At 38.2% G+C, this 67416-nt stretch overlaps 1 protein-coding gene and 2 long non-coding RNA genes across 4 annotated transcripts in view; all 3 read left to right on the top strand.

Annotated features, from left to right (window-relative positions):
* The first annotated feature begins 14656 nt into the window (after positions 1-14656).
* VRK1 (VRK serine/threonine kinase 1) lies at positions 14657-46619 on the top strand. Of its 2 annotated transcripts, none has more exons than XM_068682809.1 (13): positions 14657-14808; positions 19637-19798; positions 21330-21385; positions 25809-25878; positions 26283-26370; positions 27759-27867; positions 28010-28102; positions 29079-29211; positions 30464-30584; positions 30881-30939; positions 32069-32247; positions 37257-37350; positions 45813-46619. In XM_068682809.1, exons 1-13 carry the CDS (start codon positions 14691-14693, stop codon positions 45893-45895), a joined length of 1365 nt encoding a protein of 454 aa, XP_068538910.1. In that variant the 5' UTR covers positions 14657-14690; the 3' UTR covers positions 45896-46619. The 2 variants fall into 2 exon arrangements, with proteins under 2 accessions (XP_068538910.1, XP_068538911.1); XM_068682810.1 differs by lacking the exon at positions 14657-14808 and adding an exon at positions 15286-15435.
* Positions 14815-18353, top strand: LOC137856923 (uncharacterized). Its single transcript, XR_011096880.1, has 2 exons — positions 14815-15117; positions 16015-18353. It is a non-coding gene; the product is annotated as an uncharacterized lncRNA (long non-coding RNA).
* An 11536-nt stretch (positions 46620-58155) lies between the features above and the next one.
* The window catches only part of LOC137856921 (uncharacterized), a 17704-nt gene continuing 8443 nt past the window's right edge, over positions 58156-67416 (top strand). The window contains exon 1 of the long non-coding RNA XR_011096879.1: positions 58156-58430. This is a non-coding gene — a long non-coding RNA (uncharacterized lncRNA). The remainder of the gene's footprint in view (positions 58431-67416) is intronic.

Raw genomic sequence — 67416 nt, 5'->3', positions numbered from 1 at the left:
AAAAGAAAGGTGTTATATTTATTACACCAAGGACATGTTGTAATAGTATGGGGCCAAGCGACATGTTTTGCTGTGGGTTAGAAGGGTGCACAGCTTTATATAAAATAAAGGCCTTGAAACTGGACCCTGGTGCTGCTCGCAGTAGTCCTTGCACCCGTGAATTGTCTCAGCTTGGAAATTAATTCAGTGCTTCAACAGCAACTGCTGTTGCAGAACTTAAGTGAGCTTTTGCTTTCTGCTGTCCATTTGGAAGTATGAAGCCCCTTTAGGTCACTGGAAATCCTTTTTAGAAGCTTTCCTCTGGTTTGCAACACAGCCAACAACTTAGTTTGGAAGCAGCCTCTGCCTGGGCTTTGATGCCATCTTGCACCGTGGGTGCTGTGAAGCTGAAGTGGTTTGTATTTGCCACTGGGTTACACACCCAAGCAAAGATAGCCCCTTAGCACAGCAGAGAGGATCTGTCAAATATGACACTGTATTAAGTAATTAACGGCTGTGGGGCTGAGCTTATTGCCTGCCGTTTATTGTTTAATCATTTATCTGTTTGCAAGGTTTCTAGGAAATAAGACAGCTAAGTTCCTTGCTGTTGCACGTCAGCACTGTATATTGGAGATGGAAACACAACACTGTAGATCTGCTCAAGAAGAGGACTGTATTAGACATTCCTAGTTTGAGGAGATGCGGTGTTTTCGTGGTGTTGTTTTAGTGTACTCTTGTACGGCCCCATGCACAAACTTTGTAATTCTTTGTATGCACGTATACTTGCCAATAAGCATTCCTGAAAATATTCTCCTTTTGCCCAGCCCTTGTTGCTTTTGAAGCAGGTAGGGAATATTGGTTATAATGTGAAAAAGAACAAAAGCATGTGGTCCTTATCTCAGCCCATAGAAACTGTCTTGTGGCATGGGAGGGTAACTCCTGTGCACAGTCATAGCCTTCGGAGTTATTTGTGCCAGAAGCCCCAAAGCAACTCCGCAAGTCCTGGCAGAAGGAGGGCAGCCACAGCCCAGACCTCAGGTTCTGCAGCCCCAAAGAGCAGACGGCCATCCCTGGCTCTGCCCCTCTGCTGGCACTGGTATCTGCTCTTTGACATAAGTGAACACTGACTGCCTTTCCTTGTGCTGGAGGAATGTGACAGCCCCTGATGGTTCGCTTTAGATTGACACGGACCTAGCACACCGTCTGCTGTCTGTGTAGTTCACTACAGCACTGCGGTGGTGGCTGGGTTACACAGAAATGCTGAGCGCAGCTCTGAAACTGGGTGAGGCTGGGGAGTCCATTTACATTTAGGTATTTCTGAATGCCTTATATGCTGAGTAGCCTGATTAAACTAACCTGTCATGGAGACAGCAAACCATGCCATGTACTTTCTTTGTAAACCATCTCTCCATGATCAGCCAGCACAAAGAGATCTTAAATGGAGTATACAGGCATTGCTAACTACCATGTATATCCAATACCCCCACCAAGACTTTTGAGTCAGCATGTTGCTTGAGCAATTTCCCTGCCCCCTTGCTGCAGTTCTTTAGGATGAAGATGAGGTATTGAAGACCCAAATGGATTCTCCCACTGGGACAAGGTACTGTGCAGTTGCACAAGGGCAATAAGGAGGGCTGGTGCCTTCTGGCAAACATCAGCTACGGACACCAGCCTCAGTAGGCAGAGATGTTGTCATGAGCGAAGGGAAATTGTTCATTGAGTGAGGCATCATCACAAAAGGAACAGACATGGCAAACTTCAGCCCCAGTCTGAAGCAGGACCCCAGGCCTCATTTAATTCCCCATCTACAAAATGGAGATGATTTTACCAGTCATCAAATGACATGATTTCTGAGCATTACTGAAATAAGGGGATATGTTTCTAAGATAGATGAATGGACAGATGGTTTACAGGGACATCTTGACTACCTGTTGCAGAATGTAGCTGAGCCTACTACAGCTGCATTGAATTATTTGCAAAGTATAAAAACTGCTGGGCTAACAAAACCCCAATGAAAATGCTATGATGCCACTAATAAAGGTAGCTCACACATTTGTACAACAGTCATATTTCTGAGTAGCTGGCAATTATTTCAAAAAAATGAAGGTATATTTAATTTTTGGAAGATGAAAATTCAGTTGTAAAAGCTCTTGAAACCCTAAACTGCTCTATGTCACTGGTCTCCTCCAAACTCTGGTTGCCTTTCTAAGAAAAAACAGGCATTTTAGGATTGTATGTTGCGACGTGGGGTACACCTGCCTCATCATCTGCACATTGAATTGGCTTGCTGCCTTTACTTCAGAGAGGGAACATTGATTAGAGATTAGCTAGTAGCCAGAACAGAACTAGTGGTTTTTCTTTCACACTTTTAATTCTTTATGACACCCTAAATTAGTAATATCCAGATGCTGCAGTGATCTGTCTCAGCACTCAGCACTGCATCAATAGTAGTGCCCCCTGGAGCCTACAATGGTTCTTAATTATTTTTATACTGAGGGCTTATAATATTGTATGTAGCCTCTTAGTAGTTTCCTAGGTAAGTTAGGAAATTTGGTCAAAGTAGACCCTAGTGTTACACCAAACTAGCTTTTTTAAGGCAAATGTTTTCCCTAAAATTAGTGATCATTGTGCTTTACCAGAGAATGGCTCCTCTCCACTATTCTAAAATTAAGATTACCTCTAATTTCTCGAAAAAAGAGGTCTTGAGAAGACAGGGTTTTACCCCCTTTGAATAATATCTCTTAAGAAAAAAATAAGCCCATATGTGTTTTGGGTAAAGCCAGTTGTGCTTTGACACTCCCTTATATAAATGGTAGACAAGCAACACTTGTCATTAAGGGTGGACAAGCTGTTACCACAGCTTTATTTTCTTTTAGCGGAATTTTACTCGAATGATAGATGACTTTCATTGTTTTTGTGATCAATGAAGCATTTCCTTATTAGCCATGGATATCAGACACTTTCAGCCCTGTACTTTGCTAGGTTAATGCAAAATATTGTTGCCTCATACATACTTTTTGCACAGAGCTGCTATTGCTTCCAGTGCATCAATCATGAGTTAAATAGTGGTATTAACATTGTTTACTTTTGTTAGATGGTTTGTTGGGTTGCTAGGCTAGGAATATCCTTTCGGGCTATTCTTTTGTTATTTTTTCCCCTCGAAAAGTTAAGGAGAGGAGCATTGCTACAGCCTCAAATGTATCAGTGAGAGCTGATGCATGTGGATGCTATGCAAAGGGGCTGATTTTATTTAGGCATTCAGAAATTGATATCTAATTAAATTTTGAAATGAAATGTTAAAACCAGTGGGTGACAGACTGTCTGTAGGCGTGTCCCCTGAGGTGCTCCCTATTTTATTTGCTAATGATCTTTCTTCTTTGCCCATGCTAAGCCAAGCTCTACCCACTACTGCTGTAGCACCATTATTCAGCATTTAATGTGCTCACAATCTTTTAAAACATAAAACCCACTCACACTATACTTAATTACTGCCCTCCATGGCGATAAATTTTGCCCTTAATGGCATTTAAGCCATCAGTGTTTGGATCTCTGCTTCTGCGTGCAGATACTTATCTCTTGCTATTTAAAATACTAACGTATTGTTTTGCAGCCACAAGACTGTAGCATGGACAAAAGTGAGGTGATCTGGGATTAATTAAGTTAATTCAAACTGTTATGACAAGAATTTTCAGAGGGTCAGGTTCTGACATCTGATACTAACCACTGTAGGTAAAAAAGCATGCACGTGTAAAGAAGTGATGTAAGGGTAGATGCTCAGACTAAACACTGAATTTGAAACTTGGGCTCTTTGAAATTTTCCACTGGAAAATTAGCACATATCTGTTATGGTAAAAAAGGTGTCACATCAGGATACTTACAGATTAATAAGTAGATGTGCGCTGATAAAGCTTGTGATACCTCTGAATCTCTTTTCTGTATGTAGGTAGGACTCTGGCTACCTGTGGCAGGACCCTGCTAAACTTAATGCAGATCTGGGTGGAGTAAAGATACCAGCCTGCACAGCTGGTTTGTGGAAAGAAAAAATGCTGTAGAGATTCACTTGATTGGAATTAGATTATGTGCAGACACCAGCAGTGACTTCTTGAACCATCCCTTGATGATATTATATTAGTGCTATTTCAACTTGCCTGCTATTATGTTTTAAATTATACTTAGTGTTGCCACGATGAAAAGAAAGCAAGGCAAATAGGGGCTGCTTTGGAGAAGAATGGATGGATGACCACAAGAACTCCTTTGATATCGTAAGATTGCAAAATGAAGTTGCGATATGTTTCTCTAATGTTAGTGAAGAAAGCAGCATTTAATTCTAGCAGAGGTGAACCTCTGAGGCATTAAGAAGAGTGACAAACTAAGTCAGAGATGTTCAGAACATTAATTAAACCTAAATAAATTCCCTTCTCTTCAAAAGTAACAAAATAGACCAGGATGTTGTCCACTATCATTATCATGAGTTAAAAGCCTCTTTTCTTTCCTCTTTTTTTTTTTTTTTTTTTCCAAATTCTCTTCTCTATTAAATCAATGTCAGGAGATCCCTTCTGTTTGACCTTAAATGATGAGGAATGTTTATTGCCTTCAGTTCTATTTGCAATATTCACTAAATAAATATTTTATTGTTGTGAGTTTTTGTCTTTTTTTTTTTTTTTGTTTGTAGTCACTAATAGAAATCTCATATAAGGAAAGTGACTGGAGAAATGCATTTGCAAGCACATGTAGTAGTTTGTTTCAGCCTGTGCCACTGGATGGCTCAGTGTCATAAAAGAAATCTCTGCTAGCAGTATAAGTTAAATTCAGGTTGTGAGGAAACTGTTCCTCGAGGAGGATTTGAACATATTCAGGTATGGATATGAAGATCAGAGTGGCTGTGATGGTCATATTTTTGAGGACTGTGAAGTTTTCTCTTGACTGCAATTCTGTCACACTGCTTTTAAAGACTCCTGTTAAAGAAGGAAATAAATTCCTCACTGTAAAGAGCAGAAATGGCTTTGGATAACACGCTTTGCTTCTTGTTACCGAGAAATCAAGAACAACGGGGCAACACTAACTTGGTCATTGCCAACTCAAAACTTCCCTGCTCATTGACTTGATGAGAAGCAGCTACGTGTTGCTGTGGCCACCCCTTACCACTGGCTTAAACAGATCAGGACCAGAGCAGGAGTATGCTGGAGCATGTGCCTCTGTGTGAAATGACAACAGCAAACAGGTAGATGCTTCAGGATACTTCCTTGTTTACATAAGCCTTTTCTGCTATTTAGCCTGAAGTGATGATGCCAAAACTGATAGCACTGCTGCCTGTATTCTTTTTTCTTTTTTTTTTTTTTTTCTATTAGAAATTGTATTGGGCCAACCAAACTATCCACAGTTGCTTATATGAGTTGGCAACTATCAGATGGTTTCTTACCAGTCTTGACAGAGCTAAGAGTTCAAACCTAGCCTAAAGGAAAACTCGCCATGCTGCAGGCCTCTGCGCTGCCCAGTCCATTGTGTTTTGGATAGTAATGATGACAGTAAAAAGGAAACCAGGCTTGTTCTCTCTTGTCCTCCCCTGTGGACCTTGAAAAACATGATGCTGCTCGTTAAAAATGTGACCTTTTCTTTAAGATGCAATATAATTATGTATACCAGTCTGAAATTTCTTCTCTACCTGCTGTATCTCATTGAATGGTGATCTATAAAATCTGCATTAGAAACCTGCTTTTGGAGTTGCTCTGTTTTGTGTTGATTACCGTGTTGGATTCTGAGTCATAAATGTTACAGCACCGACACAAGGGGCTGCATCCTGCCACAGAGGTGACACAGTTCGGTGTGACTGAGTCACTGCTCTGACGAGAGGTGGCACTGAAATTTTACACAGGGTATTGTAAGTCGAGCTTGAAGTGCATTGGCAGAGCTGCATGGTAGCAGGCAGAAGGTTAGTCTTTAGTACAGACCTAATTTCGCTTGTACAATTCATGTTTTTTCAAGATATTGCAGCCTCACCGTATAACCTTCTAAACTACATCCTGGGTGTTAGTGTCCCCAGATCATTTCACACAGTGAAAAGGGAACAAATACAATTCTGAACCGTTGCAAATGGTCAATGTAGCAGGTGCCAAGCATAGCATGTGTGGCCATGCTAAGCAAACTTGGCTGGGAACTTGAAGTTGGCAAGTACCTTCTACCTGCTGCCTTGTCTGCTTCAGTTTCCCTCCTTCCTCAGTTGGAAAATCCTTACTTGCTGGAGCAGTGGAAGACCTTTCAGACTGCTATGTCTCATTTTTTTTTTTTTTCTCCTCCTCCTCCCCCTGCTTGTCCTTTTCTTTTCTAACCAGTGCTCATTTGCAAAGGCTTTCCAGTTGGTCAGGGCTGCTCTCCAGAATTTCCAGCTCAGTTCTTCTTGCCCTCTTCTGTCTGGATTCTCTGCCCTCTTTCTGCTTTACCTGCTTCCCAACAACTTGAGTGCCCAGAAACACCAGGTGCAATTCTTCCGTCCCTGCCACCAGACCATACCCCTCAGCTGCCCACTCCTACCTGCTGTCATTGCTGCCACTCATCTGTTAAATCCCCAGGCTTCCTTTCATTTCCAGTCAAATGTCCCTTCTGGTTCTTTCTTGGAACATCTTCCGTGGTTTTGCGAATGTTTCCCTGTATATATTTTTCATGGTGGTTTTTGATTTTGCGTGCATGTGTGTGTTATTTCCTCTGTTGGTGTACGGTAGAAAGCTGAATTATTTTAGTGTTCTGACCAGTGTGTTTATTCACAATTCACAACCAATCAAAGGGATATAAAATATTATTAGATCACACCTTTGAAGGTTTGTATTCTCTCCGTGTTCACATTGCCTTGGTAAAAATGACCACATTAAAGACAGACAAATTGATTTTTATGATGCTACATTGTTAAGTTAAAACAAAACAACCTTGCCTAAAAATGGTGTTTTGCAAATAACTTTTCAGATGCCTTATAATAACTTGCATCCTTTATCCTACACTTGTCTTTCCACTGGGGGAATATGCGACGTAATTGATTTGATCTATCCAGTGGAGGCTCTGACAATCTGAAGATGTGACAAACATTTGCAGGAAAAGGTTATATATCTTATTTGACCAAGTGCCTACAGAAAGGGCAAACTTCCATGAATCTGAATTCCTTTTCTGATTCTTTTTGTAAGGAGCATCTTTCTTGCATCTCATGCTGAGCATTACCAAATGTAGCCTCTCTTTTATATGACACTTAAAGTGGTCCCTCAATAACTGCACGTTGAGCTAGTGCTTAATCCGCATTACAGCACAAAGATAGCGGTACTGAGGTGGAGGAAGGCATAGCTCTAGCTGATTATATAGGATATACTTTCAGATTAGGTTTTTGATTTCTGGAGTAGGTGTTTCTGTTTTCTGGGGGGAGCATGGGAGTGTGTGTGCAGGTTCCTTGTGCTGAGTACCATACCAAAGGAACAGTGGGGTCTGGATTAAGACTTAGAAGTAACATAGCATCTATGGTGAATGGGCACTCCGTGGCTGACGACTACAAGGAAGGAGCTTTTCATCCCAGAATGAATGTTTGAATAGCAGTCTGCATGAGAGGGGGAGAGATGTGGAGTCTGCACTTGGGCTAATTCAGCTCTCTGCACGCAACATTGAGCAAATGGGGCTGGCGACTCCATGCCCGAACCAGGCAGACCTGGCCCTCTGCTCCAAAGGCTGTTTCATGCTCAAACAATAGAAATCCAAGTCTACAGCAAACGCTTAGGAAATATTTTCAGATTTAATGAAGTAACTTAATAAAAAAGCGTAAAACACCTGATGAGGTAATCTAATCTTTTAAAAAGTAGTTGTTCCCTCTTGAGTTTTCTGAACTAGAAACATGGGCAAAGCAAGCACTATTTTGGGGCTCTGCAGATAAATTATGTATTAAAAATATGCTATTACTTTAATGATCATTCTCCAAAGACTTTTCAGAAGTGAAGCAAAAGCAAAGTTTACATTGGTGAAGGACACGGGACACAATTCCAAGAAATATTCAAGAATGAGTTATGCAAAATTCATGAAACTGGAAGATTTACTCTTTTACCCATCAATTTTGGCCCAGCTCAGTTACTTTCATCAAGAGAGATGGAACGCTTTACACTTATAGCCTTTCTAGCAGTCAATATAGTATTGACTGTATTGCAGCCAATGTAGCCAGTGTGGTGATGAGATACTGACTGTAGTTTTCACAAGCTTTCATTAGGTTTGCTGTGAAAAGCCATATTCTCATATTAGTCAGCCTCCCTGCTTTATATTTTAGAAGATGCATTTCAAACTGTTTTTAAAGTACATTATTATTCAGCTGTTCACCAAAATAGACCAATATACATTATAATATGTTTACGAGGTGGCAGTCTTACAATTCAACAATGTAAAACTTGCATTCTGTCTGAGATAGCTACAAAATTGTTTCAAATGGCTGTACTTACTTTTTGGAGCAAGTAGTTCTAAATGAAAAGGTTGATGGCTGCAATTTGATTATTAGCAAGTAAAAGAACACAGAAATATTGCAGTCAATGTGTTGATATTCCATGGAGAATGAAAAATGTTTAGTGGACAGTTTGGAATATTGTCAGTATATGGTGTTGTAAAAACTGCTGAACTCGCTTATTTATTTATATCATTGAGGTAGGCTTAATACCATTGAAATATCTTCAGGACAGGTCTTTACTAGCAAAAATTAGCTGTTTTTTAGGTGGGTTCAGGTGAGTCAAGGAAAAAAGGAGGTGATGGGATGAAAAGAACAGGGGGAAATATAATCTATTCTCAAGGCATAAGACAGGGAACCTATGTCTATATGCTCCTGTCTCACTGCCCTGGTAAGTTCATTGTGGCAGAGGACAAAGCTCATTAAACATGTTTTCTTAGTTGCTACTAGTACATTAGTTAATTCAATCCTTCCAACAGATATCTGGATTAAAATATGAAAACTCAGCTAGAAAAAAAAGCAGATCTTATGAATAGAGATCTTAGGAGGTGTGATAATACCCAAGTGAAACAGTACTTCTCTGAATAACAGGACCAGTACCAATTTATGGAAAATAAGCAACTGGGCCTCTGAGGACAGAGTGAGCATAGTGAGAAGGAGCACATTTATGGTGCATCTCTTGAGGTCAAGGTGGAAAAATGCTGGGATTATGTGTGAAGTTATGTGTGTGCTTCTGCAGCTTCTTAAAAACCTCACATATCTCTCCAATGACAAATACTCACCCAGCATTGGAAAGGAAGAAATTAATTATTGATTTGCTATTGGCTCAGAGGTTGTCTTAAGTTATCTAAACACATTTAGCTAAATTATTCCAGTGGAACACCTGTCTAGAAATATGCAAGCAAGTGGCTTTTAAAGCAAAGAGCACTGGTCATGTGAAAGATGTCTGAATTATCAATACTGCACATTGAAGTACAGCACCTTTGGTGGTACTGCAAATATCCCCTATCCTCACCTCGCAGTGAGAACACTCTCCTGCCTCCAGTCCATTCATCCTGAGCCCTTGCTGCTGGCAGCACATGTCACAACCATTGCCAATTGTGACAGTTGTTTTTGTGAAAGGGGACAGCTGTCTACATAAAATCAGGCTGGGGTCTGCAAACTCATTCACAGAGGCCATGAAGTAGTCATCAGATGGTAAAAATTACCTTCTTGGTTAAAAGACAAACTCGTGTCCCAGCAGTGAGAGACTATATCTGACCAAGGCTCACTGGAGCCAGCCCAAAGACTGTGTTATTTGTGGTCTGGGGAACCCTTGTGACTGCTGACAGATGGGTGCCCACCTGAAGAGAGCACCTCTAGGGGCATCTCGTATGTTCTGAAGTGCTAGCATAAAAAATATGCTCCCCACCATACACCCAAAAGCAGGAACATGGAATTTTTGGAAAGGATGTCACTATGTGCTATGGATGTCTCATGTCTCATCAGGAACGCAAACTGTTTGCAAACTTTAATAAAATACCTCAGTTTTGTGGATTTCCATAGACAGGACTGACTAAGAGGAGTTTCAACACAAGCCATTGGCATCTCATTTCTCTGCTGGTCACTTCTCTAAATCTTTTGCTTACCTTAAGCCTAAAAGCAAAAAAGCCCCCATACAGTTGGTGCCAAGGAAGTAAAATAAAGCTTTAGATTTTTAAACAAAAATAAAAATGACATGGACAACATTTCAGCATTTAAAGCATGACAAGAACGTGTACGTTATTCAGTGAATGGGCAGGCACTTGTATTAACTCTTGACGTTCTACCTGATGAGACATATTTGCAGGGTAAATGCATTAGCAGCTCAGTGTTTCTTTAATTTTTGCACAGAAGCATCAATTTTTTTTTGTCAGATCACATTTTGTAACACAATATCAATCTTGCCATATCCATGTTCTAGACGGGCTGTAGGGATTCTGCTGTAATTATGTCAAAAAATGAAATATTTCAAAATCTGATTGACAGCTTGATTACAATAATGCTTGTGATTAAATTCAGGGTGTGCTGGTGTAACGAAGGAGGGAATGTCAGTGGTAATTAACTGTATTTTTGTTAAATTTTGTTGAGCATTTCTTGCTCCTAGGTTGGAGTATATTAAAACCAATGAGACACCTAGTGGTAGGATTTTTTTAGAATTACTCAGTGCCATTTGGGACCGAGGAAGCCAGTTCTTATGCAAATCATATATTTTGTTACATGTCATGTAAATTTTATGTAGATTAGTGTGGTCATGAACACCAAAACTACACTACAGAGCAGCCTGACAGGAAGGATTCCATGGGTACAGAAGAGCAGCAATAAGTGTTTTTATTTTTTGCCAGACACCTAGTTTTGGGTAATAAAGCTTGCCAGAAGACAGAAAAGTATATATTATAAGATACAATATTTTATTTTTAATTTTTGTGGTGTGATATCTTCTTCTGATGAAACATTCAATTTGACTTCTGAAAAATGACTTCTGCCCCTTCTACTTTCTCCAAGGAAGTTCGTATGAGACAATTAATCCACCAAATACTTGTTTATATGAATACAAATTAATGTTTTGTATGAAAAAGCATGTGATATGCACTGCTTTTTTTTTTTTTTTTTTGCTTTCTTTCTTTCTGTCTGTCTGTCTGTCTCTTTTTTCTCTCTGAACAATAAGCTCCTTGGATAAAAACTGCTGTGTCCAATCTTACAAAATATCTCAGGTATTTAGGGTGTTGCTTGGATGTACAAGAAAAACGTTGCCTATATGTTAAATCTTTAGTGCTCTCTCTCTGTAGTTCTGCTCTTCCTCCAAGGCTTAATCAAGCTGCTGGCTAAAAGCAGAGATGGGAATCTGTTATTTCCTAGATTCCAGTAACTCCAGGTGCTGTGCCAGAGCACCAGGGGAGGAACGTAAGAGAACTGCAGCCTTGTGTCCTCACTGCTCTGCCAGTATTTCTAACCTTGCTATCTGCCTGCCCGTCTCTTCCACCAGTTTTACTGTCCTTTACACATTTCCCTTACAACTGCAATATCCATTCCAGACCAATGCTCTTGCTGCCCTCCAGCTTTTATTCCCTTTTAAAAGCTGTTTACTTGTCAGAAACAACGTTACCTGTATTCATTCCATTTTTTTGGGAGTGAGGGGACAGGTCAGAACAACTAACAGAAAGCTTTGGAATTTATTTGATATTTACTGACCGTAAACTCTTTGAACAAATGAAACATTTTTCTCTGTATCTGGGTAACATGCAGTAAATTTTGCTTGCTTGCACGATACAGATGGTAGAAATACATAAATAAAATGCAATGTAATATAATAAAGTGAAATATAAATATATAAAGCTGACATCCTCATTTATTTTCTGTGAAAGGAAACCCCAAGGAGATTGCTAGAGAAAGTAACAAATATATGGTAAGTGATTCTTTATTTTTCCCACCACACAAATACATTTTCAAAAAGTGAGGAAAAGATGCTTTTTTTTTTTTTTTTTTTTTTTTTTCAAGCAACAGAGTTAATACTGCAGTTGTTCAAAAATCTGCTGTGGAAAACCTGCAATAGCCTCGTGATCTTGGGAGCAATGGTGACGTCTTTAAGCAGCGGGAAATATAGAACTGCAGATAGGGAGTAATTATACAAGGTGTTGCAAAGCATGGAGTTCTGCCTGTTTGCATCAAAAGAGGGTTTAAAAATATATAACCTCATTCTTCCTTGCCTTTTGCTAGTGACTAGTCACCATAAGAAATCATTATTTGATCAGTAAGTCTATTGCTACAGGTAAGCTCACCTAATTCAAGAGATCTCTATCCTCTGAGCTACAAAGGATTATAAATAATAAGTTTATAGATTTCTGATTTCTTATTTAGATAGCATGCAGTGAGAACACCACTACTATTTAGCAGAGAAATGTTTGGAGGTATGCTAATGACCACAAGAAAATTTCAAACCTCCATAATGTGCTTTAATCACCAGCTGGAGATCAAAAGCCACCATGTGATTTTATACAGCATGGGCAGCTTCCAGAACTGCCTTACATGGAAGGAGATCAATGGTAAAATTGGTAGATACAGCAAAGCTTTTGCAGTAAAAGCGTTTTATGTATCTTGTTCAAAGCATTTAAGTGCCTTTTAGATCACTGATTGAACCATAGACATTATAAAGTGGAACCTTTTAATACCAAAATAAATTTGCAGAGTAAAATTCCATTATAGGAAAAAGCATTGCACTGCAACAGGATAGATAATAATTCTTTCACATGTAATGGGATATATGAAATGTTTGATGATAAACAGAAGTTCTTTGTATTGCTATAGTTACACTGCCTGTGCTGTTATTTGTCTGCACATGAATGTATCTACAGCGTAGGATATCCAGCATTCCCCAGATAAAACGTGTGTATACCTATAATTTTTAACTAAGATGGGTGAAGACACTTCCGAGACAGTCTGGGCATTTATTTTTAAGTAGAAAAAAATTGCCCGTGCATACGAGTTTTGGACCTTGACCAAAGAAAACATACAAACCCTTTAGAAACTCATGAAAGCCCTTTAATTTGGATTAATTTAATGCACTTCAAACAAGCTCTTGCCTTAGAAGTTTCAAATTATTTAAAATGATTCCCTTTAACAGCTTCAAATCATGCCTGTTAGCTTCAGAAAACTTCAGGAAAAAGTGAAATTTCCAAGTGATCTGACTCTGTAGCATTTCTTCCACACTGTTTTCATTAAGGCCTCTAATACTCCATCTCTTTTTCATGAAATTAACAGGTACTCTGTAGAGTTTGGACCTCTTCTTCCCTATCTTCCATTCCTCTATTTACCTATTTAGCTACTTAATGTGAGGAATGAATACAGAAGATATTTTCAAAGAACTGCAAGATTTTAAAAGACCTTTCCTCCCTCTGCATCTTAATTTTGAATTTAATATACTTTGAACAGTACAATTAATAATGACCTTGCAATTTGTAATACAGATTTAGGAGTCCAGAAATCCATTTCTTACTCAGGCATTGAATACAAATTTCCTTTGTTACAACAGGCTAAACAAACCGTAGTCAGCATCTCTGTGTTTGTTTCTCCATTTGTTTTAAGGGCAAAATAGGTATTTGCTGAAGTGATTCTTTATTAAGTTCTTTAAGGACTTGATTCTATTTTAAAATGATATTGTACCTTCCTTTGGTATGAAGAGCTGAAGTGTCAGCCCTATCTCATGTGGAATTTTTTAGACAGAAATGTAATATCTTTACTGAACAAATCAGTTTTGTCATCAAATTGATTGAATATTCAAAATTATAGTTGATTCTCTCTGGGTTCTGAAGGAATTCACAAACAAAAATGTAAGGTCCTATCTAAGCAAATACAAAAATTAGTCCAACTTGTAAACACAACTGGAAAGATCTTAAATGTGTCAAAAATCATTTGTAGCTACCTTTTAATAGCATTCTGTACAATAGTTTTTCACTGCTTTCCTAAAATACACCAGAGTTGTGAGGTTACTGAGCAGATCATCTTGAAGTCCTCTTGGAATGTATATTAATGGGTGAACAAAGACAACTCTGCGGCATCATACTGCTATTCTTAGGGAACGGTGGCTTTCCTTTTAAAGATTAACAGCAGCACATTAAAGGAAAGAAAACACCTTTCATTTAATTTGTACACATTGTCACACTAAAGAAAATAATGTGAAATGCGAATGAGAGGGAAAGAAAAAGGAAAAAAGTTGTTTTAAGTTGTTTGCAGTTTTGCATGGCATCAGTATAGTCATGCTGCAGGGTAACAGTTGGATATGACTGGAAGTGTAACTGCTCTGTGGTGGAGCCCCTTGCTTCTTCACAGACATTTTGTGACCTCTAACCTCAGGTTTTTAGCAAGACTTTTCGTGTTTAATGCTTGACTAGGACCTGAGAGAAGTAGAGAGGGGCAGTGACAAAGGGAGCAGGTGTGCTGCTGGGGGTTTGTGAGGCGTTTGGGTGAGGGCAGAGCGCGGGGATGGCTGGCATGGGCTCCTCATGGCCTCGGCACCAACCACTGCTACGCCACCTGGTCCCCCACACCCTACGGCCTGTGTCCCACCATGGCTCTGGGCCCAGGACACCTCCATCGGCCTGCCCACCCCCTCCCTGACGCGCTTCGTTTTGAAACCGTCCACTTCCAAACTAAACTCCCCAAACTCGGCGGCTTCCCGAACTACATTTCCCATCATGCCCTAGTGCCCCAGGCGGGGCCGGGTGAGGCGGGAGCGCGGCGGCCAATGGGCGCGGCCGATGGTGGGAGGTGGGCGCCGCGGCGGGGCGGGCCGCCGGCGGGCAGTGCGGGAATTTCAGACGGGGCGGCGGCGGCGGTGGCGGCCGGGCCGGGGCGCGGAGGAGGTACTGGCGGCCGCCTCGGCCCGGGCGGGCCTCGGGGCCCTTTTTTCATTTTATTTTGTTTTATTTTTTTTCCTGGGGACGCCGTTTCGGCCTCGTGGGAGCCGCCTCGGGCGACGGGGCCTGGCCGCGGCCCTTCCCGCAGGTGCTCGGCGCCCAGCAGCGGCGGGCAGGGGCTGAGGCGCGGCGCGGAGGGCCCGGCGCGGCCTGCAGGCCTCGCGGTCCCCTGCCCGGGGCTGCTCCCGAGTAATCCTGAGGTGCTGCTGTTGTCAGAAGGCCGCTGCCGCCTTCTCTGGAGGAGTGAACTGTTGGGTAAATTCCCAGGGGTTCCCCCCCCCCCAGCAGGCGGGGTTCCTGATGAATTTCAGAGGTGGTAATTTTGTACGGTGTGCCAAGCCGCCAGGCAGCCTCAAAGTTAGGTCACTTTCACGTGCATGGGTACTTGCTGTTGGTTTGGAGGTGATTTGGAGTGACAGAGGCACCTTATAAAGGGTTCCGTGTTCTTTATTGTAAGAACTAACTGAAGGCATCAGATTTTGAGGAGAACCTGTACTTCTCCACCACACAGAAGAGTAAAATGTATCTGTTGGAGACACTTGGGAATTAGTTAGCAACACAGCAATTCCCCTTGTAAATGACTGCCTCCTTTCTCTGAGCAAACTTTTCCCCCTAACTTCTGAAGTTAGGGGGAAAAAAAAGAAGGTTGTGTTGGTGTGTTTTTAAAAAACAAAACCAAAAGCCCCACAAAACAACACATAAAGTTCAGTTTGCCTAGTATGATGCAATCATGATGAAGAACTTTTAGTAAATTGTGGTCTAACAATGCACACTTACTCATTTTGTCTTTAAAAAAAAAAAAAAGATTCTTATGGAAAGAGCTGTAAGGCCTCATCTTCCACACGTAGCATCATTTGTTAGCTGTCAATCTCTGGGAACTGAGATTATTAACCGAGCAGTACTCAAAAATGTAAGATGATGATAGCGAGCAAAGATTTCTTTGCATATGCTGGACACACAAATTGTGATGGGTCCATGTACCCCTTGGCACTGCATGTCACTGCTGCTTCAGGTGCATTTTTTGTGCTCCTTCCTGTGAAGCAGTCCTGCAGCACTCAGAAGTCTTCAGGTGTTGCGTTCTTCCCCTCTTGCTCAGTAAGCGAAAACATTTCTTTTGTTTCTGGTGGTCTTTATTTCCTTTTTTTTTTTCAGGCAGAAAAGGTGTGTTGCTGTGACCAATGAGCGGTATTAATGATGCACAGACTTCAGGTCTTGCCAGGCCTACGTGTTCGTGAAAAGGAGCACAGGTCACCAACATGCCTTCTCAGCGCTGAGAATGAGAATAGGTCCTACTGAGATAAACAACCATGAAAACGACAATTTCCTGAGAATAAAAGGAGAGGATCAGGAAGAAACCAGTCAGACTTGCCACGCAGCTGAAATGCGTCCTTCAAAATAAATTTGATTTATATTAATTACAAAGTTTTATTGAGAACGGATGCCACCACCAATTGAGAAGTGGCTATTCATATTTATTCTAAGAGTTCAAGTGTAGTTAGAGTAGCAACCATTGCAGACACGTTTGTAAAGATAACACTACTAATGGAACTATTGATGCAAAATTGTCTGCATATCTCAAGTACGGTTTATTCAGTTTCTTCCAAGATGTTTTATTAGGGAGAAGGAGAAATAGCCTTTGTGGTACTAAGAGGCTTTCAGAGAGAGTTTAGACAAATAGGCTTCTGTTATTCATACTTGTTAGAAGCAAGATCTTTGTTTTGCACATATTGTAACCACATAAAATGCTGCTGTTTACAATCGTGCACCTTGAAAATTGTTCTTGTCAGATACCTTAGCTAAGTAGGGTCAGATCTATTTGCTACTTGAATGATAGTATAGTACTTGACACGGGTGGCACTCTCTTTCCAAGGACTTCAGCATGGCTGCAGGCACTAATGAATTGAGCTTCACAATACCTGCGAGATAGAAAGTATTTCCATTTACTGATGGGGAAAGGTAATTGAGATGCAGGAAAGGTAAAGGTGATTTCTCTTAATGAAGTTTTAAAGGTGATTTTAGGGAAAAGTAGATGACTGTATTCCAGCTGTTGAAAGTACAGTAGGCAGTTCTGCATTGCATTTGCTGGTTCGTACATTTCCTGACAAACCTCTTGTGTTTGCTGCTTTGTGAGGAACACACGGAATGATAGAATTTGCAGTAAAATGTCATTTTCTCATTTTTTCATTATTTTTGTTGTTATTTTTCAATTTTGTACTTTCATGACAAAAGTTCTTGCAGCCTCCAGGTATTTCTGCTTTCAATCAGTCTTTGAATGGATGGCTCATACAAGTGAAAGCATGTGTGGCCATTGCTAAAATATTTCCAGGGATAACAGCTTTTTAGCAATAGGCTCTGTGCTTAGCGTTGTGCATGCTGCCCATTGAAAGCGATCAGTGTTTGGCACCTATGGCCTACTGATAGTTTGACCAACTTGTAAGTAGGCACACTGCCATCCTAACAGATGGATATGAATATAGGCAGCCAGGAAACCATGTATGTGTATCTAGTGTAGTTGGAAGGGCAGGGTTCCCAGCTGGGGACGTTCAAACTTATGTCCATTTTGAAATTTTGCTTTTATGGATGAAGGGAAGACATTGTTAATTTTTTTCTAACTAACTACCTTCAGGCATATAATTACTGACCACATTGAATGATAACGCCGAAAAAGGAAAGCATCAGCTCCTTTTATACTATTGTGGACCTATTTTAAGTAAACTTAATTCCATTTCAAGCAAACCTACTATCAACAGACTTGCTGTGAATGTCAAAGATGTGAAATGAATCAATCGTTTTGTTTCACTGGCTTGCTAGCTTTATTGAAAAAGAGGTTGCAAGTTGTGCCTTTACTGAACAGTGGTTCAGACACTTCCAAGTCTCGCAGGGATGATGAGCAGTAACTCAAGAGGTCAAGCTGCAGTCTCTCCAGTCCTCTTCATGTCTCTCAAATTGTTCTTAGCTTGAGATCTGTTTGCTCACTTCGTTTAGTTTTGTACTCATTAGAAAATGACAGTGATTGCGATCATATCCCGCATCTGAGTCTGTTAGGCAACACTGCTGATTTTTGCACTCTGTTTTTCCTTAAGTCAGTCAGTCTTTGAGTTCAAAACTATTTTATTTTCCCATTATCACTTTCTAAAGGCTTCAGTCTGCCCCCTGTGTTATTGTCTTTCCTTTTCCTGAGCTGGGTGTCCTGAGAAGCTGCTTAAAAGTCTGCTCTGATCTTGTTGGCCCGCTCTTCTAAGCAGTATCAACATGTTGCCATTCCTTCCTAACAGTGTCTGTTCCTGATGCTTTGACACCATCACATTCCCATCGGTATGGTCCTAGCTGAGACTGCATCTGGTGCTTGGAAGTGTCATTTTTGTTCTGCAGAAAGTCTAGGGGAAAAATCTTCCTCTAAGACAGTACAGTGGGTATCGCCTTGAAGATTTAAAAAAAAAAAAAAAAAAAGGGTGTAAGTTAGCCTTAAATTGTGAGCATAGGATGTCAGAGTTACATCTTGACTAAAGGGGGAAGGTTACTTTACAGAAGTAATTGGAAATATGGGAAAGTGAAGCAGAATTAAAACATCCTGTTTTGTGATACCGAGGAGGCGTATGCTGTGTAGGTCCTTCAGAGGACCATAAGAACTGAAAAAAACCTGATGTTAAGTAACTGCACTTAGGGTTATTGTACTGAACAGCTAGACTAATGAGGAAAAGATTTTGATGTCTAGAAGTTTACTGAATTGTGTTAATATTCCTTCCTGCTTATGTAAGCAAAACAAAATACTAATCCCAGCAGTCAGAACTTTATCTTTTATAAAGTAACTGTGTGTGTTTGTATGCCTTTCATCTTCATAAGGTGGTGGGAAAGATCGTGTCTTTGTAAAAGCACCTCATGAAGGTCTTTAATGAGTTAGTGCACACCTTGCCTTATGGCCACCACATCTTCAGTAAGTTCTTTTACTGAAGCAAAACATGGTTCTGCAAAAAACCCCAAACATATATTTGCTCCCAATGCAGGCTGTTCTAGAAATCCTTGTCTGGGACCCGAGGCTGGGAGGTGGCAGCAGCGGTGCTTTTACATCTCTGATCTCTAGATATGTAGTTATGTACTGTTTTTTTGGTGATCTACTAAGTGCTGTCCTGTGAACAATAAGCAGATGCTCATTTCTGTTGCTTGCAGTTATACAGAAAAATAATTAACAATTAGTTCTGTATTTTTCTGGTATTTTTTTACAGCTAAGAGGAATCCCTGAGAAATTTTTACCAGTGATGGTGTTTTTTTTTTTTTGTTGTTGTTTTTTGGTGTAACCATTAATAACTTTCTGTATTATTACTGAAGACTTGGACTATCTGGCATTTCTTCACTAAGCAAATTAAACCCCAGGAAAACTGATGAGCTGTGTTTCATTAGTTTACTTTTTCTAAGTTCAGAGTTGTGATTGATTTAGAACAATAGATTCTGAGATTTTTCCAGCATGTGTTCTACAAAGTCTCCTCATAGATTTCTCATGCGAAGATTTTTGCTGTTTGATTTTTCTGATGCCTGGAGAAATTAGTTATTTTTTGTTTAGAATTCATATCAATAAAATTACTTGCTCTATTTCTTTTAAACTATCTTTGTAGTACCAAATTAACAATCTATCCTTACGTGGAAATCTCTCAGAAGGAAAAACAAGGGTAAAACACTGGCATGTGAAGTAGAAAGACAATAATATTTTCTCGTCAGCATGTAACCCATTTTTTTCTATTTTTTTTTCTTTGCTTTTCTCTCTCCCTACCTGCTCCAGTGAAAATGCCGTATATTAAGAAGACGTCAGGAAAAAGAGCCCCTGCAAAAAGGAAGCTTGCTGAAGTGTTTGCCCCAGGGGAGGTTCTAACAGATACATCAAAAAAAGAATGGAAATTGGGTGTCCCTATAGGGCAAGGAGGCTTTGGACGCCTGTACCTTGGTAAGTCTGTTTATCTTTGGTAATACTTTAAAATGGAGAGTGAGATGTTTATCCTTGCTCAAAACAATGACAAATTGACACAGTATCTTTAACTGATTTTTTTTTTTTTTGACTAGAATCAGAGCTTGGTTCATGTTCTTGGAAAAAATTAGCAAGAGGAGACAAATGGTCATTGCAAGCACTGGGTTGTGTTGAGACGTTCCAGTAGTAGTCAGAGTGGTGTCTCATTCTTCTTATCCAAGATTATTATTCCTTTTTAGCAGTAAAAGGGTGGTCTAATTTTTGTTTAAATTATATTTTTGGTCTGGCTGAACTGGATTTTTACGTGTCTTTTCACAAATTCTGAACTGGAACTGCCTAAGTGCATCCTATGGAGACAACTGATCAGCTGATGTGTTGGCTATTTTTGACTGTGCTGATTTTGAGTTCTTCATTGCAATGTGAGCTTCTGACAGAAGTTGGTTATTTCATCACGTAACCCACGTTTGGAACAGATTGCAGTCTTTGACCTTATGGTTTAAGGCATCGCCACAAACCTTGTCTTGTAATGCTGTTTTATTGAATTCAGAGAGAACTTCTTTTGGTGGATACTGTTCCCTATTCAGTATCTGTTTTTTGTACAGATGAACAGAGGTCTCAAGGATACCTCAGGGAATCAAAAAACTTGTTGTGTTCTTAGTAATTTTCCATACAATTTTGAAGGGATGAAATTTAAGGTGATTGTGTTAACAAGGTTTTCTTTTGCTGTGTACTTACATTCTTCCTCTTTGTGATGAGGTTGCACTGAAATGACACTGATTTAAAAAAAAAAAAAAATCTATCTTGGTTTCTAAATGAACAGAATGCAGTGTAAGTGGATTAAGAAACAAACAGGACCAATGGGTGGCTTCTTGCCAACTCTCTACTTACTCAGCCTTGCACATTGAGCTAATAAATTGACAGAGACTGGAGTTCCAGCTCTCTGAAGTTGTGTAGTTCTTGTGTTAGCAATGCTTGCATTGTTCAAGCCCAAACCTGCCCTCTGTTTGTTTACTCATGATTTGCACAAAGCTGTGCACCCGACTCCTGTGCTTGGTCTTTGCTTAACTTGATGTCTTTTTTACTCGTGACCCCTTTTGTGACAACTATCAACAGCTTGGTACCAAGAAAAAATCATTTTTGGATATGTGACGTAGCAAAAAAAAATAAAATAGAATGTTCTCATGTTCGTACCCACAACTGTGTTCATCACAGTCCTAGAAAATGAAGGAAATGCTTTTGACTGAGGAAAAAGCTTTTGAATAATAGAGAAAGAAGAGCCTTGGTTAGTACACTGCCTGTTCTCCTGAAGTAGAAGGGAGAATGTGGACCATGTCCATACAGAGTAGTTTTGTCATATATAGTAGTTGTTTTACCAGACCCTAAGATACTAATACATGCTTTTGCTTCATTTATTGCACTATCATTTGGTTGTCCATCCTGCATAGCAAATAAGTGTATGTTATGTGACAGTTTCCTCTCATACTACTAATAAACTCTTCCTTTTTAACAGCTGATGATAATTCTTCAAAGTCGATTGGCAGTGATGCACCTTACGTTGTAAAAGTGGTAAGACAGCATTTGAATCTTACTTCACAAATTGAAAATCACTCTGAGATTCGTGATTCTTGTGTTTGAGGGTGGATAGTGGAACATAAGAAGAGTTGAAAAAGGTTCCTGATATGGATCAGATTCTGTTTCATTTCATGTTCATTGTAAGTAGCCCAATTACAAAAATAAAAAATCTAGGTAGCTTTGGACAATTTCTGTGATTCAAGAGTGAGTCTGTGTGAACTGCTGCTCACCACTGGATGTTGGTAAGCTGACAGATGGCTTGGGAGTAGAAACAGCAGAACTTTGATTCCCAAGGTCCCCGCAGATATAAAGTCCTTTAAATCTTTTATCATAAAACACATACATATTCTAATTTCTAGTGAATTAAAATGGCATTGATGCATAATTTTTTAACCTCAGGATTAGGTAGAAGAAAAAGCACTGTTGGTAGCTCAACTTTTTTGCTCACTGAAGTAAATAAGCAAGTTTTTTTTATTAGTTGAAGTTTTCTTCTGTTCTAATATTAAGCTTAAAAAAAATACTTATCTTTGTTTGGTTTTATATATTTAATTTAGGAAAGAACATTAAAGTATATTTTCTTAAATTTTGCTAGATTATTTTGCATAGATCCTGCTATTACATATAGTTCCCTGGTAAAATCATGGTAAAAGAAAATGGGAATACAGGAATAGACATAGTAGATCCAGACCCTTCATTATCTTGGTGGTATGGTTTGTGGTCTGTGACAGAAGCAGGTATCAGGAAATTCTACAAGGACTTCTCAATGTGAAAAGCTAGGTCTTTGGCACAGGTCAGAAGTTTCATCTTTTTCAATATCACTGTGGTTTAATAAATAAATGCTTTACTGTAATATATAGCCACTTATGCAAATATGTTAATACTCCTAACATTTTTCCCCAAAACTAAAAAATCAGGTTAATTTAGAATAAAATACATTTTAGTTAGCATGTGCCTTTATTCTTGATGGTTTTACATGTGCTGACCAAAGGGAGATTCTACAGTGCTGTTTTTGATACTGATAAAGCACCCCAAGATGCTGTTGGTGACGACTCTCTTTTTGAAATGCCAGTTGCTTAAAAAAAAGGCAGTGCTTATGAAGCAAATATCAAGCTGCCATACTTTCAACATCCGTACAGTGCTGCTGTAAGCGTTGGGCAGGAATTCCACGTGGCCCAGAAGTCCCAGCCTGCAGCTGTTCCATGGTGGCATCCTGCTCCTGCATGCCCAGCTGTGCTGTCCAGGGCAGGGAGTGTCCATTCTGCAGCAGCCGTGCCCTGTTCCAAAGGCAAGGAGCAGACACCCCAGTTAACCGCAGTGCTTTGTCTCCTAATGCCAGTCTTCTGCTGAGTTTGGACAGTTGGAACTGACCGGGAAGTATAGAGCCTTGTAGTTTTCATGGAGGAATGCAGTTTGACCTGATGAGAAAATTGTCAGATCTGCATTATTTTGCACTGTGCATAATTGCTGTCCCCTGCTTTCCCCAAGGTGCAAAGCTGTGCACCTGCTTTTCTTCCTTCTACTTTGGGCTCTGATTATAAGGAGAGTTGTCATAACTTTTGGGCGGATTTTATGCTGGATTCACTTTGTTGCAGCAATTCATAAATACCCCCAGTTCTAATCCCCCCCAATGACCACTCACTTTTAATTTGTCTTTTATAATTTTGTGTTTATGGCAGTAAAGAGTAGCCCAGTCTCTGCCTGCCCTCACAAATGACCCATAACGTATTATGCCTCCACAGTCTAGTAAAGCACAACTACAGATAAGGGCCTATTTTCAGATGCCTGGGTGATTCCTAGTTGATCCAAAGCAAAGTGGTTAACAGCTTTGAACAATTATTAGCGTTTAACAAAATATGTGCTTCTATAGTAATGTTCTTCAAATTAAGCTATTAAAGCGGGATGGAAATTGGCTTAGTCTTTGACATATCCTCGTAGTATTGATGTCTGAGCGGTACGAAATGAATCAGAGCTTTTATGAAAAAAGAAATGCTTTTTAAACATGTGGACCTTTCAGGTGTCATTGTTCAGGAGTGGATGCAGAGTTTAAAAACACTTCATTAAATTGCTGACTAAAAAAGATTGGAATTCTTAAAATATTACCTGAAGAAACTTGTTGGGTTTTGACATGTGTTCTGTAATCTCTTCTCTTCTATCTTTTCTAATAAGACTTCAATTTCAGTTTTACAAAGTGTGTGTTTGGAATGACTGAGCATGAAGTTGGAGAACTTTGTGTTCGGATTCCTTCTGGATTTAGTGTTACGAGATGACAAGTACAGCATAGAGTGGCCATCGTTATATGAACCTTTTTAACTCAGCACATGCATTCATTTATCTCTACGTAGAGTTAATGATATTTTGGGAAAACAGCAACGTAGTTAACATGAATTTCTGTTTTGTGCTTAAATCATTTCTTCATCCCCAGAAGAATGAAAACATAGCAGATCTTAAGCGTTTGCTCTGACTAGAGGAAGATTTTTTCAGTTTTGGGACATAATTTTTTGTTAACTTATTTAAAGATAAAATATTTTAAGAATTTTTAACACTTGGAGCTTTTCACTGTATTTTAGTAACAATAACATTCTACAAATGTTTATAAATTGAATCAAAATCATATGTAAACTTTGTTCTAATTAAGTTGGAGTGTTAATGGAGTATGCTACACAGGAACAAGCAAATAGGTCAGATAACATTTGTCCAAGATGACTGCAGAAAAATACTTCAAATGTTTAACACTTCTCCATGGATATAAGCTATATATCACTAATTTATCGTCCGTAGTGGAGATATGAAGTATATGAAGGTAGTTATGCATGTTCCAAAGTTTCTGTGCATAACTCAGGTGGTCTAATGTTTTTTTTTTCAGGTTCATTGCTCAGGTCTAGAGCTTGGTTGCACAAAGAGGGGCCAGAAAATGGTTGTCTTGGCTTCACTGTTGATCGGTGCAATGGTGGTGGAGAATGGGAGATAGCGATGGGCTTGTTAATAGTCTCCAGGCCTAGGACTGGTGCCCAAGCTGGTGTCTGGTCTCATTCTGACTGGTTTTCCTACTCTACCTGTAAACCAATAAATCAGATGCACATTAAAGGCCATGTTCGTCAGTGTGTTTGATCTCTTTGCATTGCTTTGTCAGTGTCAGACAGCAGTAAACCTCTATTCACTGTGGTGCTGCGTGACATTTAACAAGTTTCTGGATCGCTGCATCCACATTTAAAAGTTACAATTAAAACCATTTAAGATCAATGTTATATATCTTGGAAATTTTGCTAATACCGTGTGATTGTATTTCTCTGGTTTTGCTTGACAGTAAATACATACCTTATTTTGTTGTTGCCTTAAAGTGTAGGATATCCCAGAAAGGGGAATTTTCATTGAGAATTAATGAGTTTGGATGTATTTGTGTAACCAGACTAAAATCGTAGAATCACAGAATGGTTTGGGTTGGAAGGGACGTTAGAGACTGTCCCTGACCATGGGCAGGGACACCTCCCACCAGACCAGGTTGCTCAAAGCCCCATCCAGCCTGGCCTTGAGCACCTCCAGGGATGGGGCATCCACAGCTTCTCTGGGCAGCCTGTGCCAGTGCCTCACCACCCTCTGAGTGAAGTAGAAAATGAGTTGCTGAAACTTATCTCAAAATCAGTCACTTAAAATTGTAAGAGTTAAAGTCACCTTTTCTGTGCAAACTTCTGGAAATCTATAGTGAAGGTACTTACCCACCTGCAATTCTTGCAGTATTTCAAAGCTTTGGTGTTTTCAAACCGATTTCTCTGCTGTTTGCTTATAATATATAGCTAACCAGAGCTTTGTCCAAAGAAAATGGAACCAAAATACGTTACGTTAGCTTAAACACAAGGTAGATACTTAAATCAAAATTACTGTAGTTCTTTAGTTAGAGGGAAATTGTGAAATCCTCTGTAAATTTTACCTTGATCAACTAACCTGTGAAAGGAACAAAATACCTTATGTTCAGTAAGAATTTAACTTTTGGTGAGATTTTTTCCATCCTGTAATTTCAGGTGTTATTTAGGTTCATTAATGGCTATTACAACTATGGCAATCCAACTTTAATTTGGAAAATCTGAGATAATAATGTTGTTTAATGTTCTTTGCTAAACTATTGCTGCCAGTTATTGGTAATATTTCTATACATTTCAGTTAATTTGCTATTCTTTATTCTCCCTTGTTATGGGAATAGGTTATTTGATACTCTTAATGATAAGCAATTTATAATAAAAATAAGTTTTTAGGGCCAATCTTACATTATAAAAAGAACATAGTATTGAATTTATCAGCAACTGTAGAGTATTTGAGGAAGAATATGCTTTTATAGGGTGAGTTTTTTTTTTTTTTTTGGAGCTTTTAGTAATTATTAGGCACTAACACAGCAGTTTTTAACTAATTTTAAATTGTCTTAAAGGAACCCAGCCAGAATGGACCTCTTTTTACTGAGTTAAAGTTCTACATGCGAGCTGCTAAGCCAGATGAAAGTAAGCAGTCTATTAAAATGTTTTTAATGAACTACAAGCATTTAGGAAAATAGAACCTACAGGTATAATGTCGATCTTAAAGAGAATCTTTTTAGATAATTTTCAAAATTATTTTTAAAGGATTAAGACCATACAGATGTATACTCTTTAGAGTAATTCAGACATACAGTAAAACTAGGCATTTTGGTAATGTGTTCATTATCTTTGTGTTGATGACATTGTCTAAATTGAAACTTTAGTTGTATCTCTGTCCCTATAAATGATGCATCATTAATTTTCCCGTATAATTGGCATACTAGTTTCCATAAACAAAGCAGCTCACATGTAAGTGATGGGTAGATCACTTTTCTATGTAAATCTTCACCAATGCAAATTCATGAACTTTTCTTTATTTGTATTCTCAGTTCGGAAATGGACTAAGTCCCATAAACAGAAATATTTAGGTGTACCAAGATACTGGGGTTCTGGCTTGCATGAAAGAAGTGGAAACAGGTGAATATATCTCTTGTTAGCATATACTGGGATTTATTTAATTCCAGTCACTGTCCCTTTTAACCTAATTTAATTTCTAAAGATGTATTTTCACCTATCTTCGTGTTGTTAGTTTTGTTGCAAAAGTTCATGTTCATAACAGATGATGTATAAAGAATAGATGAATAGACACATTTTATCTGTACCCTATTTGGTACTCATTTGTGTCTCATTAAGGATGTACTTTTCATTTGTCTGGAATATTGCTGGGAACAGCAATATTGTGTGTGTGGTAGAAGCTCTCTTCTAATAAAGTTAACTTTTAATTTATATGTCCTCAACTAATATGACTACCTTTCAAGTGTTTCCTTTTTCATTCTTCTGGCACTGTGTGTACTTAAGAGTATTTTTAGTCACATATATGAGGGGGCTTACTACTATCTCTAAATCTATTTGATTTTCCATAGGGAGACTTACTCACAGACTTTATATGTGAGCTAGACTAATTCCTAGTCTCTTGTCAAAATGTGTCTCGAGTTTAGTAATAGTTTTATGATTCTTCTGTGTCACAAAGGGTTTTTGTTACTTGGTGTTGAATGGTATACCTGTTTATTAAACAGTCCTGGTTTCCTAGCGGACCTTCCTTTCATGGTTACGCTGCAAAGTTTTACTACTTCTCTGGCAGATTATAAGTAGGACTGGGTTTTTGTCTGGACAGCTTCATGGGTCAGTTGGTATGTATGGCCTAATCTGCCAGAAATATTGTTTCAGTAGGTCCTTAGATTTAATCTTACATAAAAACAGTATTGATTTTGAAAGGCAAAAATAAATGTAACAAAATATATTTTTCTAAGTAAACTTGTATTCACAGTTTAATATCTGAAACCCTTTCATATAGGTGCTATGAACTTTTACAGTAATAGAACAGGTTTGGCCATAGTGATGAATGTCAGAACACTTTTGGCAAGTGAGATTTTTGTTTTTAATAGTAGGCTAAACGAAAAGTTGTAATAGATTTTGAGAAACTAACTCAAAGGTAACAATATTAAGTTATTTTGTCATTTATAAAGCTAAGAAATATATTTCTATAAGCAATTGATGCTTGGTTTTACCTAGAATGAATGGCAGTATTTTTTTTTTTTTTTGGGGGGGGTATGGTATTGCATAAGCAGGCAGGCATAAGGAACAGTTCCGGTAATGGACAAATTTTCAATTAGCTCGTGTAGAAAAGTTAACTGTCAATATAAAAATATAAAAAGAGTTTCCTATATAGTTGTTTTCTGTGTACCTGCAGTGTATAGTTTCAGAGAAATATTTTCTTTCAGTAATTTGTACAGTTAACACGTAGATTAAAATACTTTGCTAAGTACAATTCAGTAACTTTGCTAGTTTTTTTTCCTTGGATTTAGCTATCGATTTATGATAATGGATCGATTTGGCAGAGATCTTCAGAAGGTGTTTGAAGAGAATGCAAAGAAATTTCCCCATAAAACTGTACTTCAGCTAGGCCTGAGAATAGTAAGTTTAAAATATATATATACCTTTACAATCCATCTTCCTCATATAACTCTTTCAGTTAAATCCCACTTCTGTGCTGAATACAGGTCCTCTGCTGGGTGGAACTGGGTACTGCATTTATGTAACTGTTTTGTTTTGTTAGCTTGATATTCTGGAATACATCCATGAGCATGAATACGTGCATGGAGACATCAAGGCCTCAAACCTTCTTCTGGGTTACAAGAACCCTAATCAGGTATTTCTGATGCATTTTATTCCTCATGTTTTAAACCTTCTGTTTGACAACACATGGAAGTGCTTTGAACCTGTGAAATCTAGCAGAAGCTCATTTTTAAGAATGTATATAGTAACATTATTTCTGCTTGACGTTTATATCTAGTTAATATTCTACAAATTTTTTATGCAATTTGCTGGACAGTTATCAAATTGACTATTTGCCCTAAATAATATTCTAGAGAAGCTCTCAAGATTAAAAAAAAATTGACTCTCAAATAGGTATTTGCAGGTGGAAGCTTAAAATTATATAGCACACCAGTAAATTATGTTTGCCTGTCTGCATTGTTACTTCATTCCTTTGTTCAAGAAATCCATCAGATAAGTGTTCTGTTACTTGGAAAAAATGGTCTTTAAAGTGTTTATTGTTCCACTTGATTTACGGAAGTCTTTCATTTGTCTGCATTTTTAACTCTCTTTGCTATTCAAAAAATGTATATTAGAGTTTCAGAATTGTGTATGTATTCTTGCCAAAATGTTTTGGCTCATGAAATAAGTAAAATAATGTCAGTTTTCTTAAAGTAACTGTGGTGTTAGTGAGGGATAATAGTATATAGTAGTCAGTGTGTTCAAATGGGACAGCTGACTTTAAAGAAGGCAGGACAATAAGTGTATTCTTAACTCTGCACATTAAGATGTGGTAGGATTTTTTTTTTCTTGCTTTGCATCTTGCTGGTAATAACTGACAGTTTTGCTATATTTGTCCTCTGCATCAGCAAGAAATGACTTTAAGATCAGACTGGAAACAACAAAACCTTATACATTGTTTTCAAATCATATATACTAATCTCAGTGAAGCAAGGATCATTTTAATTTAAAAAAAAATATCAGTTTTTGAGATTTTTAAGAGCTGAGAATGATTGGGAGTTACGTTTATTATTTGTGTATTTTTGTATCTATAGTTCTTTAACCTTGGAATTCTGTGTGGCAATTACTAGGTGTACTTGGTGGATTATGGACTTGCTTATCGGTACTGTCCTGAAGGAGTTCACAAAGTATATAAAGAAGATCCTAAAAGGTGTCATGATGGAACTATTGAATATACCAGTATTGATGCACACAAGGGTGTGGGTAAGGATGTAAAACTTTGTTCTCAGCAATAGGCATTTGTGCCTCCTTTTTAATATAAATCCTAAAGATGTTGTTTGTTGCATTAAGTTTGTAAACAACCGGGTTTCTGAATCTGTTTTTTTTTCTCTGTGAACTTTGCTGGCATTTTTCTTCTTCTAAATTTACTAACTTCGATGCTCTGTTTTTAATGCAACTTTCTTAAATAGGTTTCCTTAATTTACAAAGACTATTAAGATCTTTAGTGTATTACTTTTTATTAACTAGGTAGAAATGGAACAGTACTTATGAGATCTTGATAGACAAACGGGTCCTATTTTCAGGAGTAATAGTTTCTTCTATCAGTGTGAACATTGTTCCTTCACATTTAGCAAAGATACACAATATTCTTGTTTATAGATTAATTTTTATATGATGATTGAACAAAACTTTTGTTATGAAATATTAATAATTATGCTTATGGTCACTAAACATCAAAAGGCAAGAAGTAAGAAAATGTTGAACATTAAAAACCAGATCTGTGAATGTAAATTGTGGACCTATAGTGAACACCAATTTTATTTTCTTTATTCTTAAATTTTGTTTTATTAGCATAAAAGTGTGTCTTGCAAAAATGTCAGTTTTTGAAAGTTACTTACTCCAGGAGGAACTGTTGCACATGTGCTTAAAACCGAATATAAACAAAGGTGACTTGAATTGCTCATTTATCCTTTTAAAGTGTAATCTGTGATCAATGTATGTGTTGTTTGTTTTTCTTTTCGGCAAGATTTAGGAATATGACGTATTTCTATCCTCTGTTAGGTTTTCAGGCCACATAAAATATTTCAGCATTGTGAAGTAATTATTTCAGGAGCTGTGTTTCAGCACTATTACCTTTTTATAGAAAAGGTGAAGTAAAAACTGTTTTGAACAGAAAGTCTATCACTTCAGTAACTTGATCATTTTTTTTCCCACAATCTGAGTACTTAAAAAGCTTCCCAAATTGGGATAACTGCAGCATGTCATTTCCTTGAATAGAAGAAAGAGATTGCTAAAGGACTTGAAAAATGAAGTTATCCTTCCAGTTGTAGGAACACTATTTTTTCTTTCTTTGCTTTCATGCTTTAAATAAATAAAGAACAGATACAGTAGCATTCCATTGCTAGCATTGGCTTCCTATTGTTTTAACACACATACAAATTTTAACTGTAGTTTAACTGTGTTTTTTAGCTACTGTTACAGATATATACTTTTTAACCTCTGTGTATATATTTAGCACCATCGAGACGTGGTGATCTGGAGATCTTGGGTTACTGTATGATTCATTGGCTTAGTGGCCATCTACCATGGGAGGATAATTTGAAAGATCCAAATTTTGTCAGAGACTCAAAAATCAGGTGAGAAACTACTTGTTTTCCTTTTGAAATAAAAAACAAATGAAAATGACTTAGTGCGGAAATGTTTTGTACTTTCAGTACGTTTCCTTTTGGTCAGCAGGGTATTGTTTTTTATACACCTCAATTTCTCTTCATTGTGTATCATGTGTTCTTGGGGTGTAATTAAACTCTACTTGAATAAAGTTTGTCTAGTAGTATTTCCTGTCTCTGACAGTAACCTAAGCCAGGTACTTAGAAATTGTGTCAGAATAGGGCAAGATTTGAAATTTGAAAGAAACAATAGTTTTGTTTTTCAGATGTAGAGATAATATTTCGGATTTGATGGACAAATGCTTTTCTGGGAAAAATAAACCAGGTAAGAGGAGCCATTTTATATTATAATGCGTTGATTAATACCACTTTGTAGTCATTCATTATTGGTTTTAATGTATTTTTTATTATCAATTGGTTTGGTTGCCATCACTGAATTGTAGAAAGCTTTGACAAGTAGAAGCTCTGAAATGCCTCCTTACATTGGATGTTTTGAGCATGTACAGGGGAAGGCTATTCTACTCTGTATTCGATTAAGAACAAGTGAATTAAGTTGCTGCAAAAGGTGAGGAGTCATCAGATTGTCAACAGCATTTTCTTCCTAGGAGGTGTGTGTCAGGCATTTGTACTCCAATCGGTTGCTGCTTTTAAGTCCTCTACTGAAGTTTGTAACCTTTACTTTTCTCAGCAGTGACAGAATGGCACTGATAACCTTGCTGAATAGTAGCAGTTTACCCTTCTTTTTGGCTGAAGTTATATGAACTGCAGTGACTGTGCTGCTTCTGACAGTATTACATATTTGCAAGTGTGCAAGTATAAGCTAATTTTTACAACTGAGCTTTAGAAATGTAAAATATAAAGTAACGCAAACTTGAAGTCTAGAGTGTTTCTGTTCATCATTGATGATGTGTTGAGTAGATGTTATTTTAAAAGCTGACTCTACTAGAAATCTATTTTCTTGGGATTTCAGACTTAAATGTTTAATTATTTCCAGCTACTTCTGGTGGTCAGTAGAGGGTTGCCTCTGTCAAGTGTGACTTGTCTGGTTTTCAGTAGTGAAATTTGTTTCATGTATTTTTATACATGTTTCAGTCTTAAACTGGTGAAATTCCTAGATGACATTGAGTTTCCTGTTCAACATTTTAAAATACAGACATAAGAAATATCGTATAAATAAGCATTCATTGGTGAAGATTGGCCTATTACATTGTTTACGACTGTTTTCTTCATTGCAGTAAACGTATAAAAAAAAGTGATGCTGTCATCACTGGGTAATGAACCTTGGTATAATTTTTTAAAATGCGTTGTGATAAAGTCATAATTATGAGTTTATAAATAACATTTTCAAAAAAATAGCATAAGTAATGCACACATAATTTCTGACTCTTTTGTGGTAAAAGTGAGTGATTAAAATGTTTTTGTCTAGAAATTAATTGGAGATACCATTTCTTTAGATGAACTTGGCAAATACATGGAAAAGGTGAAGCTGCTGAGCTATGAAGAGAAACCTGTTTATCAGCATTTCCGAGAAATACTTCTGCAAGGTCTTAAGTCCATTGGGCAAAAAGATGATGGAGTACTTGACTTTGGCTTGACCGAAAATGGAGACTTGCAAACAAATCCCAGGCAAAAGGTTTTTACTCTAAATATTTGTCAGCTTTCAATGCTCTTTTTTTTTCTTTTGAGATAAATGAAAGAGTGGTATTGGAAGTAGGTGTCATAAATGTATCAAGTAGGAAATAAGCAAATAGCAAGATGTTTATTTAAGTCATACTCATACACATTATTTCCCTAATTTAACACTAATTGTTATGAAAGGCTAATAAAGATTTATGTTTATAGGTGTACTTTTATAATAGATAATATCTTGGATAATGGAATGTGTATGTGTAGTTGTAATGACATTTGAACAGATAAACATTTTGTTAATGGACTTTTTTTTCCTTAAGTTGGTAGAACTCTCCAAATGGGTCAAAATACGTGTAAGGTAAAGTAAATCCAATTTTCCTTTTCATAGGATGATAGAATGATTTGGGTTGGAAGGGACCTTAAAGATGATCTAGTTCCAAGCTCCCTGCCGTGGCAGAGACACCTTCCACTAGACCAGGTTGCTCAAAGCTGGCCTTGGAACATTTCAAGATAAGGATGGGGCATCTGCAGGTTCTCTGGTGCTGTTCCACTGTTTCAACACCCCTGTGATAAAGAATTTCTGCTTTATATCTAATCTAAATCTGTACTCTTTCAGTTTAAAATCATTACCCCATGTCATATCACTACATGCTGTTATAAAAAGACTCTCTCCATCTTTCTTGTAAGCCCCCTTTAAATACTGGGAGGCAGTGGCCTCCCCGGTGCCTTCTCTTCTCCAGGCTGAACATCCCCAGCTCACGCAGCCTCTCTTCATAGCAAAGGTGCTCCAGCTCTCTAATTGTCCTCATGGTACTCCTATGGACCAGCTCCAACAGGTCCATGTCCTTTCTGTGCTGGGAGCCCCAGACCTGGAAGCAGTGCTCCAGGTGGGGTCTCACAAGAGCAGAGCAGAGGGGGAGAATTGCCTCCCTTTACATGCTGGCCATGCAGCTTTTGATGCAGCCCAGGATATGGTTGGCTTTCTGGGCTGCAAGTGCACATTGCTGGCTAATGCCCGATTTTTCATCCACCAGTACCCCCAAGTTCTCTGCAGGGCTGCTCTCAGTGCATTCATCCCTCAATTCCAAACATCAATACAGACTGCCCCAGCCCAGCTGCAGGACCTTGCACGTGGCTTTGTTGAACTTCATGATATTAGCTTCCTTTCCAAGACTAGTTCAAAGTTTAGTTTTAAATATACATCTTTATGCCATGTATTTGATACTGGAATGTACATACTGTATTCACAGTGACCTAATACGTTATTTATGAACCCTAATTATGGTGGTAGACTGGGGGTATTTTATTCCTTGTATTTAAGAAGCCTTTAACTCTAGATTTGGACTGCCATTTGAATACAGCCTAAGAACTTTTTATGTTTTAGGAAAATAGTATGCTAAAACAGTTTATAATAAGAATAAAAAATGGCCAAGCAGTTGAACAATAAATATTATTCCTGTACTTCAGCCTGCATTTATTACTTGTGCATTTGCATTTGTTAATAACAGGTGGGCAGTTTATTGGTTCCTCTAGCATGAACCAGGGAACTGAGAATTACAATACAGGATAATATTAAAAGAATTCTGTTTGCTTGCTGACATCGGAAAAAAGTTGTAGGCTCTTAAAGTCTTCTAAGGATATATCTATCTCCAGCCTTCCTTGCTTCATTTTGCCCAGTAAATAGTACTTTGGCTAAAACTCTCTGGCCCTGGTCTTTATAGTAATATTTTCTGCCAAATTGAGTGTAAAGATCTGTCCAAAAGGAGAGTTTATTAGCGTAAATTCTTCTGTTCCCCCTGTGGATCGACATGGCTTGAGACCTGTGTTTTGGAAAAAAATAAATAAATCTGTTTGTAATGGTTGGCTGGCTTCTTTGCTGAGTAAGTTGGCCTGCTGCAGAGCCAGCAGCTGTGACCTTTAATGTCCTTGTCCAGCAGAGATGGCTGGTGCACATTTCCAGTGGAACAGAACTTCAAAAATCTTATTTACATAGCCAATATCAGTCAAGACCATTCTCAAAGGGTGTGATAATACTTGTGTGTAGGTTCTTATGTGCTAGCATCAATTAATGTTTTTACACTTGCACCCTTTCCCCCCTCTCTCCCTCAAGAAGCACATGCATGGTCAACTTACTCAGTCATCATAAATACATTCAAGCACTGAGGTAAAACAAAGGGTGTTGCTGTCCTTTTTGAAAAAGTGTATTCAGCTTAACAATTAATATTGCAGTGCACTTTGTACTAGCTATTTCATGGCAGCTACTGCTAGGTTGTCTAGATGGAATTAGATTGTTTGCTTGAAGCCAGGTTAACATGTAAGATAGTCTGCTTGCTTTTGACAAAATACCAGGTCAAAGGACTCTTGCTTCTACACTGGATTTTCTAGCCCTTGTAACTGTGGTGGTAGGCCAATAGATTGCATTGGTTATCCTTCCAAGGCTGTATCTTGCACCTCCCTTCAAGCTTGAATAGTAAGAGGGTCTTCAGCAGGATGTCTCCCTTCCCAGAACATATATTTGGGATCTGATGTTCTTAGCTATGTTTCTGTCAGGGTATCTTCCAGAGGGTATCATGCATTAATGAGAGGCCAGGAGAACTGGAAGACAAGATCTGCCAGTTGAGAGAGAGCTGGACAACAGAACTGCTGAACATTTAGATATGCAGAGGAAGAATGGAATAACATGTATGTATTTTCAATTAGCATATTATTTTGAGCAGTGACAAGAAGCTTAACTTGACAACTGCTTGAAAGATGTGTTCTCTCAAAGTTCCAAATTTTATCAGAACAAAATGCTTTCTGTAAAGGTAATATATCAGTGATCAGTAGCATCTTGCCTCTGAAAGCCAGTATATTCTACCACATGTTAAATTTCTTTTGGCATGCTTGATGTTTAATTTGGAAAAGAAAAATGGAGCCTGGCATCCTCCCTTAAGAAGACGTTAACCTCTAGTGTACAGTATTTGACGCATTTTGGTAGTACTGATTTTTCAGTTCTGGCAGGACTTAAGACACCTACTCTTCAAATCCTTTGGGGCGATCTTCCATAATACTGTCTAAAAAGCATTATTTCATGTCTTGAAGTTATGCTATTTCATAACTAGAAGAGAATTTTTGCCTTCTGTCTAAATTGTTACAACATAGGGTTCTCTTGTGCAGTCAGCTTGTATGGCTAATTGAGCCACGATGTGCACTAAAGGTTGCGTATAATCATGGTTGGTCTGGAATCTCAGACATTCTCCAGTATATGGATATCTGGCTAAAACTCACAGATGCCTTCTATATTAAAAGTTAGCATTTTATTTTCTGTATCATGACTCAAGTTTCCCCAGATGTATAAGTAAATGAAACACAGTCCACAGTTGTGCTGGAGTTTTTTATTTAATTTCTGTAAAATACATGCATGTTGGTTCATGTGTGTGGTATTTTATAATAGTTCTAGCTGAGCAAGAAGCTAACAATACCATGTGTTGAAGGAGGTATCTGGAACTCTTGACTAAATTATTTAGGGAAAGAACCACATCTTATTTTTGTTTAGTGCTTAAGAGTTGCTGGGAAATACTGGGAGACAACTCTATTGTAAAATACGTTTTTTAGTGATTTGTAGTTCCATCTAACATTCAGCATCAGATGCGCAGGTGTTGCTTTTGTCAGATGAATGCTGTCTGATTTCTATTGCTATGTAATTCACCTGCATCAAGATTAAGAAACCATTTTTATTAAATAAGCTTGGAAACAAGATAAATGTATTTTGCTTTTGTGTAGCATGTATTGGATATCTGTTTTTCTGATGAGCGTTTAAAATGTTTTCTGGTACAATTGGGAGGAATGCATTATCTCTTGTATAAAAGCAGTACTGCGCTGAAATAGTCCTCCTTAATTTTGGTCAGAATGAACAAAAGTGTCTGTGTTTATTCCTGCCTAATGCATCACAAATCTGCTGACATGCTAACCTTGGAGTCTTGGCTGGCGGTAATCAGGCCTGTGCACCGGCAGGAAAGATGTACCTAATGCACTCCATCAGTGCAGTTTGCATATGGAAGTTCTCACAGGGGAGCTGCCCTGTGCCAGCTGAGGGTTACCTGCCCACTGCAGTTATTGTATGTAATTATCGAACCAATCTGTTCAGCCCAGCAGGGTTTAGATGGTAATCATGAAGCAACACTTTGGAAAGGAAAGATGTAATGCACTCTCCCCTTCTCTCATGAGCCACGTGAAGTTGTAACCACTTTTAAAGCTGTATTAGTAAAGCTATAGTCTTACACAATTCAGGAAGAGGTAAACTCTTCTAGTGTTTAAAATGGTCAGCTATGTCTCTGATACAGATATGTGTCAACTCATCCTTTGCAAAAATTATGTGGCTTTGGAAAAAAAAAATCTCCAGCCTTAAGAATAGTTGGTACTAGTAAGATTTAATTATAATACACAGATAAAACCTCTAAATGCATAGAACTATTAAGATAATGTACCTTGAATAGGGTTCAGCTTTCCCAAGTACCTCTCTTTGGAACGGAACCCATAGCTGCTATTAGACAAAAATAATAACGTACCGTCAGTGGGTGTTAGGTACTTCTAAGCTGTGCAAAGAAAGCCTTTAGAAGCCAGGATCCAGATAAACTTGAATTTAATGAGGTGTAATTGCTAAAGAAAAAGCAATTAACATCAACTTTGCTTAAAATGTTTTTCTTTGTTCTTTAAGATTATTCAGGTTGATTCCTTTGTAACCAGTTACACAATGTAAATAAAAATAGGTTTTGATCATAAAAAGTTGTGTTTTTATAAATTAAAATTTCAATTCCTAATGTCATCTGTCGATAGGGGAACTGAACTTCTAAATTGTCTGTTGCCTAGTACTAGTATTCTTGTATTAATACATGAATAAATTTTCTCTACAATTGGAGATCTGATATATTATATGTGGGAATAATGGTTAAAATTACAGAATACCATGTGAGGATATTTTCTACTTCGTGTGGTCTTCCCTTGTCTTGAGTTCAATTGCCATTTGTTTTACAGAAAAAAAGAAAGGCAGCAGTTGCAACCAATGAGAGCAGTGAAGCAGAAGTGGAAGATGCAGGAAGTCCAGCAAAAAAGAAGCCTACTTCTTCTAGTAAGTCAGAAGATCATTCTTACAGGCACATATACTGTTGTGGTAGGTTAACCTTGGCTAAGGGCCAAGCTCACACCTGCCATTCACTCCCCACATCAGTGAGACAGAGGGAGAAAAGAGGTTGAAAAAGCACTTGGGTTGATACAAAAAGGGGAGATTCCTTATCAGTTACTCTTGCAGGCAAAACAGACTCAACTTGGAAAAATAGTTTTAATTTATTACCAATTAAAGTAAATTTTGGTAGTGAGAAAGACAAACATTAAAACATTTTGTCTTCCTGCCCTTCCCAGCTCTGCTTCTTCACTCTAGACATTTCTATTCCACTCCCTGGAATACAGGGGGCATGGAGTGTGTGTTACGGTCAGTACGCAGCACTTTGTCTGCCACTTCTTCCTCACGCTTTTTCCCTGCTCATATGTGGGTGCTCTCTCATGGGCTGCAGTGCTTCAGGAAATATCCATTATGGTGAAGTAGCCTAAAAATAATAAAGTAGTGGTGTTAGACTCTACCTCAAAACAAATCTTGTTTAAAAAATATTGATGGAGGAGTATAGCAGGATGGGAAAATGTAACATTACAAAGACAGTAATATTGGGAAGTTACGAATTTGCTCAGCGTGGTACAAAGTACAAGTAATTAAGCTAGTATTATTCCAGAAGGTAACACTGATCTGTTCATTTTCAGCTGTTTACATTATAGAATTCTGATCATAAAAATCAGTGGTTATTTCTCTAACTTGAATGCCTTTTGAATTGTTGATCTCAATTTAGTATAAATTTTCTAGTCAGTCAGCGGCTAAAATAACATTAGCCAGATTATACTTTCTTTGATGGAAATACAGTTATTTAACACGGTGCTGACTTTTATTCTTGGTTTTAGCAGATTTTCTTGAAGGCCTTGTAACAAAATATTTAAAAATACAGCTGACTACATACTAGTTATGTTTTGATGCCCATGAACAGAATATACTTCCACTTTATATTATATCATATATTACACTTTTTATTCCTCTGGGACTGTGGATTGAGATTTTCAAAGACTGAAATGAAAGAGCTTCAGGAGTTACAATCTAAATGTTAGCATCAGCTTTTTAGAAACGTTAAGATTTTTTTTTTAACTAAAGGTATTTGGGAAGTTACGTGTATTTTCAGCATCCAGTGGTTAAAACCAGTGATGAACATAAATTTACATTTAAACATTCTTTTACTAGCTCAATAGATTTACAAGTGAAATGGTACTAATTTTGCCTTTTTCTAGTACTTACCTTAATGAATGCCAAGCAGGAGTGGGGAGGGCTTACCAAATTATTTTAGAGTGATGCATGTACTTCTTCATCTCATTGTTTTCAAATTTGGAATTAAAAACTTTACCACTTAAAACATGATCATCAATCTGTGTTGAAGGAAAAGGCAACTCTTTCATAATTTGATTCTGGTACTTTTGCTAAATTGGAAATAGCTGATTACAGAAATATTTAGAACTGTAGTTCCAAATCTGACTGGTTTTATGTTCTGGTGGACTTTCCTTCTCCTTTATGTGATAAGTCCTGTGACTAAAAAAAAATCCTAGTTTACTGTCCATTAAAAAGGATAATTTCCCGATGCATCTTAATTGTAGAAATTGAAGTTTAGTCATACAAGAATGTTTAAAATTTTTTGAAATGCTATTTTATTATACGTATGTCTGGATAGGGTTTACTCTTGAGGTGTTCAAATAACATGAGTATTTGGACTTACATGGCAAGAAGATTGATGTAGCCTCTTGCTGTTTGGCTAATTGGCGTTAACTGCATCTGATTACTCAGTTTGTCCAATCCAGTCCAAAAGATTAGTTGGCCCCAAAAGACCCTGATCCAGCTGTGCAGCAGTCTGAGCACACCATGGTGCTCAGTTGTCTGTAGGGACTCTTCCAGTACAAAAGTCTGTTACTGCTGAGATTAAGGAGACCCAGACTTGGTAGAGGAGAAAGAAAGAGCAGAACTAAGAAAGGACAAGCAGGCTTGTCCCGTGAAAGGTAACCTTACAGGATAATATGGATGATGTTGAAATAGTCAATCTCTTTTCACCGAGCAAAATACAATCAAAAGATATCATTACTATTTGAAAGGTTTTTTTACACCTCATTATAGTTCCATTTTAAGTATTAGCCTCCTTCATGTAAAATATGCAAATTTGTAAGTGATGATGCTGTTACAGCAAAATACCAAGTTTTGGCATACACTGTACATATCCACCAACGCTTCTGCAGGGCTGTACTGCATAATATTAATAGTTCTAGTATGCTTTTTAAAGTCAATGTATGGAATAGGCAGCTACTATAAGGAACTTTTGTGAAAATAGCATAAATACTGCAAAAATAAGAGTTTTCTGAGAATTTGTAAACAGTCCTATGTTCAAAGCTACCACCACTGGGAGTTTTCTTTAATCTTGGGGTCGATGAAGATTGGGTTGTATCAAACAGAATTTTTTATATGAGCTTTTTTCTTTTGTGATTTTTAAAAACATTTTTGGTTTTTATTAATTGGAATAATATAGAGGTAATATAGAGTGAAGTTCTAACGTAAACATGACATTGAAAGTCCTGCATTTTTTAATGGGATTTTTTAATAGGTAATACTGCTAGGGGTAAGAATTGTGCATGTCCGTATTGCTGTACAGCAAGCATCTAACATGGTAAGGCCTTAACAGAGGTCGTTTGGCTACTCTTGCAGTATAAAAAATTATAACCACGTGAACAGCTCTATGTGAAAACAGTTACACTCATGGATTGGTTAGAAGGCATTCAAAAGTAGAGGTTTAATAGCATTTCTCAATTAATATGTACTTAACATTATGCTTATTTACATTGTGTGGCTTTGCATAAATCAGTCTCTGGGTTTTTGTCCTAGAAATCTTTTCTTTCGTGATTCAAGCAAGATTTATTACTTAATGTTGGATTAAATCTATACTCAGGTTCATTTTTGTATTTACAAAATTATTGATCTTGTCCTCAAACCTTAGGAGAAAGCAAATCATAGGGGGGTTTTGAGCTTTTTTGTGGTACTACTTGTTCCTCAACTTTGTAGCCCACACCCATGCATATGTTATAGGTCAATTCTTGCCTCTTAATTTTATGTCTTTGTGTAAACATTTTCAGAAAAAAACAGTACTTTACAATAGCTATAATAATTATAACTTATAAGCCTGTTATTCTTTTGTTGTTTCACTTATATTATCCTGCTCATGATGATAAGTGCCAAATTTAGTTTCTTATATGTAAAATATGGGACCGCTCCTGTTTATATCTGTGTCTACTTGGAAGACAGTTTTGTATTTAGCGTTCATCAATGTTTTAAGCATTTTTCTGTGCATTTTTTTTCTGAGTACTTTTAAGACCTGAACACCTTTAAAATATAAGTACATTAAAGTTCCCTGTTGCATGTCATGGAACGCCTTTCTTTCATTTGCTGCTAATGAAATGTAACATTTTAAGTGAATTAAAAAAAAAAAAAATAAGGAAAACTTTCCATGGAGTAAGTTTTTGTATAATAACTTTACTTGTTTTGTGTAATCAGTTTTGCATAGCTTCATCATTTAAGAATAAAAGTGATGTCTATTTTTGTTTTTCTGTGAACTGAAGATACACTGCAGTATTCCAACCAAGTACTGCAATTCAAACTCAGATATAAAATTTGAAATACAATTTTTTCTCCAGAAAATACAAAAATTATTTGTAGTGTAGCGACCCAGAATTTTACAGAGGATTATAACCTTTTTTTTTTTTTTTTTTTTTAAGATTTAAGTAACACTAAAACTTATTTCATCTTGCAAATTGCTGTGTGATGGAGAGAAGGGCATGTGATTACTGATTTATAGGTATAGGTACAACTCTGTTTTAATACCTCTTCAGTAAAGCTGTTTTTACAAATAGAAGTAAATCAGTCTTTCGGTTTTATCTAGAACAACTTTGTATTACATTTTTAACAGAACATTCATAGATTCAATGTTATCTTGAAGAAATATGCAGGTAGAAAGCCATAGAATAGTATGTTCTTGTGTCCTGATGTCTTCCCGTTTTTTCCAACAGAAGTGTATTGGCTTTATTTATTATAGGAAACATCTATTGGGACATGGGACTCAGGACAGTACCAAAAGCCAAACCCATCCCACAACTGTACAAACTTTATTTCTCTTCCCCCACCTTGCAATCATATATTTCCTGGAATTCAAGCCATATTTCCATTTTTCTGGTCTCTGTTCCTTTTTCTGACTCAAATTTCAGATTTTTTTTTTTTGTAGAGGAAAGAACTGCTGAGAAGAGGGAACAAACCAACTAACCAAAACTGCTACCTGTTGCCCTTGCAGTCTCTTCAGCAGTCTTCTAAATACCGGAAAATTATTGTTTGAGAAGTGTTATGCTACAGGGCTTCATCAGCTATGCAGAGTTCCCTGGATAAGCTGGGAAAAGGCCTGTCAGAACTATATACTCATCTTTACCTTTTTTTCTTCTTGAAGGAGGGGAAAAAAAAAAGAAACCTTACTGTACTTGATCAATGCGCTCAACTGCTTGTGCTTCTTTTCTTTTGAGGTCAAAAAGTGATAGCTATATTGTTTAATTATGATTGTGGCAAGTGTAGTTTAAGAGCTTGTACAGACTATAATTGCTGGCACCTTCCAACCATTCTACAGAGCCATTGCATGTACTCAGTCTTTGGAAGGTGTAAATTCAGCATATGCAAGTGATGCAGTTGCTCACCTGCAGCATTCTTTCTGCTAGATAATTTTTTTCATTTACCTGATATTTGCTTCAAGTCTAAAATCTGTATGTTACGCTGTTTTTAAATATTCTAGGCTATGATGTGATCTAGCAGTCACCTGTGACACCTACATCATACCTGATTTCATCTGCTTGGTAGCGGTGTTTTCATGCTCAGAATCTCTCACTGTCCATTTTCATCAAAGCTGACAATTAAGTGGGAAGATTGGGACTATCTCTGCTTGTTTTTACCAAAGAAACCTTTGTCATTTATAGAATTTTTTTTTTTTGATTCAAGTACACTTTTATGTCTCTTACTGCAAGTGGAATGAGAAGGGTGCGCAATAATATCGGAAAACAAGATGAGAAGGGACATGAAAAGGTGGTGGGCTCCATACACCAGCTTAAGGACAGGATTTTCTGCCTACACTTTTGTTAATCTTGATACATAGCAAATTTTCCTTTTAAAAACTCCATGATGAATATTCTAAAACATGTCTGGTCAGCGCCTCTTCTAATACTTAACTATCCTTGTTACTGAAAAGGGCTTGATAAGATGAAATATTTTCTTTTGATACTTTTAGTAGTTACGTTGAATTGTGCTTATTTTTTGCAGCAACCTTTGTTGCAGATTTGATGAGTATGAAAAGCTGTACCACCACATCTCCTCCCCTTTTTTTCCCCTTACTCTACAGATAAGCTAAATAAATTCTTTTTATTTTATTTTATTTTTTTTTCTGGGGAGCTAGAAATCATGATCACCACTCCATTTTTTTTTCCTCATATTGCCCTTCAAGAAAGCTGACAAATGAGAAGTGCCGAAAACATAGAGTGCTGCTGGGTTTCTTTTGTAGTATTGCTTTATAATACTGTTTACATGGAGAGGATCAGATACTATAGTCAAGTTGTCTAATAATTCCTCTAGAGCCTGTGGGACTCTATACCACTGCTGAACTTTGTTACAGTCTCAAAACAAGCTGTGCAGTGACACCATCTGGTTTATTTTTGCCTATATTAATTCTTCCTCATTTAAATTGCTTTCTGAACATAATTCAGTTTAATCTGCTTTGTAAAAGCCCTCTTCCTTGCTTGTAGTAGCTTTGTTTGCACCCTCATTTGGTGCTGCCCACACAGGACATGGTGTTTTCAGAAACAGAACTGATGTTTCTTCTACAGGAAAAGTTTGTGGGAAAGGGGCAATATATGTTAATGGGCTAACTAATTTTGAAAAAAAGCAGTTGAGGTTGTTGGTATAGACCTTCAGTTCTGAAATAGCTGCAAAATTTATACCTAAATGTGTTGACAGCAGTGGTTTTTGTTTAACGTAAGTTAATCAGATACTTAAAGATAGTATTTCTGCTGTGTAAGCTTGAAATTATGAATAAAGGGCCATGACAAGTATTTTTTTTTTTTTTCCTTTTTGGTATGATCCAACTGGAGATTCTCCATGAGTGTGTTTATTTAGAAAAGCTTTGAAAAGAGCTCATTAATGATGAAGGCAAATTTGGAGGCAGGGTGGTTGTCTTTTTGGTGTTCCGGCACGGGCAATTAGAAATGGGTAAGCTCTTTCTGAATGAGGAATTAGTAAGCTTCATTTGCTTGTATTGTTCTTGACTACATGAAATACTACATTCCTGAAATACAAATATGAAAACTAGATAATGCATTATTTTTCTTCTGTAAATAAACACCCATAGTGTTTTCCTTTCTAAGGTCATTGTTTTCATAGACAGTTTTCCTGATATTAGAGCATGAATTTCACCTGCCTTTGCTGCATAAGGTTATGTGATTTATAATCTGATGAAAACAAAATCAGTTACCTCAGACGAAACTGGGGAAGAGTAATCAATGGGAAAAAGATTTTTTTTTTTTTAAAGGAGAAAACTTTGGTTATTCTCTACTTTCTTTTGAAATACAAAAATTGTAGGGAAAAATCTTAGGATGGAGAGTGGAAAACCAGTACAATTGACAGGATAACTGAACATATCGGCCACTATAAGGACTCAATTTAAAAGCTCACAAGAGAAGTCTGTTGCTAGAATTCACAACTATACTTGCTGAAACATTGTGTGACTTGTGTTTAAATATAAACTAATACTTAAAGGTATTGTGCGTGTCATCTGGGAGCAGGAATGATTTACATAGTTAAGCTGCCACTTTAATTTGATACCTGTTTGTATAGCTTTTTGGCTACCAGAACTTCTAAGAGTACCAGAATGGATCAGATTTTTATATAGCAGTTGATGTTGGGGGGTGTCTGGTGTTTTGCCAGAATAGATCTTTCATTGATAAAGCTGCTCTTCTCAATAAGAAATCATCCCTAGAGCTGTCGGTTATTTTGTGATTTATTAATCAAAGATGCATTGTCTGACAAAATCTATTTGTAGTTTTATGTTGAATGCAGCAAATGATTTTGGACAAAAAATATTTCTTCATTCTCCGTTTCATTTTCAAGAATGGGAAAATTCTTCAGAGTTGATCATGGCATTTTCAATTTCCAAACAACATTTTAAGAGCAAATTAAGTTATGTAAAATAGAACAAACATGAAAGCAAAATAGGCAATAATTCTTTGCTTTTCTTGGTGTGGTTTTGGTTTTGGGTGGACTGGAGACTATTTTGGTTTGTTGAGCATTGTTCTCTGCTTCCTTCTTTCTTCCAAATTTACTCATTGAGCTTGAATGATCAGTGACTCATACTGCTCAAAGGCTGTTGTCTTATGCAAGAAGCTTTTTTCTAAAGGACTTCCATGAAACTCAATCTTACATCACTTCTGTGTCAGTAACACAGATCAGGAAGTTGACAGGAACTTTAGGGTTATATATAGACTAACAGGGAGAAATTCAGATAGGCATATTGACTTCAAGGAGGAAATTGGGATTAAAAAATAATCATGAAAATACCATGAATAGAAGATGAAAAACATGTCATTGCTAATGTGTATCTGAAAATGGTAGCAAGTTTTATTATACGTAATATTTTATTTTCACAAAAGTGACAGGATGAATGTGATTCATGTAAATGAGCTGCATTTTTTTCCCCTTTATTTTGAGTGTGGTCTTGAACAACCTGCCTGCCAGGTTTACTAAGGCTCTGTTCATTTCAGAGCTATTTAGATGGCTATGTTCATTATGGTTTTTAATAAAATGTTGTCAAATAATAGCTTTGAATCTGAAAGTTAAGTTGCACTGATATAACAATGATGCCAAACAAAAGTTCTTCTTCTACCTTTGTGCCTTCTACCAACTCTTTCATAAGCTTGGTTCAGAATGGTCTAGGCAGCTGCAACTTATTAAATAAGCCATCAGACCAACAAGTAAGTTCTTTACAAGGTTACAGAGCTGGATCAACTTAGCACAAGGTTCAGAGGGCACCAGAAATGACTCAACAGTGGGAGGGATCACAGAACAGGATTTTGGCATACAGGGAGGAAGGACGAGTTTACCATTTGAAGAGGACCTGACTCTATTTTTTGGTGGAGGTGAGCTGTTAAATTGGCTCAGCAGTATGTAACTGTGGTTTGAGAAACTGAAGTGCATAATGTGTTTTTTTCAGTATAATATTGGTGCACAGAAATTGTGGTAAATTCCTCTGATTTTTCCCTCATGTAAATCAGAACTAAATGGATAATTGGAGTTGGTCTATCCTCTTAAAATACTGCAAAGAATCTTCTTGTAGTCCATTTCTATTATTTTACAGAAAATGTTGTCTTTTTTTGATTGAATTGCAGAAGCAGTAGCTACCAGAACACGGCAGATGACCTCACCAAAAGCCAAGAAAGGCACAGCAACCAGGAAGAGAGTTCAGAAGTAAATAATAAATGGAGCAAAAAAAATATGTTGCTCTTCAGCTCATCTCTGTTTTTTTTTTTTCTTTTAGTTACTGCAGCACTGGAATCTATTACTTTCCTTTTTACATGATCACTCCTGTAAAAAAGCAAAAAACACCCTTGGACTGCTGTTTGTACCTGTTTTTTAAGAATAAATGTTTTATTAAAATATTTGAATAATTTATGTATACTTTAGTACTGATGCAAAATTTTGCCACCTTTAAAGTGAGAATGCATTTTTATTCTTTAAGACATTAATTTGTGTATATAAAAGCAAACTAAAAGAAAGTTGTTTTTTCTGCTTTATAATGTAGAAATGAAGCATCAATGTAGTTTTGTTATGGGGACTTTTTAAGGAACCGTAGTGCATCTGATTTCTTTAAATTTTGAATAAATTCAAAAGAGGTCACTTTAGATGTACATTCAGATGATAGCAGTTAGGAGTTTGAAATGATAGAGACATCTTTTAAATACTTCTCAAGTGTTTGAACCAAGAGAATACAAGAAAAATCACCTTTCCTTTCTAGTTTGTTACAAAATGTTTAAATAATTTTTTGTAGGACAGGTACTGAATATTTTGTTTTTGCATGGTGTTTGTATCATTTTCACATTATTCCCATTATCCAGAGTTTCTCTGGAAAGAAAAAAGAGACCAGAACTTTAGACGTAAGGCCCAGGGCATTAAAAATAAAAAGAAAAAAGAAAAAACCATGCCCCTCCTCAACCCACTCCTCAGGTTTTTGTTTTATACCAGTGAAGAGGCATTATAAATGTGAAGAATAACTTTGTAAGCTATCTCGTTCTAGTGAAAGCCTGACTCTCTTATGCTTCTCATAAGAAAATAATGCTTTACCTTTTTTTAATAGTCAAGAAACTTGTAAGCTTACAAAAACTTCTTAAAAGCACTTCTTCGCTTGGCTTTGGGTCTTCAGTGTTGTAAGTCAAAAAATGCAGTATTTAATTTGTGTGAAATACCATTACTTTTCATTTAGATACGACAAATACATATAATTAAGGTATGAGCATAATTGTCATCAGGGAGACTGCTTTATGAAGTTTGGCAAGCCAAAAGGAACCCATATGAGCCAATGGATTGTGTTTCCGTGTGGATGTACAGTGTACCACTCAGCTGGCTGTGTAATGCTCGGATAGCTATACACTGAAAAAATGTGCTCTAGCATCAAATGCTGAATGAATGATGAGCTTATGTTTTGAAAACAAGGGTATGTGTTATTTTCAAATAAAACTGGAAAAACATATTTAGAAATTGTAGTGCTGTGGCATTTTGTTGTGACTGGTCTTCGGACTTGTTTTCTTAGGCAATTGCAAAGTGTGCCTGATGGCTTTAAGCATAGCATTCTATTTCAGAAGTAACAGTAGGACTGCTGAAACCCCTTGTACGTAAATCTCAAATCAAGCTGCTGTTTTAACTCGTTTAATAATTTTGTTCAAAAAGTGATAAACTATTCTGAAGAACTATTATCAAGAAAGTATATCGTATTCTCTTGTCTTGCATACTCAAAGCTAACGTCTTTCTTTTATACTTTACTTGTTTGACATTTTACTAGCTTGTTTATTGATAAACTTTTTGAAAACTTGGAAAGAATGCTTTCTTTTGATATTATCGAAACCAATTGCAATAAACAAATTCTTGCATCCCTGTTTTGAATGTTTGAGCTGCAGATTTCACAAGCGGCCCCTAACTCTTCCCACCCCAAATTGTCTCGGAAAAAGTTTTTACTGGCAAGTGTTCTATAAATCAAAAGGGTGCTTTCCATTCTAGGTGACTTGCTTCAGATCTTGTCTCTGCTCACAAAAAACAGCATGCAAAACTACAGTCTTCACAGGCATGAATGTCTCTGGCTCACTGTAAACTGCAGTGATGTTTAAACTGTGGGATGGCCAGGATGAGCCAGGAGGAAGGCTGTGATAATGTCTGCACTACTGCTGTATGTATTGCATAGAGTATGTGTTTGTACATGTTTTTACTGTTTTGCAAAACAGTGATGGAGAAATACACCACTTTTGAAGAGGAGGAGGGTGCAGTAGATTTTTGTTGACATCCCCATTTGAAAGTAAAGCCCCTAACACAAAAGAAGCAAGCTGCCTTTAGACTGCATTTACTGCTCTTGATGACTCCAGTTGTGTGTAAATATTAGAAAACAGCAGGGTCCTGCATTCCAAGAATCACTTGAGCAGTGCCATGAAGACAAGTGTCCTTACTGGTATTGTAGTCATACTCCCAAGCTCTCCTGCTGTTTCTAATCTGTGTGCACAGCCGTGAAAAAACTGGACTGACATTTACAGGCACAGCAGGGAGACACTTGAGTAGGGAATGTTAAAGACTCCGCTACCTATGTTTCAAAGTGGCCACCATACATGATAAATCTTCACAGGAGAACTAGTCGGCACTTCAGCTGATGGTGTAATGAGGATATTGATAATGAAGCAGAGAATGCTTCTTTTAGTGCTTGAACGTTTTGCAGACAGATTGTTTATATTTTTTCCCTAATCTGAAATATCTGGAGAGAGAATCAAATTCAGAATAGGTATAAGTTATTTTCTAGATGGTGCTAGGTTGATAATTTTTACAAGAATATTTCCCAATAGCTCCAAATCAAATAATTCCCGATATCTGTTGCAGCTAGCATTAAGGGAGGGGGTCAGTTGCTTCCCTGAGTAGTTTGACAGACTTTACTCACTGTTTTGTCCCAGTGAGCTGCCAGATTTGGGATGCCATAATACCAGTAATGCAATTAGGTTTTCTGCACGTTGTCTGGTTGACTTCTCAGTTAAGAGTTTCTTTCCCTTTGGGAATAAGACTAGACAGACTGTCATTTGCTATTACTAATTCTGCTTAGCATTATCACTGGAGCTTTTTTGTAATTAGCTATCTTAGTTGGCTCTTAAATTTTAATAGCCAATTGAAGCTACATTTTAGCCAAGTTCCATATCTAAATTGCATTCAGTCCATTAACAAAGTTGGTTAAAAGGCTATTAAAACAAAAGCCAATATATGGTGGTTAGCACTTGCATGTTCGCAGCAGTAGCAGTACCAGCCTCCAATGAATATTCTCAAGAAACGGCACTTCCTTCTAGCAAAGGAAGTGCACAAAGGATGACCAAACTTCGTTTTGGGAACAAAGGCTGATTATGCAGAGTACTTGTAGGAAAAAAATAAATTGAAGTGTGTCTTTTCTGGGAGAAGGTGGGAGAGACTTGCGGGGGATACAGAAGGGGGCAATTAATGGTTCTGCTCAGATTTGACAGGTTCTGGAAAAGCCAAATAAATGAAGTGATGTTTTTCTCCATTTCAGCTGATCAAAATTATTAGCAAAACCATCTGAAGCACCTTCTGGTGGAATTGTCATCTTGCTGAGTTTAGTTTGTAAAACATCCTGCCAGACATAAAAAAAACTGTAAGCATGCCAGCACATAGGCTCAGAGCACCGCTTCTCTAATTGATAGACCCTATAATTTTTTTTTTTTTTTCTAAAGACCATGGCTGGATACCTCAGCTTCCTGAGTAATTTAATGTAACATCAGTCTGAATTTTTTATTCCTAGTAGCACTTGTTTAAATTAGATTTTTCTCCTTTTTTTTCTTAAAGTGTAGACAGGAGATTAACAGCCTTCGGATTATTCTGTGGCAAATAGTGTCTTTCTTAGACATTTTTTTTAATGATATCTTCGCTATTTTGAGAACTAGATATTAATATTGCTATAGTTTTAATAGAGTCTACTAGTTGCTGATGTGTTGTTTCAAGGGTGGTTGGCAGTGCCCTGTATGGGTGATAATAGATAAGCACCGCTAGCTTCATCGAAGGTGGTTTGAGGCACATCTCCGATTACACCTGGATAACCAGTTTAGTGTATTCTTTTTCCAGTATATGTAGTGGGTCATCTAAATTAGAGTTTCCATAGTGAATCAAATGCATTGTTACACAAGATGTAGAGCTGGTGCTCTTTGGACATGAGCTGTATCCTGTTGCTTGTAGCTTGACTGGAATATCAAACTGGTTTGAAAAGCTTGCTGGTAACAGGTGCCAGCTCCTTCACTTATCGTGCTGTTTGGAGGTGCTGGACTTGTTGCACTGATGCAGTGAAAGGGAGAAGGAGTCTGTTTTATCTGTCTGAGGTTTGATTTTCCTGATACTCTTTTCTACAGACAGGGAGAAAGCAGGTATGATGGCATCAACCGTTCTCTAGATAAGAGTCCCAGTCAGGATCTCACATATAGCTTTATGCAACTGCATGCTAATTCACGTGCACTTTGGTTTTCTTCCCTGATATTTTCTAGATTGAGCAGCTAAAGATTTAGAAGGTGAGTCCATGAATCCTTTGCTTGATTTTAGGCTTTCTTTGTCTCTGTGGATGACACCTCTATAGCAACAGTGTTTTAAAATTATTAGTTTTATTATTTTCTTTTTTTATCCTGAAGGAATACATGAAAAGGGAATATATTGCTTCTGTGAACTGAATTTTGCCTGAATGCAGAGCAAGCCAGACAGCTCTGAAAAATGCAGCAGCTCTAACTGGATACCACAGACTGGTTTTCTGACATGCCACAATTGCAAACATGAAGTCACCAGCAGTATCACATTTGCATTTCTTTTTAGTTCTCTGTTTTCTCTCATGCCAACCTAAACCTGTCTCCTTTCAAATAGAAGCTTTCACACCAGATTTTAAATGTTTTTAAATTCCTTTCTTGCACTTAGGTCTACTGCATAGAAATAGCTGAAGTATTTTCAAATGGACCTCTAGTTCCACAAGTGCCTAAGCTGCTGACAAGTGAATCCTGACAGCTTTTTTCTTCATCGTTGCAAATGCTGCAACAAGTCAACGTTGAGGCTTTGCATTTTCTCATGGATATCCCAAAAGGTAAAAGAGTTGTGGAGGAACTGTCATTGGATAGGAGAAAGATTGCCTCCCATATTTCTACCCCTGTCTTGGGAGGTCAGCTTTCCAGCCCTGCAGACCGTAGCAGCTGTGATAGATTTCTTGTAAGTAATGCTTGAAAGAAAAGTGATGAGAACAGAATGAGACAGCTGTGAAGTACAGTAGAAGTGAAAAGAAAATACATGTTTTTATGAATGTGAACTTTCCTCAACTAATTCCTTTTGCCAGACTGCTCCAGACAGGAAGAAGCTGGCACAGTGGTAATCTGCATCTGCAGCTTCTGAGAGAAGAAAAATGCTTCTTTGGCAAATGGAACAAAAAAAATAGAAAATTAAGGATTAATATGTTCATTTATACAGAAGCAGTATGAACACAATAACATGAAATACAACCAAGGAGGATGCATTTAGAAGACAAAAGAGCCCTGGAAGGGAAGGTACTTAGCTTTGTTCAGCATGCAAACTATAACATGCAGTTCTGGGAATTGGTGAATTGCACAGCAGAATGTTAAAAGAAATTACTTGCTACCACAAGAAATGCACGATTTGTGCCTTGAAAACCTGAAGGTACTTTCCTTTTCTTTCTGCCAGGAGAGGAGTGGAACACTGGATCTACATGAAAGTAAGTAACCCTCCAGCTAATTTTTTCGATCTGCTGCTAAACCTGAGCAAAAATAGTTTTTCTAATACACTGAATTCCTTTCTGAAAACAGATATATCCATAAAAAATAAAAATGCCTTTATGCTTGCAGTCTCAGTAATCTCCATTATGCGGCTGTTCCCTTGGAGCGGTGAGAGTGGGTCTGTGATAGCAAACGTGCGATCCCTGACTTGTAATAGTGCTCAGTGGTAGGCACAGCGGAAGGTGCAGAGTAAACAAACAGTACCATGTTTAGAAGACGACACATTGATGGAAATATCTGGACTTGGTCTAACAACTACTTCCATCAGTAACAGAGCTGATCGTCAGTAATTTATAGGCTTTAAAAAAAAATAATTTAATTGGTGTTGTCAAACGTGGAAAGAGGTGGAATTTAAAACTCATCCAGACCAGGTGACACTTGATATACCACTTTACAGACTGGCAGTACTTTTTCCTCTGATATCTTCATACATTAAGTGGTTCTGTGTGTGGCAGGGAGTTATCTCACTGATTGCTTCTTTCCCTTCCTCAAGGCAAAGGCCTCCTGAAAACAATTTTGAAACTTGTCACCTGTTTCTGGCCTAAGCACAGCACATTTTCTCTAAATCCTGCAATTAACTTAGCAGTAGGTGCTGAAAAGAAAGGGGAGAAACATGCACATGCATTTCAGAAGGAAAGGTAAAGAAACATTGAAATTTTAGTGTTTTTTGCAAGATGATATGGCTTCCTTGCAGAATTATTTGATATTAGAGCAGATAAAATGCCGATGAAACATTTGAATGCTCTTTTATCCCTTCTCTACAGAGGAATCACTTTCATAAGAGTGGGTAGTTTGAGGGTGTTTCTGACTGGAATACTTATTCTCTGTGTGGAACCTGCTCTGTTTCAGGGGTGAATTCTAGTTCTTTTTAAGGGAAGCCTGACTTGGTAGTGCCCAAAGAATCATCTGAAGCCAGTGAGAGCTGCAGGTATCCAGTATTTCTGAAAATCAAGGTTACATTCCTCTAAAAATGCACTCCTTGTCTGCAAGGAAGACAATGATACTTTCGGCTGTTAGCTCACTTCTGAATTCTCCTTTAAGCATGGTGATAGAACCAAAGCTGCAAGAGATGCCTGAATAGGGCATTGTAATTCATAAGTGGAATTGCACACTGCAACATGATAACTGTTAAGAAAACCCACAGAACTTATACTTGAACTTGAAATTCCTTGATTAACTAAGTGTACTGTAACCAAGGTAATGAGGAACCAGAGGAGTGAGAAACAAATTTATTGAAATGTGTTTATGTTTTGCTGTGTTCTTCACAGATTTTGCATGTCAGCTTTTTTTTAAAACTCTTTCGAGGGGTGGTTGTCTTCTTACCCATCTGCATAGCACCTGGTGTACTAGAATGTGAGATGTGGACTGCTTATGGCAAGATGAATTTTATTCATTATTTTGCTTACCTCATGTCAATGTGCTTTCTCCTTTTGCCTTCCAAGGGAATTTTTGGGTTATTCCAAGGATTACTTTAGCTTTATTAGATTAATTATTTAGCCTCATTAGTCTAATTATTAGCCTTATTGAAGTGTACATTGCCCTGAAGAGCGTTGAAAATAAGAAGCCAGAGCAGACCTGGGGCATTGGCAGGCATTGGTGCAGGCCAGGGCACAACAAACTGTTGTGCTTCTAACTGGGGAAATGGGTTTGCTGTTCTGGACAGGCCCTCTGCTCCTTGCCTAGGGATGAAGGTTCAAGGTGTGGACTTTTCCTACAACAGCAGTTTCCTCTTTGCTTCCTCTTCATCATGTCTGCCTGGCAAAGCAAGGTAAAACCATCCACCTTCTTTCCTTCATCTGTCTCTTGCAGTCCTGCTCAATCTTATTTCTTCCTGCTTTCAGTGCAGAGAACTCCAGGTGATATGGAAAGCATTGCTCTAATGGGACGTGTGCAATGTTCAGAGCCTTGTGGAAGCAAAAGAGTGAGTCCTTCATGGGTACTGGGGAACCCATTAGGTCACTGTGAGTCAGGTGGGTTTCCCATCTTGGCAAGGTGTGTGATATTGCAGGGAGTCCTCAAGAGGACAGGAATAGTGGACAAGGTTTTGCTCTGCAGTTTGCTAATTTTCCATCCATCTGTTCCTCTCTTCTGCCCCTGCGTCTCCTCGGTCCATCTCTTTGTGGCATCTACAGATACTGCTTTCCCTCTTCCATCTATTTTTCTTCTACTTCTCTGCACAGCCACATCTAAAGACTCATCAGAGAAGCCAAGAGTTCACAGTGCTTTCTCCTATTTGTTTTTCTAAAAGACACTCAAACTGGGAATGAAAGAATTGTACCGAAGAAGGGACTTCTTCTGGAAAGCAGTTTTATCCAGATGCCAATTGCCATATTACTGTCTGATGTTCAACCACCAGAGTATTCCTTTACTCTGCAGGCACGATAATTTTCTGTGGAGATACATTGTCTTGGTATGGCTTCTCACAAGTGTTTGAGTTTCTTAATGCCTTAATGTTCCCCAAGGGAGAGACAGCATAGATTAATAAGTCTCTAATTATCTTGTGAGTTCTCAAGTATCTAGATGGGAAGATGGACAAAGATTTTTGCATATCATCTCACATTCCACTGGGAGCTTATTTGCTGTGGAAACCTGCTGAATGCATGGATAGCCCATGTAGGTCAGCAGCAAGCAATGGAGAGTATCCGACATCATAAAACTGCAAGTTTTATTTCTAAATGTAGGAATTCTTCAGAGCAGTGCCAGGGGATATCATGCCCAACAGTTGATCAGTCTAGTAGAACACCAGCCAAACAAAGATCTGAACCTCTGGTGGCAAAGGGACTTGCATCATTTACTGTCTTGAGAATGATTGCCTGCTCGTGAAGTGGAGCTTTAACTGAGAAACAACGTTCATTAAATACATTGTTCATACAGAAAAAAATAATGAATCTCTATTAAGATTTCTGTTCTTTTTTAGCCTTTATCACAACTTGAAGAAGATATCCTCTGGACTGGTAAATTTTAAACTCTGCTCTAATAGGTGCATTCCAGTTATGGGCAAGAACATACCTGCTGTAGTATCACATGCAGTGACATGTTTCTAGTGCACAATCTGCTGACAGGTTATTTAAACCCACAAAAGACTATCAGAATTGCATACCTAAATACCTTATAGCAGAATTTATGGGTATTTCCAGTTACCTACACTTGTACCAACTCTAGTGGTCTGTTTTTCTCCAGTGATGTCCCAATGTGATTGGTGATGTCCCAATGGTTGAAGAAGACATTCATCAAGAGAAAGCTTAGAGAACTTATGGTAGGTGGATGGGATAAAGGGACATTAGGGTATCTGCTCCAGAGATGCCTGGCTCCAAAAAGTCATAAAATCCAACTATTCCATGTAGGCTTCCATGTCAGCACCTTTGCCTTTGATACTAATCTTGTCCTTGGTGAGTCCAGCCTATTTGACAAAAGTAAAGTGAAGTAATCTAAATTATATTTATCATCATCCCCTTTGCAGCTGAACCCAATTTATTGCACTAGCACTATCACAGGATGCACTAGAAAATATTTCATCCCTGTCATAACTTCTTCCAGGTCTTATTACAGAATATGGATTTCTTGCCTTGTATTTCTTCAGAGGAATCAATCAAACATGATCACAGCCAAATTTTCTATGTTAGATTTCCGTGGTAGGTTAGTCTTGATAATTAATGAAGCACTATCAAATGTATTAAGGCTAACATTTCCAACAGAAAAATTGGAAACAAATACTGAATTTCTGAATGGAGCCCTTCTTCTTCTCCAACAGTCCTTTTCCCTTTTTTTTTTTTTTTTTTGTCTTTCTGGCATGTCAGCCCAGTCTGAGCACTTAAAAAAATGGTTGGAGAATAAAAATTCAATGTGTCTTTGATCATTCAGACTCTGCAGAAACTCAGGGCAAATCATTGCTGCTTCTTTCTGTTTTCAGAACAAGGTTTTTGAGAGCAGTCAAGTTCAGCAATTACTATTTTGGAAATTTAAACGGATCACTAAAATGCATTCATCTTTTTGCTTCCTTCTTATCAAAGTATTTGATTACTATTTGATGGTTGGAGGACATCACAGTCAGAAACCCTTTGCCTCCCACTCTTGTATCCTTTCCAAAGAAGAAGATGAGTTCAAGACCTGCCCCAGAATTCATGCCTACTTTCTACCTCCTTTTGAGAGGTGGAGGGGTGTTAGGAGTTGTACATAGCTGTACTGAGGGCATACCATAAGTGATACCAAATGGAATTGAACTATTTCTGAAATGTCTACGAGTACCTCTGATGGGAAACACAGTTCTTTTAAGAATTAGGGCATGCAGTTCCTTTACAGTTCTTCGCTATGGCAAAAATGAATAAGTCAGTAGATTAAATATGTAAAACATATTTAGTTTTGCTTCACATTAGCAACGAGGGTATCCTGCGTAGGAATTTATTTTTACATTCAGGATTTCTTACAGCTGGCCTGTTTTACAAGAGTTAAGATTCAGCTTATTCTCTTTCTGACTTTTGTGTCCTGATCAACAATGACATTTTATTGATGAGATATAAATATGAAAGGAAAGACTCTACAAGCTCAAACTCCTAAAAAAGGGCTTTTTTAAGGCTTTTTCCCCGTTAAGCTGTTCTGTCCTCCCTACCCTACAAAACAAGCAAGCACTAGAAGAGAAGAATTAATCAACAGCAAACCAAGTGATATAAAGAGAGACATTATTTTTCACGTGTCCTTTTGAGAAGGGTAATTGAAAGAGACAGAAGTCAACTAAATTTAGTACACTAAAACAATGTACAGTACTGTGAGTTCCCAAACCTAATGGATCAAATACAGTTCTTTAAACCCTCCCCATTGCAAATCCAAGAAGCAAGAATAAATGCAGTAGAGACTTTATTTCTAGAGTTGTTATACAATTAACTGTAAAATAATTCCAAAGATAAAAAGGCATCTTTAATGCTCTGCAGTGTGACTTCAGATTGGATTTTTTTTTATCGTACCAAAAGTTTTCATCACCAGAATCATTCTTTCCTTCCTTGTTCAGGCATTTAAAACCCACACTCAGGCTTGTCAAGTCTTATACTCAGAGAATAAGACTCATTCAGTTGATTCCTGTCTTGCACGTTTCTAAAGATAGGCTGGGTATCAGTCAGGGAGAAGGTTCACATTGCAAATAAGCCATTTTAGGGGCGCATGGAATCAGTAGCACAGCCCCACTTCCTTTTGCTGCTTCCTAGCTGTGTGTTCCTGTCCCCTTTGCTGTACCAGCATGGTTGCTCATTTGAGTCTGTGGTGAGCTAGCTAAACCTGCAGAGGTTACGGCCTGTCTGTTAAATTAGGATTTGGGTTTTTCATGTTTGCTTGTTTTTGGAAATGAATTTTAAAGACTTTTTTCATCTAGGAAATAATTATTTTTCCATGGCCTGTATTACTTTTACATGTATGTCATCTGTTACTGGGCTGATGGAAAACATTCAGGTACTGGCCTAAAGGAGTTTTTGGGCAGCTCGGAATAACTGTCCCATCTTAAGACTTCTACATTCATTTCTCAGAAATTCCCTTGTGCCTTTGAACTAGCCAAGTGCCTGATCAAGCTGCATCATGTGCCTCATCACTGATATTTTCCTATATATATGTAGCATCTGAAAGTCAGTTATGGAAAGCAAACTTTCACAGGCCAAAAGAGAAATGAGAAACCTACAATTATCTCTATTTTCCAGTATTGCTTCAAGTAGTGGAGCCTCAAGAATCGCTAGGCGCTGTCACTCTTAGCCTGGTGCTTGCGTTACACTTTGATGCTCTTCTTGTCACCAATTAAGCAGGTCACAGGGTTAATTCTAGAATGTCCATTTCAAGCTATTAGCTTTGTAATCAGAAGAAGTGTTGGGTTGGAATGTGATGAACTGATTTAGAATAATTTCCAGGGCTGGCAAGATGCACGTGCTCACCCTCTGACTTCAAGAGACATGCAGCGGAAACTGTTTATGTGGAAAGAATAATTAGTTTGCTCCTAGACCATCCTTATGGGTTCTCATATTCTAATAAAGCTACACTCATACAATAGGTGGATTTGATTGTTCATAAAATGTACGACTAGTAAGCTTATGAGGTGGTCATGACATTGTCTTTCACTGTAACATTGAAAGAAAACAAAATACACATCCTTTCATACAAAAGCAGTGGCCCCCAGGAAAGTATCTTTGTGTTGGAAGGATAATAAGAGCCTTCAGAATTTTAGGCCTTCACATAAAATGTGCATGTCTGAAGCTTTGTGTGTTATAATTATGAAGGGAAGGCATTCTTCCCATAAGGCTATTACCTGTTTGAGAGAGAGAGAGAGAGAAATTACAAAGAATGTGGAGGATAAAATCAGTCTTGATGTTTTAAATAGTATTGACTTGGGACTCTAAAGATTTTCATGGACTGCTTGATAAAGTAGAAAGAGACAATAGAGAATTTTCTACATGCTGGCTTTGCAGAAACATGTTCTATATTTGATTGTGTTATTGAGTGCAGCAACCATAGTATACAAAACATTTAGGATCAATAATGATTTTGTATGTCTTTCTTCCAAAGAACTCAATCTATTCTACAAACATTGAGCCTCAGAGCCTCAGTAGGAGGAACTCATATCTAGGAACTCGGTGCCATCTTCCTTTTAAAGACAGGGAAACAGGGGACCAGAAACACTGTTCAGCTTGCTCAGCATCACATGCTAAGTCAGGTGCTAAACCGCATGTAAAATCCCCAGCCATTACATGTCACTTCCTCTCCTGGTCCTTCATACAAGTCCTGAAAAGCATTTGCTCTTGATTCATTGTCCAGCTAAATTATTTAGGGGCAATGTTAATATCCTATGGAGGCCTTGTGGAATAAAACAGCCTCTGTCAATTCAGCCAAATGTAAGGATGTGTCTGTAGTGGAATTTATACAGCTTCTTCTCTAAACTCCTTTGTCTTCCAGAAATGAAGGCTAACGTGGGTATGTATGTCTTGGATTATTTGTCTTGGTCAGTTGCGTGTAAGTACCAGTGGCTGCACTGAACTCATCATCTAGCCTCTCCTGGTCTGGGAATTACATTAATCACCTTAAGATGGCAAATGGATGTGCTGTACAAACCACGCATTCATGTGGCTGCCAATTTACCAGAGCCTTTTAACATTTAAAATATAATTACCTGGGCAGACAAGAGATGGTTGACTGACCAGGTTGTGTCGTCACCTTAATTATAACGCTAGAATTCCTCTGGTGTTACAGGGAGCAAAAGTTAGCACATTTCTGCCTCCTTGTCTGAAGGAAACTTCCTAATGCTTACAGCAGTGTGCTGGGAGCCAGCATGCTGCTTTCAGTGTCTGTTGCTGAGACTTGCTTAAAGAACAGGGGAATCTCATAGTCTGCTTCTGGGAACTTCTTTGCACTTTAAAGATGAAGAACCCTGTGCAAAAGCAACTTTTGATTGCTTAACTATTTGTAACAATTGACATAATCTTTCCCATTACGTTCCTGAAATCTTTCACTTTGTACAGGTAGGGAAATGCAAATGGCATTTTGAGGATCAGGTCTTTTCAAAATGATAGCTATTGTTTTACAGGATGCTGCCAGTGCACCATTAGTAAAAGACCAGGTATATTTACCATTTGAAATAATTATTTACATTTTGTCAGTTTCGTAGTAACACTATGATTGCAGTCAGTTCATCAGTTTGTGGGATGAATTCAAACTGTATATTCATAGAAGGTATTTTCTCAAAATGGGAAAATAACAATGTTAATAATATCTAAAAGCAATAGAATTCTTCTGTTGTTTTCACAAGTTTGGTTTAAGTGGAAAGTGTTTTGTAATGGTAATAAAAATAGCCATTCTTCACTTTCTGAGGGTAGTGAGGGGAAACAAAACTGGTGCCTACATCTGAAATTTCAAGGGGGGGAAATCAGATTGTCGGGAAATGGTTTGAAACAGATGCTCAGGTATTGTAAGGAATGCAAACTACAGTGTCCAGCATTCTTAGATCCATCAGTGTTGAATGTAGCCTCTCCAAGTAGACATCCCAACGCTCTTTTGTATTAAGTGTAATTAGCTCATTACAGAAATGTGTTCTGTCTTTATCTTCTCACTGCTTGCTATAGCAGCGTGGGAAGAAGTTGACCCTTCATGTTACCTTGTATTTTAATAGCTTTATATGCAAAATCTCCACTGCTTGTTGAATTGCCTGCTTGAAGCCAGCTATTGCCTGTCATTAAAAGCAATTTCTCAGGTTTCAAGAGCATGTCACAGTGGGGTGGTAAAACCAGGAGATAGTACAGCCATAATATTACTGTATATAGTAGCACATGTAGGGAATATTATACAATCACGCAAAGTGATTTTTTTCTTCCCAGAAATGGAGTTCTAAGATCCAATTGACAAATCATCACAGAGTGGAGTGTGTCACTGCTCACAACTTTGCTCAAGGACAGAGCAAGGTTGGGAGCAGTACGACTCACTGCAGAGGAGCCCAGAGAAGTTTAGGGGTGGGATGTGGGGCCAAAGCTTGACGGAGACTAAAGACAAATTCTACATCCACAACTAGAAGGGCAGCTGCTGATGCTCCCTTCTCTCCCTTCCTCATGGTTTGGGCACAGCAAGGCTGGGATTAAGACAAGCAAAGCAACCTCCCAGCTGGCTGAAGCCATGGCATCTGGGGCATGCTGGAGGTTGCAGAATGGAGTAGGCACGAAGCTTGAGTTTCATGTCACATGCAAAGCAGTGTGGGCTGCAGAGGAGTTGGGGGGTTTTGAGACCAAGGGTGGCAGTGGGAGGTGATGGCCAGGGGGCTCTGCACGTCCCTGGGAACAGTGCACTGCCTGGGATTTGGTGATTTGAGCGCTTACAGTTAGGCACAGTTAGGCTCAGTCAGGAATTTGTTGCTGTAGAAAACCTGGGTTCTTACACACATAAGAAATCCTCTTCACTTGGGTTATGGCTGCTGCTTAGGTCCACCTGCAAGTCCATAAAGGCAGTTGAAACTTCCCAGTATTTTGATCCTCAGCTCAGGTCCCATAAACACACACTAGACCTACATCACAGCTCTGGCTTAGAGACTGCCAAATCTTTTAAAACTTTATGAAGTTATAAACATATATAAACTATATATGCACACTGGAAACACTCCAGTTATGAGAAGCATCTGAGAAAGCACATGGCAAACACACAGTCAGTTACTTTTTTAATATATATAGCTAGATGTTTGCTTTAGAACTATGGAGCTCCCACCACAGTGAATTTGGGAAGCTGGCTGGCGTGGCTTAAGGCAGGCCTATTTCTGTGTTGGAGAACTGATTTCACAGGTATTTGGGGGATTTTAGGGAGAGGTAGAAGCGTATTTCATGTTAACTAAAAGTGGCTCCTTATATCTGAGCCATCCGAGTATCTGAGCACCTTATGCAACCAACTTCCTTAAGTGCACAAAATACACAGTTGTTATCCAGAGCACCGACTGGATCTGAGCAGAGTCTGTGGAGCAGAGTCTGCTGCCTTTAGTCTTATGTGCCACGTCTCAGGTAAACTAAACAGTGTATTTATCTAATAAATTTTCACATGTTCAGGACTTGAAGTCAGGTCCCACAAATAAACAACAGGCCTTGACTGACTCAGGTAGAAACTGGCACTGTAGTGGAAAGATGTTTTAGTAAGTTGAGGAAAACCCAAAGAGGGGCCATCGAGGCTAAGTGATTATATTGAAGGGAATTCATACACAGCTGTCAAGAGGCGCTGTGGGCAGGGTCTCCAGAAAACTACAGCCACTTGCAGCCACTTTGTGGCAACAAAAAGAAGAGCTTTGCCAATAGGTAATTCAGAAAGGAGTTAGAAATTGTTTTCAAAGTAAAATCATCTTTAAGCAAGTGAGGTCTTATTCTCCCATCAGAGGGAAGGTGATTTAGTACTGGCCAGGCCTCAGGACGCAGGCTGGGTTGCAGTTTCCATGATCCCTGTAGTAGGGAGAGTGTGATTGTGGTCAGGAGCTTTCTTAAAGAACCGTGCTTACCATGATTTGGATGTTTCTTTTTCTTTAAAGAATATTTACGCTCTCAGTTAAACTTCTCTGCTTCTCTTGCTTCTCTCTTACATTGCCTCTGAAAAGGTTAACAGGGAATGAGCTCCACAGCCAAGAGACTTCAGGGAGAAAGGGGGCCTGGAGGCTGGGAAGAGCTGTGGGCCCAGTGCAAGGGCCCAGACAGGCGGAGTTTTGGGCTCTGCTGGCTGGACCTGACACCTGGGAATACTTTTCAGAGGCCTTGTGACAGAAAGAATAAGTGATCAATCATTGCTTATCCCCTCCTTTTCCCTTCCTGTGGGAGCCTGAGGGGAGAGCAAGTGAAAAATCTGAGACCAAAGGGTGTCCGTGCAGGTGTGGGCTGAGCGATGACCACGAGTGTGCCATCGGAGGGCAGCATTGTCCAGACACAAAGCTGGACGCCTTTCCACATCACCCTGTGCATCTATGGAGGGGCTCCTTCTTCTGAGGGCCTCTGGGTGCTCCCTGGTTGGCAGGTGCAGTGTCCCCACCACTGTCCTGGGAGGCCTGTGGGATGCCAGGCTCATGCAGCCTGCACGATCACCACTCCCTGGGGAATGCGGAGGACTCTGCTGTCCTTGAGCTAGCTCATTTGTGTCTTTTGTCTTCCAGTGTCTTCAAAAGATAATTAGAAGGAGTTGGGGGCCATTTGCTCAAGTTACTTTTAATCCCCATGGTGGCTGTAATGAAGTGGGTACTGCACATCCATTTTACTAAAGTAGTGTATAAGGACACACTTGACTTGCTTTCCCTCTGCAGATGAGAAAGGACAGATTGTAAAGAAAACAGGTATGCTACCTTATTTAAGCCTTCAGACAGATCCCCCAACCTAATGCCTTTGGAAGAGCTGCAGGCTGAGTCTTTGAGACCCGCCAAGGTGTTTGGTGGGGGCACTTAAAGTGCTTCCTTTTCCCTCAGTTCAGCTCCTTTTCTCCAGCGTCAAGGCATGGACACAGGGTTTATTTCAGAGCAGACAGATGGCCTTGGTTACCTCCTTAGGCACACCGATAAAGGCATGCTAGTGAGCGGCAGAAACTTCCATTAGAGGAAATGGGGTAGAAATTGCCCTTGCCGACAAACAAATACATTTCTGAAGGCTCCCACTTCATAACGCTGGCAGGTGCCATTCCCTCATGGCTCAGGTGGGGATTGGGGATTTGGATGTTTACTTTCACGTGCTGCTTGGCCTGCTTAATGTGTACCCGGGGCTCTGACTGAGGACAGACCTTTTCACGCTCAGATCCTCCTTTCCTAGTTCTTGACTGCCCAGAAGGCCAGGAGTTGCAGCACGCACACAGATGCATGTTTATCGTTTCTTGAAAAATCGGCTCTTCTGAGCTGCTCTCCATGGAAGCTCTGTCCTGTGTTCACTTGCCGAAGAATCAGTGACAGGGATTTAAATCAAGCTCTTCCCACATGTCAGAGGAGTACATAACTCCCAAGCTAGAGTGCATTTGATGCTGAGATTACATTGGAACTTTCAAGCTAGATATATTTTATATAACATAATTATGCAGTTTTGTGTTTGAGATACCCACTCAAGTTTCAGTCTTTGATCTAGGAACTGCTCGTTTCCCAAAGTGGAACAGTGTCAATAGGAGAGACTTATACCTCAAACAACTTTATTGCTTCAGAGGTGGGGTGCTGCCCTGGAAGACTGAAAACCAGGCTGTTTATTTCAGAGTGATCTACCTAAGTGTGGCGATTTTTGAATAAAAGACAGGGGTGGAAATGAGGAAAGTTGGCATCAACTGTTTTGTAACAATTTTGACTTGCATTTTCGCTGCTTTTTTGTTAAAAAAAAAATAAAAAAATAAAAAAGTTACCAAATCAATTTGTTTCAATGCAAACAAAATGCATATTTTTCCTTTGTCATGGAAAACTTAGAAACGTATTTGGTCTGGATCAATTTGATTTTTTTTTCACATTCTTTCTTTATTTTGGTTGATGTGGTAAATACTTCTCTCAAAAATGATTTAAGGGGTCTGTGCAGAGATTCATTGAGCATAAACCTGTTCATACTTTTACTAAACTTTGATCACTGGACTTAGCATTATATCTCAAAGTTTTGATTGGCATGACAACATCATAATGCGTTTTTGCCCTTGATGACTGATCATACAACTTCTGCTGAAAGGGAAGAGGATTACATTACTTTTTCATATCTTGCAGATATACAGGACACAAAGCAATACGGACTTCAGGAAGGAATAGGAATGAATTCTTAATATTTGTAAATCACTTGCTTTAATGTTATCCTTAATTTCTTCCCCCAGGTTTCTTCATGTCAGGACTAAGTATGCTGAAAGTATTAGGGCTGAGGTAACTGAGGAGTGGATGCTCTTGCTTACCATGAAAGCACCCCACCATTGATAAAGATTTTGTCTTCACTGTTCTGCAATTCAAGGGAACTTTAAAAACTGCATATATAAATGACCAGAGTAAACTCTGCATGACCGTTTAGTGAAAGGAACCTTGTTTGTTCTTTAGTGTTTTATAGCACTACTGAATGGATGTAAAAAGAGAACACCTCATATTTAGTCTCTGTAGGACCTCAGCTGAAATGGGAAATTTGGATTGGGTGTTAAGAGAAGTTTCTTCACCGAGAGGTTGGTTGGGCACTGGAACAAACTACTCAGGGCAGTGGTCATGGCACCGAGCCTGATGGAGTTCAAGAAGCGTTTGGACAATTTTCTCAGACATATGGTCTGATTTTTGGGTGGTCCTGTGTGGAGCCAGGAGTTGGACTTGATAATCCTTGTGGGTCCTTTCCAACTCAAGATATTCTATGATTCTACGAACATCTGCAGACAAAAGAGTCCGCATGCACTAGGAGTATGTTTATTATAATCATACTACCACTCAACTACTGTGTCCGTTTTCATATTAAGGAAAATATACTCTCCTTTCGGAATTACAGAGGTCAATCCTTTGCCCTGTGTTGAACTGATGGTAGCTCAGACTAAACAACTTTAGTGGTCCTTCATCCCTTAACTACTATAAGTTATTAAAATCTGTGACTCTGAATTCAAAAAAATGCCATCACTGTATTAAAGCATAGGAGTGGTTCATAGAAAAGCTTTTGAACTTTTGATTGTAATGAAGAGCTCATTCAGAAAACTGCAAAGCTGTTTATTTTGCAGTGAGAATAAAACACTTTCTCTAAATTCCCCAAAGAAGGTTTTCCTGTGGTAAACTCAGCTGGGTGGGATCTCAGAAGGAGCAGCAACCAGAAAGCAATTCCTGTGATGTTTAGACTTGAGGTTTGTTGCTTTGCAAAGTTCCATGTAAAAAATGTGTATTTTCAATTAGTTGTCACTGATGAAGCATCTACTTATTTGAAAGCTTGCAGTGCACTCTAATGATGTGTTGTTAAGTTCTGCCATTGTTATTTCAGGAGTTAGTGCCGATTTCTTCTCCACATTCCCCTATGGCAGCCTTAAATGCCTTTAATTTGCCATGAAGCATGATAGGTATCAGTCTATTTTCTTCTTCTCTTGCTGTATCTCAACTTGAACTGAGCTTTTGGTGGGCTCACCCCATGCTTCCCTTAGTATCACATTTAAGGCGTCCAGATGGGGTGACAGAATGGAATAAGATACCAGCCCTCCATCTGTTAAAAAAAAAAAAAAAAAAAAAAAGAAAAAGAAATGAAATACAAGGTTTTATTGTTCTTTAAGTAAGAACAGATACAGTCTGTATGTCAAGGCCAAACTATATGCTATTAAATCTATCCTTTGAAGTCTTCCATTGGGCTGACCAAGGACAGATGGTAAACTGTTATCATTTGATATGGGATTAGGTCAAGTCGAAGTTCAAGTTTGAAGGTAACAGTGAGAGTCTCAGTTCAGCTGTCAAATGTATTAGTTTATATAATGAATAGCACATAGTCAGCATCTCTGCTACTGTTCTGCTACTTTAAAAATTGGGAGATTTATTTAGCCACGGATCTCTGCGCTCTTTAGAAGTCTAAAATGGCAGCATGTATCTATGCTAACTTAGCTGCTTATTAATACAAACTTTATTCTTTTGGAGAAGAAAAGAGTTTAAGATGTACTGGCCTAAAATATAATGCATTTTTGTTGTATCTGGCCCATACATTTTCAGCATTTGACTTTGTGTTTCTATTCTCTTTGCATGTGTACTGAAACCATAATATTGTTATTGGAGGAACTGATTACTATTATCAGATGTAGGCAAGGCTGTAGCACCATTTCTTTTTTTACACTTTATTTTCACACCCAAATAATGAACAAAGACCATTGACCATGAAGCTGAAATGCTGCATGTATGTCAGGCTGTCTGCTCTTTAAATTTGGCAGAGCAAATGAACTTGCCTCCTTGTTGCCTTAAAAAACTCCTACTGAAGGTATTTAGAGATAGATTTCACAGAACTGGCTGATGTTTGCCATATGACACGTGCAAAGGACCTTAGACGTAATTTGGAAGCAAGCAAAGTAGTTAAGTGTGTGCCATTTGAAAAGCTGAGACAAAACAAACTTTCAAGATCTGGTCATAATCTCATACAAGTAATCCTGTGGCAGCATCGTGGCTTAATAATGTGTGCTGCTTATATGACTTAAGGACTGACAGGATGAGCTTTTGCTGACAAAATTACAGCTAAAGACGCTCAAATGACTTCCTAAAGAATTGCTCTTTATATCTCTATGTCGTCTTTTTCTTCAACTCCTCCAGAAAAAACTCAGTGAAGGGGAAACTTCTGTTAGGTGTGTTGAGGCAGAAGAGAGGAGCGATAGTTATGCAGCCTGACAGTGTGAGGTGCTGTAAAGTCACAGAAACGAAACGTGGTAGTGCAGCACAGGGTTTGTATTTCAGGTATACGAGTCAAGAAATTTTTTAAAAATCTAACATTTCTCTGGTACTGTTCACTGTATTATGGGTACACACTGACTTCTCTTCTCCATATGACATTTGTTCTTTTATGTACTTATTACATATGTTAATGTGTCATGTGAATAAGTAAATATTGCCAGAAAAGCAGGACTTTTGAAGTTGTGACACTTAGTGCTTCATCACTTGACATTCAACAGCTCTTTTTAATTTTTACAGTTGGGATGATGTGTAGCTGACTGTAGCGTTATACTGTGTTAGTAACACATCCAAACTAAAAAAAGAGACAACCCTAGAACTGTTTCTGGTTTACTCTCAGCTTGAAGAGGTTTCTGTCTAAAGGCTCAGGACTCAATTCCCATTTGAACAGATTTTTAAGCTTGGTTGGAGATGGTGGGAAAGTCACTTCATGCCATTTTTCCTGTCCCCTGGAGTTGGTCTGGCTGAAGCCAGTGTTGTAAAGAGCCTGTGGACTTCTTCCTGTCACAAGGAATGCAGGAGGCTCAGTGAATATTGCTGAACTTAGAGGCTCAAATGTGGCACCGTCTCGTCTGCTGTGTCCTTTGCTGTGCTCCTTTCCTCCCCTGCTGCCTGCTTTGTAGTGCTGAGATGGCAAACCCCAGGCAGAGTGACGGCTGAGGGCTGGCAGGCAGACAGGTACCGCGCAGGTGACAGACAAGGCGTACCGTGGCCCTGCTTGCCTGATTTTTCTTTAGTGATCTGCAACACACTGCGTTCTATTTGAGCAGTCTCCTCCCTTGTACAAGACGTAAGTAGCATTTTTTTTTTTAACTTCAGACTGATAAATCTGGAAACTTCAGCTCTGCAGACTGTTCTTTTCCTTACCCGTCCCTCCGAGGTAGCTTTATACATGTCTAGGAACAGGGATGGGGTGAATGCAGCAGTATCACTTGGAGAAATATTCTCTGGAGAATAGCTTTGAGAATGTGTTGAGCATTTCAGTGAGCCTTTTCTCACTTCAGTATAAGCTTTATATAATTACCATGGACTGCAAAACTGAATAACTATGACATCAAGTGGAAAGAGGCTAGGATCTATTTT

This window comes from Anas acuta, chromosome 5 (genome assembly GCF_963932015.1).
Source record: "Anas acuta chromosome 5, bAnaAcu1.1, whole genome shotgun sequence".
NCBI classification, from domain to species: Eukaryota; Metazoa; Chordata; class Aves; order Anseriformes; family Anatidae; genus Anas; species Anas acuta.
The sequence above is the reverse complement of the archived record's forward strand: the minus strand, read 5'-3'. Positions and strand labels throughout refer to the sequence as shown.

What these genes read in the sequence shown, in the direction of transcription:
- VRK1 (XM_068682809.1), top strand. Translation starts at nt 14,691, where the DNA reads ATGGGCGCGGCCGATGGTGGGAGGTGGGCGCCGCGGCGGGGCGGGCCG. An exon ending in CACCTTACGTTGTAAAAGTG is followed by an intron (nt 21,386 to 25,808) that starts GTAAGACAGCAT and finishes ATTGTCTTAAAG; the next exon opens with GAACCCAGCCAGAATGGACC. An exon ending in TTCAGCTAGGCCTGAGAATA is followed by an intron (nt 27,868 to 28,009) that starts GTAAGTTTAAAA and finishes TTGTTTTGTTAG; the next exon opens with CTTGATATTCTGGAATACAT.